At 35.6% G+C, this 72089-nt stretch overlaps 2 protein-coding genes across 4 annotated transcripts; both read right to left on the bottom strand.

The window, feature by feature from the left end:
* Positions 1-15971: 15971 nt before the first annotated feature.
* Positions 15972-18421, bottom strand: LOC131167091 (probable RNA-binding protein ARP1). The gene is made up of 6 exons (XM_058125891.1): positions 17897-18421; positions 17599-17767; positions 17366-17501; positions 17246-17288; positions 16902-17157; positions 15972-16246 (listed from the first exon to the last, which is right to left on the bottom strand). Exons 1-6 carry the CDS (start codon positions 18137-18139, stop codon positions 16221-16223), a joined length of 873 nt encoding a protein of 290 aa, XP_057981874.1. The 5' UTR covers positions 18140-18421; the 3' UTR covers positions 15972-16220.
* A 39881-nt stretch (positions 18422-58302) lies between these two features.
* LOC131167090 (nuclear transcription factor Y subunit B-1-like) lies at positions 58303-71734 on the bottom strand. Of its 3 annotated transcripts, none has more exons than XM_058125888.1 (6): positions 71487-71734; positions 71102-71383; positions 70884-71013; positions 69974-70057; positions 69615-69665; positions 58303-58629 (listed from the first exon to the last, which is right to left on the bottom strand). In XM_058125888.1, exons 2-6 carry the CDS (start codon positions 71317-71319, stop codon positions 58579-58581), a joined length of 534 nt encoding a protein of 177 aa, XP_057981871.1. In that variant the 5' UTR covers positions 71320-71383; positions 71487-71734; the 3' UTR covers positions 58303-58578. The 3 variants fall into 3 exon arrangements, with proteins under 3 accessions (XP_057981871.1, XP_057981872.1, XP_057981873.1); XM_058125889.1 differs by having other exon boundaries at positions 71102-71332; positions 71487-71651; XM_058125890.1 differs by lacking the exon at positions 58303-58629 and adding an exon at positions 60748-61008 and having other exon boundaries at positions 71102-71332; positions 71487-71648.
* Positions 71735-72089: the final 355 nt, after the last annotated feature.

Genomic DNA, 72089 nt, shown 5'->3' with positions numbered 1-72089 from the left:
ATAAATTGAATTTATGATACATGGAACCACGACTTGAGAGTCCCGGGAGGGTTGAAAAATACTTTCTTCACAGAGTTGAAATAAACTACTATTATATGATACGACACAATATCGTAGCTAGATGTACACGTGCAACCACCCGTATTAAACGATGTGGGTACCAAGATGGTCGGCTAGCAGGGAGAAACCCTTGGCTGACATTGGGCCAATGGAGGCAGTCGGATCGTATGTAGGTACTCAGCAGTGTCTGCACGACCAGGGCATTGGACGAGTATCAGTGCACAACCCAGGCCACGGGGTAAAACTGGTTATAGGAATATTTTGTTGTTGGTCATCTGATAAATCATTAAATGGTCGAAAGACAGATGTGGGAATTTTGTAATACGAATGATGATATACCTGATGCATTACTGTATTGAAAATATTTGATTTATATTCCAGATGTTGAATGAAAATATGCATGTATGCAATCACACACTGTTGTAACTCTTTCTTCCTTACTGAGAGGTGTCTCGCCCTATCTTACAACCTTTGTTTTCAGGTCTGTCAGTGCGTCGGTCCTCGTAGATAAAGGGACTAGGGAGGTTATTTTGGTTAGCTTACGTAAGCATCTAAATCTTGTATTAAACTTGATGAAAGTCCTTTTTTGGAGGGTTGTAATATGACAATTATTCTAAGTCCGAATATATGTAAATTATGGATGTATTAGTGAACTCTGGTATAAGTCTAGTAGAAATCCCAATCGATGTTTATGTTTTTCCGCGACATTTACATCATTATTATGTATGATTTACACCTGTATGTCCCTGTTTAGGGCGGGTTGTTTCCATATCTTGAACAGGTATAGGAATATTGTATGAATCGGTAGCCACCTGGGTCCGTGTAAAGGGCCGGGTCATTACATTGACCCCACAGTCATAAAGCATAGGTTGCAGGTCGACCCTAACCACCGATCTGTGAAACAGAACAAAAGGAGCTTTGCGATGGAGCTGATTAAAATAATAGATGAGGAAATGACGAAACTGGTACAAGCCAACTTCATCAGGGAGGTAAGCTACCCAGAGTGGCTGAGCAACGTGGTTCTAGTAAGGAAGCCAAACGAAAAATGACGCACTTGCATAGACTTCACTGACCTGAATAAGGCGTGCCCAAAGGAGAGCTTCCCTCTTCCCCGAATCGATCAGCTAGTGGACTCGACCTCGGGGCACGAGCTCCTTAGCTTCATGGATGCCTACTCGAGATACAACCAAATCCCTATGAGTCGAGCAGATAAAGAAAAAACATCTTTCATCACCGAAAGGGGCCTGTATTGTTACCGGGTAATGCCATTTGGGCTAAAAAATGTATGAGCCACATATCAGAGGTTGGTGAAAAGGATCTTTAAAGATCAGCTAAGAAAAACAATGGAAGCGTACGTAGACGATATGTTGGTAAAAAGCTTGGAAGCAGGGCAACATTGTAAAGACTTGAGGGAAACTTTTGAACTCCTTTGCCGGTACCACATGAAACTGAACCCATCGAAGTGTGTGTTCGGTATTTCTGCAAGAAAGTTCCTGGGCTTTATGGTGACCCATCGAGGCATAGAAGCAAATCTGAAAAAAATAAAAGCGCTGCTGGAAATGGAGGCTCCACGGACAAAAAATGAGATCCAAGTTTTGACAGGGAGGATAGCCTCCCTCAGCAGGTTCGTCTCCTATTCAGGGGACAAAGGCTTACCTTTCTTCAAAGCATTACGGAAGAAGGGAGGATTTGAATGGGGGGAGGAGCAAGCCAAAGCCTTCGAACAGCTCAAGCAATACCTCGGCTCCCCTCCCCTTTTGACGAAGGCAAAGAATGGGGAAGGCCTCTACCTATACATAGCATCCACGAAAAATGTCGTCAACTCGGTCCTGGTCCGGGAAGAAGGCAAGAAACATCAGCCCATATATTACACTAACAAAGTGCTGAGTGGAGCCGAAAAGAACTATTGCACGGCGGAAAAAGCCACCTTCTCCATCATCTATGCAGCACGAAAATTGAGGCCCTACTTTTAGGCCCACAAGGTAATTGTGTTAACAAACCTGCCAATGAGACAAATTTTGCAGTGGCCGGAGAGTTCGGGAAGGATGACGAAGTGGTCAATCGAATTAAGTGAGTTCGACATACAATATCAACCAAGGCCCGCTGTCAAGGCCTAGGTGCTCGCTGATTTCACAATAGAAAGGCTCCCCGAGTCATCCACTAAGTCAGACGTATAGACATTACATGTTGATGGATCATCTAACGCAGCTAGAGGGGGAGTTGGATTCATCCTTTCAGTCCCGGAGAGCAGTGAAACACTTTTTGCACTAAAACTGGAGTTCATGGCAACCAACAACGATGCGGAGTATGAAGCTTTGTTAGCAGGTCTATGCTTGGCAGAAGCACTAGAGGTGGCACACAAATCAAGGTATTGAGTGATCCCAACTGGTGGTAGAGCAGTTGAAAGGAGAATTTGAGGATAGGGATCAAAGAATGAAGAAGTATCTTGCTAAGGCCCAGGAATGCGCGAAAGGGTTCATTCAGTTTGATATAGAACACGTACCAAGGGCAGGGAACAAAAAGGCTGATGCACTCGCAAAATTGGCCTCAACAACCGGTTTGGAATGGAAGCACGCTATTTATCTAGAGCGGATAAGGAAACCCTTGTATAAGGAGGACAGAATTAACTTAGTGGAATCCAGAATCAACAAGGACGATTGGAGGACGCCTCTATTCTTATACCTTCAAGACAGATCCCTACTAGAGGATAACAAGGAATCTCTAAAAGTGAGAAGGAAAGCAGCGAGATATATGCTGATTGGCTGGGAGCTATACAGACGGTCCCTAACACTACCCTACCTTCGTTGTCTAAACAATGAGGAAGGGAAATACGTACTAAGGGAAATCCACGAAGGAGTGTGCGGAAACCACCTTGCTAGTGGGGCCCTAGCCCACAAGGCTATGCGGCAGGGATTTTACTGGCCCACGATGAAGAAAGACGCAATCGAACTCGTCAAATGGTGCGACAGGTGTCAAAGATGGGCAACAATACCACACGTACCCTCAAATATACTCTCCCCTCTAACCAGTCCTTGCCCCTTTGCCCAATGGGGAATAGACATCCTGGGACCCCTACCGTAAGTGACTGGTCAAAGAAAGTTTTTGTTGGTAGCAATCGATTATTTCACTAAATGGGTGGAGGTCGAACCCCTAGCCACCATAACAGAGCGGAACATTACGCGCTTCGTGTGGACATTGTGGTTTGCCATTTTGGAATCCCTTGGGCAATAGTTACCGACCATGGGAGGCAGTTCGACAACGAGCGCTTCAAAAAGTTTTGTTTGGACCTATCTATTAAGCTCCTCTTCGCGTCAGTGGCGCACCCTCAGAGTAATGGACAAATAAAGAACATGAACCGGACGATACTGTACGGACTAAGGACGCGACTTGAATCTATGCAAGGTATATGGGCAGAGGAACTCCCGTCCCTCATATGGGCATACCACACCACCAGAGAGGATGGCATGAATCCCCGAGGTGGGAATCTCAAAAACTCCCATCTGTAGAAAAAAGATTGCGTCTCGAGGGAGAGAAAGGACATAGAGAATCCATGAACGTACAAAAAACTCTGACATCTGCACAGCCGCAGCTTCCCGAGGATAGACGGCGCCTCGGAAGGACCACATCGCTTCAGACGCAACGTCTGATCAACAACCCATAAATGAGAACATTTCATCTAAGCCACTTCCTAAGGTACGGCACATTCAAACATACATTTATCAAACTTTCGCAGGATAGAAAGGATGGTGACGACGCCTCGAAAAAAGGAGTAGATAAAATCCCTAATAAATGAGCACGACTCATTAAGAATCAAGGGTCCAAAGAATGAGCATGAATCGTAAGCCCAAAAATAGCCCAGCTGATGAGCACGACTCATTAGTCACAAAGGCCAAATTACCGAGTATGACTCGGAAGGCAATAGCCCAGCAGATGAGCACGACTTATTAGGCAACAAAGGCCAAAAGGGCGAGCATGACTCGTAAGGCCAAAAACAGCCCGGCGGATGAGCACGACTCGAAAGGCAACAACCCAACAGATGAGCACGACTCATTAAGCAACGAAGGCCAAAATGGCGAGCATGACTCGTAAGGCCAAAATTTTCCCAGCAGTGGAGCATGAATCACTGATCAAAAAGGCCTAGAGCCATGAATATCAGCTCGGGAAATTCACAAAACTCGCCCCATGAAGCAGCTCGTCACGAACTAATCGGCATACTCGCTCTGTAAGTGAGAACAGAATATCAGCTCTAACAGTTCGGTAAAATTCTCCCTTTTTTTGTGCTCGGTAGGAACTGCTCGGCACGGACTATTCGGCAACTCTCTTGGTAAGCCAACTCGGAATATCAACTCGAACAGTTCGGAAAAATTCAATTCATGAGTAGCTCGGACAGATCGAAAAAATCCCCTCCATGGAGCAGCTTGGACAGTTCAGCAAAATTATCTGCATAAAGCAGCTCGAACGGTTCAACAAAATTCCCTCCATGGAGCAGCTCGGACAGTTCGAAAAAATTCTCTCCATTGAGCAGCTCGGACAGTTCGGCAAAATTCCCTCCATGGAGTAGCTCGGACAGATCGGCAAAATCCCCTCCATGGAGCAGCTCGGATAGTTTGAAAAAATTATCCGCATGGAGCAGCTTGGACAGTTCGGAAAAATTCCCTCCATGGAGCAGTTCGGACAGTTCAGCAAAATTCTCTCCATTGGGCAGCTCGGAAAGTTCAGCAAAATTCCCTCCATGGAGTAGCTCGGATAGATCGGCAAAATTACCTCCATGGAGTAGCTCGGACAATTCGGCAAAATTCCCCGCATGGAGTAGCTCGGACAGTTCGACAAAATTCCCTCCATGGAGCAGCTCGGACAGTTCAGCAAAATTCCCTCTATGGAACAGCTCGAACAATTCGGCAAAACTCCTCACATGGAGTAGCTCGGACAGTTCGGCAAAATTCCCTCCATGGAGCAGCTTGGACAGTTTGGCAAAAGTCCCTCCATGGAGCAGCTCGGACAGCTCGGCAACTCGTTCAGTAAACCATGCCCCAAAAAAAAAAAAAAAGGAGGGAGGGAGCATTAAACCTTCTAAAGAGAAAAATGCAGACGAAGCAATTATTTAAAATTCTGTCCAGAAATTTGAAACTGAGGGGGGGACAACTGATACGCCCAAAATAATCTAGCCAATGAGCGCAGGTCAACACCTGTCTCGCGCCTTCTCCTGGTCAGACATTCTGATGAGTGATCAGCTCCAACCCAATAAAGAGGAAGAGAGATCCACGTCAGCGACTTAAATAGTCGAGTAATAGGCGCAAGCACTTTATGACTGGGGAGCAATTCACGCCCCCGCGCAATAAAGACGAACCAACTTACGGTCAACTCGAGCCCCTATAAGAAGAGATCTGAAGAAGAGGTTAGGGTAAGTCATTGAACACTATTCTACTATTGCATTCAGCCTCTGTAAAAGCATTCCTCTTACTTAGGCATCGGAGTGATCCCCCAGAGTACATCTCGAGTCCTCCAAGCCTCTCTTTTCTTCCCCTTTCAGGTCAGCTAAAGTCGAAGGAGCATCCTTGCAAATTTTACCTCGCAACATTATAAAAAGCACTTAAATTAAACACTTGTGTCAATAAGTGGTGTTTGATTTACACTTAAATAAATTTCCCATAAAATGCTTTTCGAAACTATATTTTCAAAAGAAAAATAAGTATTTTTTGAAAAAAATATTTTTTTAAAAAACTTATACTAAGTAATCACACACTAATTAAGATAAGTACTTTTTCATATGTATTTTTTCTATTTTTCATAAGTGATTTCAAATTATCTCTCAATCTCTTTGACGGGATCCTTGGCGCCTCTTCTTAATTGACTATAGAAGTAATTTTTTTACATGTGAAAATATTTATTTTTAATTAAAAATGATAAAAAAAGAGCCTATAAAACTTGTCAAAAGTTACCATGATCAAGTGTGCCCTAAGTCTCTCTCCCTCTCTCTCTCTCAGTTTTTTTGGAAAAAGTGTATGAACAAAATATTATATAAATAGAAATGTAAGAATCATGACAAAAAAAAATTTTAAAATACAAATAAGTTTAAAAAGATAAGTCGCATTTTTACAATCAAAAAGCTTGTTTTCGTGGTTTAGTCTCTTAGATAGGACACTTCATTTCTCCTTTCAATTGATTCTAAAAGTAACTTTTTGTTGTGAAAATAGTTATTTTTCATAAAAAAATGATAAAAAGAAGATCCCATGAAACTTGTCTAAAATGAAGTGACCATAATCACATGTACTCTCTCTCTCTCTCTCTCTCTCTCTCTCTCTTCTTTTCTTTTATGTTCTTTTCTTTTTCTGGCACATAAGCTAAATGGATTCTAAAGTAAAGTGATAAGCTAAATTGAGAAGGAATCTGGTCAATAGACACACCAATTAATATGCATTGCAGAACCCAATATTTACAAATAAAAGTAGTAATTGTGGGCGACATAGTCTCATGAATAAAATAAATCCTCGTTGCTATTGTAGTTCTAAAGATATGAGTTGGTATGTGTTAACTCTTGCGGAAATAGTCACTTGGGGGCTAGCTTAAGTAAATAAAGTTGACAGTGAGTCTCCTTATATAGTAGATCTTTAGTTTGAATTTGCACAAGGGTCAATCCTTGTTGAATTTGGAGGGAATTAGGGGGCTACTTTCTCCTCTCCCAATCAATTTGGTGTTTGTCTAGAGGGTTTGAAGGGATAGTCTAGATAAGAATTGCAAGTAATTTGCTTTTCAAAGGTGGCTTGTATGGTAAACTCAAGGCCCAGTTAAATGATCAAGGTTCAAGTTTTGGAGGTCACAACTTTTTATTTGAAATAATACCATGGTAATTAAGTGGAAAATGATAGAAGGGCAAACCCGTTATCCCACTGGATTAGTCGACTGTCTCAAGGGTTCAGACACATCATTAAAAAAAAGATAAAAAAAATTTGATGGAAGACCCAAAGTATCAACTTACACATGTGTTGTTACCCAATACTAGAAAAACAAAAATGAATTGTTGGCCCAAGTACGACTTTAGATTTGAATTCCAAATTACAAAATCACATGAGGAAAATGATGAAATCAAGTTAGAAATTCAATTCTATTCCTCCTGATTTCATTTCATTCTTACATACTAAATGTACAGTTAAAGTATTGGTTGAGAGTATAAATTAGTTCATCAATAAATTTTATATTATATTTAGAAAATATTCATTCTATGTTCCCTAAACGTTGAATTGTACTCAAGTTTGAATAAAAGATGGTCTGAAACACTATCCCAGTGTGAGACATGGGTTTTCCAATTCTGCAGCCCAGGGTTCAGTGGGCCTCGAAGTAAAGATCTAACTAGACTCGTTGTGGGCTGGAGAAAACCCATTTGTCTCAGTTTGCGGAAGACAGCGCACGAACTGAAGGCCCACGATTCTGATACTGGGCCGAAAGCATGTCCAAACTATCTTTAGCTGGTTGGTGACAAATTGGCAATTGACTAGTGTCATCACTGGGTGAGCTGGCCAGATCACGACCATCCACGTGGGCGAGGTCCCATGCCCCTCAACAGCCGACGCAATCCCAGGCTGAAGTGGTGGCGGGCACACTCAATAAATTCTCTCAATATTGGTGAAGTCAGAATACACTAAATTGAAATGAAAATAAAATATTTTATAGCTAAAATTATAAATATCGATTCTTACATATCAAGCAATTCTTTTTAAGACTTGTAAGAGACGGTCCCTATACTAAGATTTAGATTTAAAAATTATCAATAATAACATGATCCGTTAACATTTAAAATTACACAAATGAGAGGTATGCATCCAATAATATTGTTCCAATTACTAATATAACATTTTGTGATTAGTGATTTTCAAATTTTATGTAAAAGGATCATTTCTTACGAGATTTTTTTTTGGGTAAAAAAAATACAAATTTTTCATAATATTTTGTAAAAGATAAATCAACGATTAGAAGTGTCCTAAAAATATATATACATATATATATATATATATATATATATATAAAATTTCTTACGAGATTTTTTTACGAGATTAGTGATTTTCAAATTTTATGTAAAAGGATAATTTCTTACGAGATTTTTTTTTGGGAAAAAAATACAAATTTTTCATCATATTTTATCAAAGATAAATCAACGATTAGAAGTGTCCTAAAAATTAAACTTCAAGGTAATTTTGCGTATTTTCAAATTTTTTATTTTGTCAAATCTCATAAAAGTTAATATATAATTTTTAAGACTTCGGAAAAAAAATTGTCCCCATTTTATCAAATTTTAGAGAGTTATTTTATTTCTTTGTTGCTTAGGCATGAGTAGTGAGTAGCAAAAGGCTCCTCGGCATGCTTAGTACTACTCTTAAGAAAGATTGTACCCTTCCAAGATGGTGCGAAGGCTCATTAGCAATTTAGCATCAAACCCCAATATGCAACAACTCTTTTGATTAATATTCACTCGTAAATCAAGAAAAATGAATTACATAGTTTGGTCATAAGAGAAAAAACCCACCGATCAGATCAATGATATTTTATTCGGTTAGTAAAACTGAATGCTTTTTTTCAAAGATCCGTTAAAGAAGTAATAAAGGCTTTTGAAATACTTTTTATACAAAACACCAACAATCAAAATATCTCTTTAAGAAAATTTTATACGATATTTTCACATATAATTTAAAACTCACTAAAATTTTATACGATCTGCCTATTTTCTTAAATAGGCAGGAGTAATGAGGAATGAGCGGCAGTATCGCATTAGTCAGTGGCACTACTGGCACACAACGTGAAGACACGTGCATGCACGTGCGCGAGCACTTCAGCATTTTAGTTTCCTTTGATTGGTGCATTTTGACAGCTTCCACCCTGAGAATCATCATTTGCAATTTGCATTGCATCACGTGCGCGAAGATGTGCCCTATTTTATTTTTTTTGGGTTATTTTATTAATTATATTATTAATGTATTTTAATGTTATTATTTTATTTATTATATTTTAAATATATATATATTGGAATGAGTTATCTATCTTTATTTAATTAGATTTTCATTTATGTACTTTATAAATTCATAAGATTAATTATGTGAGTGCACCTTAAATCTAAGGGTATACCTATTTAATATATGTGCATCTTTTATGTTATTATAAAAGAGATTCTCCCTTTTCATTATATTACATTTAATTATCGATTGATTAGTCAAAGCCCAAATTTACATTTTATTTAATTTTAACTCATAAATTCTTCATTTGAGGACGTGGTTAAATGACACATGTCTCTTTTCTTAAAGTAGGATTTTTATTCAAATGCTGAAGAGCATCCATTATTATTACTATTTTTTGGCTGATATGGAGGATGGACACAGTTGAATAAAAGTTAATGTTGATTGTAGAACAATAAGTAACTTAGGAAGTGTATGTTGGGGGCGGATCTAGGAGCAATAATAACACACGAGCAAAATATATAACAAAAATGGAACACTATAATTACGTGGTTTGGTTCAATCTAACCTACATCCACGAAGCACACCAATCTCATTATAAATTGGGAGAAATTACACGGAGGAGAAGCCATTGCTCTACTCTACTCTCTCTAATTACAAGGAGGAGGAGTCACTGCTCCACTCATCTCTCTTTCTCTCTCTCACAACTTCCACTCTACCTCATACAATATGCACAACTTCTGCACACATTGAACTTTCTATTCCTGCCACTCACACAGCCATGCACCATTTCTCACATCTTGACCCACACACAATTACACACACACATCTCCTTTATATAGCCATTAAAAAGGGGGGGGGGGGGGGAGGGTGTAATTCAAAGGTGGTTGGCAAAAAATCAGGTGGGCTGGGTAGGTGAAGGGTTGGTGGTCATTGGTCTCCAATGTCAACAGAAGCGGCTGGTTGGTGCGGTTGCTGACGACTCCACATTCCGCATCTCAATAATATCTCACTTGGAGATGGAGGAACGATCTCAACCAGTGTATAGGTAAATGATGTACTCACATTTGTCATGATGAAGACTAACGAAAGTTGAACACAACTTCAACTTCTCTGTAGTTATCACCTTCCTCAACATGTCTGCTAGATTTTTGTAGGCTGATCTTAGGGTTGATAGTTTCACAATTGGTGCTAAGATGTCGGTGTAGTTAATTCCTTCTTTCTGCTCGAAGCCTTTTGACTACCAATCGAACCTTATACCTCCTAGAGTCATCGTACTCCTTTTTTATCCTATACACCCACTTGTTGTGAAGAGCGTTCTTACCTTTGGGTAACTTAGTTAGTTTCCACGTTTTGTTAGAGGTAAGGGACTTCATCTCCTCCTTCATCGCAAGCTCCCACTTGCTCGTATTTGCTACTTGACATGCTTCATCATAACATTCAAGCTTTCTTCCATCTGTAAGAAGTAAACAATCCTTATACCTTTTATTTGGTACATAGGGCTGAGAAGATTTCCTAAGCTCTTGAGCTTGAGTAGGAGGCGGTGGTGCGACAATCTGCTCTATAGGTTCCTCCACCTGAGGATTCTCAGTATTGCAGTTGTTGAGTCCCGACACCTTCTCGGACATCATTTAGAAGCCAAAATTGGTACTGTCAAGCATCTCGATCTTTGAGCTCTTTTCATTTGACATCTCGATTTCTCAATCTATAGATGAAATCACCTCAAACGGACAACACGGTTGGATCCAGAACAGCCAAAAAACTTAGATATGGTTCAAGTTGATCGAAAAACGAATCTAAACTGATTTTGAAAAGGCTGGTCAAACTTCTGGTCAAAGAGGTCAAATTCTAGTAAAACTTAACGAAATATTCCTCTAACAAACGGAATATTTTGACTCTGTTATTAACGCCGTATGCTAATGTGGCTGTGTGGGACCCACTTGTTGACGTGGCACTACGGGGCCCACCCACTGACTTAGCTGCTGACGTGGCGATTGGTTTTGCTAAAGTAGCCACTGACTCGGATGCTGACTCGGACGACACGTGGCACGACACAACTCGTTGACTTGTTGCTGATCTGGAGTGACGCAGTTGGTCGGCCGGACGTTGACGTGTCGCTGACGTTAGCTTATCTTCTTTCTCCAGCCTCGCTAGGAGTTCGTCGGCGCGTGTGGGCATGTGAGGGTAGTTGCCAATCACCGAGAATTGTGTGACATCGCGTGCGTGGGGGCACATGGCTGTGATAACTTGCTACGGGTGGCGCGTGTGGGCGCGTGCGGCCTCGTCTAACCTCTGTTTGAGGTCCGATTACCACCGTTGGCTTCATATTGATGAGAGGAACACAATGGTGGCCTCAAAACTGAGTTTTGAACTACTAGGCAGAGTCTCTGATCTGACGATTTTGCTTTGATCTGGTGATTTTGCTCTAACCTCGCTCTAATACCAAATGTTGGGGGTAGATCTAGAAGCAATAATCACACACGAGCAAAATATATAACAAAAATGAAACACCAAAATTATGTGGTTCGGTCAAATCTGACCTACATCCATGGAGCACACCAATCTCACTATAAATTGGGAGAAATTACACGGAGTAGAGTCATTGCTCCACTCAACTTTCTTTCTCTATCACACAACTTCCATTATGCCGCACACAACGCGCATAGCTTCTGCACTCTTTGCACACACTGAACTCTTTGTTCTTGCCACCCACACAACCACGCACAATTTCTCACATATTGACCCACACACAATTACACACACACATCTCCTTTATAGCCATTAAAGGGGGTGTAATTCAAAGGTGGTTGGATGAAAATCAACCAGGGTGGGCTAGGTAGGTGAAGGGTTGGTGGCCATTGGTCTCCAATGTCAGAAGTGGCTGATTGGTGCGGCTGCCGATGACTCCACATTCTGCCTCTCAATAGTGTAGAAATAAGTGAACTCATCTATGATAATTTTGACTGCTAGAGTATAGATTTTTAGGATTGATTTGAGTGACTTTAATATGGTAACTGAATATTGCCTGAATCTCATCAAATTGCATGTTTTTGAATATGATTTTTTGAAATACGACAATTTCACAAGTTGCATGTCTCAAATTCATCCATTATGACAACTTTTAGTATAACATTAAATATCTTATACTCCAACATTATAGTTTAAATTTGAAGTAAATTCCCTTAAAACGGTAAACCAATGTGCAAAACATTTCAAAAAACATGAACTAGACCACCACATTCTAATGGCAAATTTGGTGACTCCTTTGAGAAATCTTAGGGCCTATTTAATGTCATTGCTATTTTCCATTTTCTGTTTCTCTTTCTCTGTAGTAAAAAAATAGATTGCAAAACGTGTTTATTTATATTGTTAGTTTTCTATTTCTATTGTCAGTTTTCAACCGTTTGCAAAAAAATTGAAAATTAGATTTTATAATTTTCAGTTATTTTAACAATCTATTGTCAGAAATTCTAATATTCAGAATAGTTTTTTTATTTATTAAACTATTCATTTTATACATATTTAAATTAAAATCTAAATTAAATGATAAAGCCAATTCCAAAATAGTAATCCTATTTTTCAATTGTAATGTCAAATAAAAATTTTATTGTAAAGTAAATTTTGAAAGTAGAACAATTAAGTAAGACAATTATAATAAAGTTTGTTTTTATTTTAATGCATATTACTTATAATTTTATTATTTTAATTATATTTAATAATATTTTGATTTAAAGATGAAAATAAATATTTTTTTTTAAATTTATATTAGTTTTATAAATATTAACTAAGCAAATTGTTAGTTTTTAATTTTTATTTTTTTTATTTTTTAAATTTTGACAGCAATACCTAACGGTTCCTCTACCTCGTAAACTTAGTGCCATATTCTATTACTTAAGTTTGCAGAGTAAGAAAAGAAGAGAAACCATCACTCACTCACTCACAGTATTTTCCTTCTTCTCTAAGTAATCACTCTCTACCTCTCACTTTCTTATCAATTAAGTTGTCAGCTGACTTAATTCAACCACCGCATGAATTTAGGCTTGAAAACAATGAATACAAATTTTCATTTGTTATTCTATATTTCTTTATTTGTCAAACATTATTAAAATAAAAGTAAAGAAAAATCCAATGTTAATAGGATATAATTATTTTTTTATTTAATATAAATTTTATTTTTAAGAAAAACAATCCTTTATTTTTATTTTTATTTATTTTATAATATTTTTAATGGCAATGATGATAAATGCAGAAGTGATAAATGCGAGTTGAGGCCAACTTGACGACATTTTGGGGGAGATCAGCCGACGAGATCTTCAGGTTTTGGTTCTCCACCACTCATAACCCAATCCTTGAATTTTCCCACTGCCTTCCAAATCCAAACTAAATCGGTCATTTGTGCATTTTGTTTTATGTGTCAATTTCTTGTTGACCGTATCTACTTAAAAACACGGTTTTCCTCTGTTTAAGTAATTAATTGTTTTTTATTTTATTATTTTCATAATTACAACGTGGGATAGTCGGTGGAGGACGGTTTGTCCATTCATTAATTTAATATATATAATTTTGGATCTTCGTAATTAATTTTCTAATTTTCATCCACTGATTAAGGCGCAATATCCAATAACGTGTGTAAGTCATGTTTTTTAGCCCCCCCAAAAAAAAACTTTTAATGTCTCAATCCGAGCATAGAATAATTTGCTTATAAATTTTATCCTATTTTTCGCACCGGTAAAGGTTGTGTATACTTTTAATTTATGATGACAGAGAGATTAATATTTACATCGAGTGTGAGGGAGGGGTGTGCATTCATAAACTTAGGGTTGGCTTTTGGTGGTGCCGCGGTGGTATGCATCAGCTCTTTTCTCTATCGGAAAAGAAAGCTATTGATATGCCACATTGAATACGATGATATCCATATATAAAAAATTAAGTTGATATTTTGTATGACGATAATATGCATGTAAGTTTATTTGTCCTTTTAAAAAAAATAAAATTATATCCTACATCAATCGGGAGAATTATGGCCTTAGAATTTGGATTAAACTGATCGATTCAATTGGATTTCACCGAAAATAGTCACGAGGCTGGTTTAGTTAGCCTCTTGAAAATAAAAATAATGCATATAAGTGTTGATTTAGTCAACTTGATTTAAACCAATCTAAACTAGGAATTTGAGAGAAATTAAAGGTCCTACCTACCACTAAACTTAATTTAATTTTCGTATTTATTTATTGGCTAAACGCATATACACACTAATATAAGATTAAGACGGATATAATGTTAGTGTGTGCTTTAATTTTTTTTTTTTGGGTTTAAAACTAAAACTGATATAAAACATTTTAAAGAATATTTTACACAAAAAAAAAAAAAAAAAAGTAGTTCGAATTTTATCTAACTCGTTATTAGTGATTATTTTTGCCTTTAATTGGCTAAATACTTTTTACCTCAAAGTAACATCATATGAAATGGGTGTAATAGTATTCTTGTAATAATATTATTATATGTATATGTATATAATATTATACATTGAAAATAAATAATAAACAATAAATATTATTATTATATCTTAATATCACTTAGGCGGCCTACTCATCCAATATAACCTAATGACTTCTAATTGGTCTAAATTCATTAGAGAATTTGTGTTATTATATATATATATATATATATATATATATATATTAATTGTATTTATTGATAAGATATATTAGATCCATCATATATTTAGATCCACGTCATCCTTATGTGTTAATTACATTAACATTATGTTCTCTTTAAAATATATAGTAAGACCGCCAAGATTAAATTACATTAAAAATAGAAAAGGCAAGTGACTATCAATTGCGTAAATGAAAGTAACTTTCCACATGTATCAAAACTTCCATATATGTTAAAATTCTACAAAAGAAGGTCTTGAGGTTGAACAAAGAATTAAAAATGATGTATTTTAATTAAAAATTGAAATAAAAAATATATTATTAAGAATAAAAGATACTGAAGTTTCAAGAATTTTAAGAATTTTTCATAAAATTTGTTAAAAAAACACAAAATTCCTATTGTATTTTATAAAAAGATAATTTTTTTTTTTTTAAGGAAAACTAAAGAGAAATTTGTGACATTTTTGAACCTCAAGTAAGGTTTTTGACATTTTTGAGATTTCAGGGAAGGTGAGTATCTTTTACTCTATTATTAATCGTATATTAATAATACTAGAGACATTCTCATTGTGACTAAAGTAGCCTCGAGAATATAGCTGTAACTTTGGAAATGTGAGAAGTCTTATAACTATGTCAATATTTAAGTTGAGGGAGTGTAATTATGCAACATTAAACTTAAGAGTGAGTCCATCCCATGTTATAGGGATTTTAATTTGATTCGATAAATTAAATTAAGAGTATTGCTATACTTATTGATTACATATCACACTTTTTTTTATTTATTGTTTTAAATATTGTACCATATAATATCCACAAAGTAATGAGTAAATAAAAGAATGACATATAGAAAGTAGACACATTTTTTGTTAAAATTAGTTTGGAAGGGATGGTTACAAAAATAATTTTTAACATCTTGCTAATAATTCTAAATCTTAAATGTGGGTGTTATGTAGCTTTCACGGATATACATATATATATTTCAAAAATTTTATTCTTATAAACCCTTATATCTCAAGAGAAATCGTAACTAGATGTAGGGTCATGTGTGAATTTAATACCGGATTCTACATCTTACTTATATCTTATCGGAATTTCTCTAAAATAGACTAATACTTGCCTATACATTTTTGGCGAAGGTTTCACTCCTATAACTTGTATGGAAAAAGACGAACATGCCTTATACTATAGTTGATAGACCAGCTGGACTTTTATTTTATTTTATTTTATTTTTTTAAAATTTAATTTATCAATTTATTATTTTACAAATTAAATTAAGTTAATTTCTCCAACACAAATAATGTAAGAGGCAGAATGAAACAAAAGAGAATGAATGAATCTTAATTAATATCAGCATAATATGAATAATACTAAAATAAAAAATAAAAGAAACAAAAAATGGGAAAGAGGTAAATGCATCCATGCACGCATCCCCTTCTCCCTCTCCCCTGCATCTATTATTCCCCCCTTTTCTTTTTTTTCTTTTTTCTTCCAAAAAAAAAAAACAGAGTCGGTTGCCACCGCTTCTTCCAGCTTTTGCCTGCGCCCATTTACTAAACTGCCCCTATTCCACAGCCAAGCATACCGTCCCTGCAATTGCATTTACATACACCACCATTTCACCTTCATTAATTAATTAATTCCAACACTGTCAAATTTGCCACTTATCCAATTTTATTCCTAAATTGATAAATAACATCATTAAAAATGGAACAAAATTAAATTCTTCTACCCTCAGCCTCACTTGTTCTTCAGTTATTTTTTTTATTTATTTTCCTACTATTTTGTATTTTAGGGTTTAGAACATTTAAATTGAGCGTGTGAATTTAAATAAAATTTAATATAAAATTTTGTAAATGAAAACACAAATTTCAAGTCTTACATTGAATTTGATAAAATGCAATTCAAATTTATATTTAAATTTAACTAACATCTAAAATAATTCAAACCACACAAATTCAAATATAAATCATACACTTTCACCACTTCAACACAATCTTTAAGTTCCATTTGTATCAAAATTTTGTTTGAAGAATAAAATTAAAATAAAAATAAAAATAAAATTTACTCTGACTAGAAATTCTTTAAAATCAAGATTCAATAATGTGTAAAGTGAATTTTTCATTGATTTGTTACTCCTATTATTTTATTTATTATAACCAAACGTGAAAACAGGAGATTCCTTTCCCTTCATATTTTCATATTTATTTATTATACAATTGTATTTCTGCACCTATCTATCTACCTGTGGTAGGAGCAGCCATTGACGCGGGCTTTGAGATGAGGGGTGGGGCCGCCGCCATTGGGCCCGCTGTACTTGGTGGGAAGATGTGGGCCGGAAGGCCCATGGCCTGTGCTTGGTGATGGAAATGGTAGAGCGGGTACATGGGCATCAATGCGTTCGCACCCATCATAGCTTGCCCCGTCCCCGGGTACACTGCCGAGTAATGCCCCCCATTCATGTAAGATCCCCCCGTCGTGTAGCCAAGTTTCTGTGCACCCTTTAATTAACAAAAAAAATTAATGATCAGTTCACTCTTCACCGTCTGATTCTAAGACTTTTGCGATCAAGAGGTTGGACGGACTTACGTGATTGTAATTCATATCGGTTGCAACGTAGGTCGGGGAGTACCTGAAAACATGAGAAATTATAAGGTGAGTCTCGGCGTACGGTGATGCATCAAGAAGATGGAGGAAAGCGGACAATACCCGTAGAAAGGAACGGCGTGATGCGGCTGATGATGATGATAGGGGGAAGGGGGCGTCCCAGCCGCCGCGTAGTACCACTGCACGTGATTGGCAGGGGCGGGCGACGCAGATCTCCGTCCAACTCCCACATTAGACCCTTCACGAATTAACAGAGAATCCCTGGTAAGTAAGACCCCGCCAAATTGCCATAGTTACGAAAATGCCACGGGAAGAACTTTGAACGCGCGTTTTACCTGGGTGAGGATGAGGGTGGGGGTGGGGGGCCGGCGGGGCGGAGGTGGGCGGCGGCCTAGAGCGGCGGGCGCCGAGAGAGGCGAGATTGCAGTTGGCACGGCGGCCGTTGATGACGGGCGTGGGGTCCTCGCAGGCCTTCTTCGCCGCCTCCGCATCCTTGAAAGTCACCTGTAAATCAAATCAAATTCGAAAACGCAAAACAGCCGCGCACGGCGCACATAAGCAAACGCGAAACGAAATGGTGCCGGAGAAGTAATATTGAATCATGCATGAGAGTGAGTGAAGATAGAAGCGTACGAAGCCGTAGCCCTTGGAACGGCCGGAGAGCTTGTCGGAGATGATGACGGCTTCGAGGATGTCTCCGTATTTGTGGAAGTGGTCGCGGAGGGCCTCCTTGGGGGTCTCCCAAGCCAGTCCTCCCACAAACACCTTCGTCAAGCTCGTGTCTCCAAACTGATTCATAATCCCCATGCTGCTGCTGTTGCTGTTGTTGTTATTAATGCTGCTAAGGTAGTTGTTGTTGCTGCTGCCGATGCTCATTCTATTTATCCCAAAAGAACAGCGAATCAAAGCTAGCTAAGGTAATTAACAGATTGATGCTTTGCTGTGTCGACCTTATGGTCATATGAGACCATGGATGGGCTTGGGGGGGGGGGGGGGGGGGGGGGGGGAGAGGGTTTTGATGGTGGAGAGAGAGAGAGAGAGAGAGAGAGAGAAGCGGGTATAAATTAGAAAAGGAGGCTGATGAGGGGGAGATCAAAATTAATAAAATATAAATAATGAAAAACTAAAAAACACAGAGAGACAGAGAGACAGAGGAGCAGACAGATCGACTGTGGCCAGCGGTGAAAGAAGTAGAGAGAGTGTGCGTGAATGTGGTGGGAGTGGGGGTGGGAATGGGATCATGAGTCCACGCGCATTCCAGCTGTGCCCCGGAATTTTTACGCGTTTATCTTTTTCACTCCCTTGGAATTTTTTAGAATGTTATAATAATAATAATAATAATAATAATAATAGTACTATTATTTTTTATGAGCTAGTGAGTACAAATATGTAGTGGCATACCAACATGGAGAGAGAGTAGGATCCCATTGTTGTACTCATTCTTGAGCTGTCACATGGACAGTGTACAATAGCAAGTAAATAGAATTTCTCGCTTAATTAAGAGTAAATAGACTTAAGAGTAAATATAGGAAAATATTTATATTTCATCACTTATATATTTTTTACCCCGCTAAGAAAAATTTGTAGGAGTGTACATGTAACGAGAGATGAAAGGAGAAATCCATTTTAGGTCTATGATCTCATGGACACGTAAACTTTCATAATTTTGGTAATAATAATTTGGATTTCTTTAACTCTTTTTTTTGAGTAGATGACTAACTAAAATATCAAAATATCCTATATTAATATGGAATAAAATTTATATTGGTCATAATAATAATTTAATGACAAATTTTTCGTCAAAATTAAAAGTCTACATGGGATTTGGATTACGCAACAAAATATAATCTATTTACTATTTCATGTTTTTTATTTTTTATTTTAATTTTATTATAATATAAATATAACCCCGTTGTCACACAAAATCATAATTTTTTTAAGATTATGTTTGAGGACATGGATTTTTATGCATTTAATTCAAATTTGATGAATTTCCATGAAATTTATTATGATTTTGCAATACGTGCATTTCATCTTTTTTTTTTTTATTAATTAGAAGTCCTTATTAGGCTTAAATGACACAACGGGAGATAACTCATTTTTCATATCATATCCTTTCCTATCCCTTACAAGATTCAAATTCAAAATGGCTAGTAAAACTGAAATTTTATTCACTATAATGCCTTCAAACAATAATATTTTGTTACTTTTTTTTTAAATCACAAGCAAAGTGTGTGTAATAGACTAGTTATGGAGAAGGAATAATAGTAAGGTAGAAATTTTTTTTTTGTTTTTGGTACAACATAATTGAAAATGCGAGACAAACGAGAGATTATACTCGTTGAGTATTAAATAATTTTGCATACGGCCAATTATTTGCTCACACATAGACGCAGGTGATGAAGTGCACAGTGCGCTCACATGGCTGTTGTTGACTTTCTACCACATGGACCGTCATTAAGCAAACTACGCAAGGCCAAAGGGCCCACCCTTCATGCGATTGGTGCAGTATATAAATAGAAATGTAAAAATTGTATGTATGTTATGTAAATCCCTTCATATATAACTTGCAACAAATATAAAAAATGAGTTATACTTGGTAATTAATTTTTTTTAAAATATACAGTATAAATATGAAATGAGTTATTAATTAAAAAAATATAATGATATTATTTTCAATTCAAATGTTTTGAATTTAATTATTTGAGAGATTAAACATGTACTTATGCAGGTCGTGGAAGTAATTGTTTTTCTAATTATGTCTAGTCGGGTTGGCTCAAGTGGTTAGGCGTGATTTGTGACTTTGGTAACTCTAAGGTCATGGGTTCAATTCCCCCTTAAGAGTTTATCCTGATGAATTACTAAGGGTGCATTAATGGACGGGTAGCTTTTACCCTACTGGGTTTGGTATGACACCATAGTGTCCAAAGTAGCGCGATGGTGGCTGAAGTTCCCGAGTTATCAAAAAAGAAAAAAATTGTTTTGCTCATTTTTTCAAAAGTAGTTAATTAATTTATAATTGAATTATATTAAAAATTATAATTAAAAAATTATAAAAAGAGAATGATGTTTTTTGCTCCAAAAAAAAAAAACAGACTGGCAGTCAACGGATGCATAGTTGCAATATGCATATAATTACTACATGCTAATCTTTAATTTAATAAGGTAAGTTACATGGAGAATAATGCAATCACGGATAGAAAATAATAAAACAATGTGATTAATTAGTCCAAAATTGATGTGGACAAACTGAATTCTTATTGGACGGGAGCATGCAAATATGTGCTCAAAATCAAACTTCTACATATCTAATAATTAAAGTGAAATGAGGATTTAGATTTGATAATATACATCTAATCATTATCAATTTCACAATTAAATCGCCAATTTTGACTTAAATATTCCAAAATTCTACTCAGCATCACCAAAAATTAAATTTAATTATAAAATGTGTTTAGTTTTATTTTATGTTTTCATTTTTATCGGGTGAAAAAAAATTATAAAATATGTGTTTATTTATGTTATTAATTTCATGTTTTCGTTGTTAGTTTTCAGTTATTTGCGAAATAATTAAAAATTAAAGAGTATTTTGGGATAACACTTAAATTTATTTAAACAAAATTTAAAATAAAAAACTAAAAACTATATTAAAAAAAAAATCAATAACCAGTAAACTGGTTTGATATTTTAGAAATTAAAATAAATTGAAAGCTTGATTGAAGAAACGCTCATTTCGTCTTTGAAATCTAATAATAATTAAAAAAATACGATTAAACTAATAAAAATATTAAAAAAAAAAAAAACATACTACAATAATAAAAATTATTATAATTATTATACTTCATCATTTTAGGAGACCAGTCTCATTATACATGTAAACTAAAAAATTGTAAAAATATTTTTAAATGACTTATTATTTTTAAAACCCTTTCAAAAATTTATAAATACTTTCATTTTAATACATTTTAGATTCATATAGTTATTTTATTTTTAGTTTTAATTAAAAATTATGCATAAAATTAATGATTTAATATATAAAATTTATTTTGGATATTAAGACATTCTGGCAACATATTGCAAAAATAAAATATAAAATAATTAAAATAACTTTATTTATACATTTTATTTTAAATAAAAATAATAATCATTTAGAAACTATTTTATTATTATTTAACTGCCATATATACAATAAAATTGTTCTTATAAACTGAAGTTTGAAACATAATAACTACGTATAGTAATTTCAATAATTTTAATTTGCCATAGTATTTTTAATTTGTATTACTTTGGACTTTTAAGGTTTTAATCATTTAAAAAAAATATTATTTGATTCAAGGAGAAAATTGATCACTTATTTAATTAAGTTTCTAATTTTTTTTTTTTTATAAAAATATTAACAACTCGGTCATTGATTTTTATATTTTAATTTACATTTTTTATTTTTATTTCATAATGTTTTACTATGTTCATGTGAGTATCATGCATAATTTATTCTCAAATATATTAAGGTGATATGTAACATCAGTGATTTTAAAATGTTAAAGGTATAGTTTCTGAATATCTAACTTTGAAACGCCCATATATTTTTTTTGGATATTAAATTTTGAACAAATACGAATGTTAAAGGAGTTTTTTAAAATATTATAATTTAAAAAAAGTAGGTAAAACTGTTATAGTTAAAGTTTTCACACACATACGCGTATATACATATTTTTTATAGGTTAAATAAAAATTTAAAATGGAAAGTAAAAGAAAGAACAGTTACCATGTTTGATTTGATTTTATTAATTTTTATATTTATAAATTATAAATAGATGAACATAAATTTTAACTGATCTTAAAAATTGAAATCCAAAAAAAGGTGTATTTTTGGTATAGTACAAATTTGTTGGGAATGAAAATGTCAAATATGAAACGTGGGATGGGATGAGCACGGAGATGGCGGTGGGGCTGGTACCCTGGGCCACGTCACGTGGACCCACACCCACTACTCCTCGTTATGCTCTGATTCAGCTGGTGGGTCCCCACCTTGACTGCCTCATCTGCGTGCCCCATTTTTTTTTAGGTTAATCGCCACTATTTGATTTGTCCAAGTATTATTATTTTTTTAGAAAAAAAAAAAAACAGAAGAAACAGTTGTCTGGGGAGTTTTTTCCCGTTTTATAATTAAAAGTAAATAAAATATAAAATAATACTCTGAACAGGGAATTTTTTCTCAAAATAATACTCACGTAATCTCGCAGCTTCATGCTGCGAGATTTAAACTGGTGGCCACTCTGCCATCGACACGTGGCAAATAACGAAGCAGGGGTAACGTGACGCGTGGTAAATCTCGCAGGTTGGACCTGCGAGATTTAAGAAGGAACGTACGGGGAGGCGAGGCGTGGCTGGTAAGCGATCGTGATACGTGGTGAATCTCGCAGGTTGGACCTGCGAGATTTAGGAAGCAATCGAACGTAGAGCGTGCCACGTGGTTAATCTCGCAGGTTGGACCTGCGAGATTTAAGAAGCGACCGTACGGAGAATAATAATAATAATAATAATAATATAAAAAGGAAAAAATAATAATTTTTATACCTTTAACCATAATAATTATAATAAAAATAATAAAAACAATAATTAACTAATATTAGTAACTTTATAAAAAAATTTAAAAAATAATAATAATAATATGAATTATTATTAAAAATATTATTATTATTATTATTACAATAAAAAGTAGTAAAAATGACAATAATATTTATTACCATAATAATAATAATAATAACAACAACAACAACAACAAAAATAATAATAAATGAAATTATTATTGTTATCATTTTGAAGATAATAATTATTTTGAAAATAATAATAACAAACAATAATATTTATTATCATAAAAATAATAATTGCAACTAGAACTATTATTAAACAAAAAAAAAACAGGTAATAATAACAATTAGGGTAAAAGAAACTAACCTACCTTGAGGTTTGGCAAAACGATAGGAGCTCCCCTAAGTTTCCAAAATCCTATTTATTTGCCCTAAAGGTTTCAAAATTGTTAGACCTCCCTTGAGATTTACTAAAAAGAGATAAATCTTTCTTAAAAGACTTATTTTTTTACAAAACACGAGAAGAGGTACATGTTTTTTTAATAAACCGCAAGGGAGGTCCTCATAATTCTTGAAAGCTCGGGAAAGGTCCTTAGAATTTTTAAAATCTCAGTGAAACTAATAAATTATTATTATTTTAAGGATAATATTTAATATAAATTCATTAAAAATCAATAATAGCACTAAAAATTTATAATAAAACTATTAATAATCACTATTAAAAATAAAAAATAATAATTATAAATTTATTTGATTATGCTTTAGGGGTATTTATTAAAAAAAAAATTATTTTTTATACCATTATAAAAACATTTGAAGAATACCAAATGTTGGAAAGAAATCAAAATTTGAATTACTTACTCCATGTCAGTAATCAAATGCAGTAATTGCATTCCAAAAATAGTTCAATGCCTGCCTTAATTACATTCCTTCCTTGAGCATCATCCTTTGGTAAGGTTCAACGAAATATTATTCCCTTGGAAATTCTATTTTTTATCCCAATTGCTTTCACTATTTTGATTGATTGGACATCAACGCTTATAATATAGAATTATTACACATGTAAATGTTTAGAGTGCTGAAACACGTTTGCATCTGACGACGCACGTAAATGCATGCAGACATACAAATTTTAGCAATACGAATTTTGTAGTAAAAGACAAGTGAATTTAAGGAATTAACTTAACTAGACATGCAAATTTAGACGATACGAATTATGTGTCATTTTTTAGATTTGGCAGTATTGAATTCTTTAGAGATACGAATTATTAAATGATATATACAAAAGAAAGAAAAAAATAATCAATTATATACAAATGAAATCAAAACAATCAATGATATACATACAAATAAAATGCAATTAAAGTAATGCTAAACTACTCCGTGCCGCAGCGAGGTCGTCTCCGGGGTCGTGGTGGCTGCCGTCTGCGTCTACCCTGTCCCTGCTCATCAACATCATCAGGTGTCCTGGCCGGTCGTGCTGGACGTGAATCCTCTCCCCCAAGAGGTGCTGCATCATCATCATCATCCATGCGTAGCGCACGCGGTGAGAAATGATACGATATCTCGGGACGAGAACGAGGCGACCTAGAGGGTGCATCGACCTCGACCCCATCGAAAAGATCGTCCAATAAAAATGACATGGATGGGGTAGCAGCAGAGTCGGATGGGGCATCAGTCGGTCTGCTCGATGGTCCGGCCATATGAGCTGCAGTGGAAGGTGCATAAGGCGCTGATGGGCCAAACAAGTACTCGGCCTGTACGACTGGTGGGGAGGACATGGGAGTCCCTGGACGACTAGAGGAAGCGTGTCGTCCTCCGCGTACTGGAGCTGGTCGACCTCCTCGTGCTGGTACATTAGGTCGACCTCCTCGTTCTGGGATCCGTCGACCGTCCTCGTGGACGAGGTCCAGTGCAGCACGCATCAATCGGTGGATCGCAGGATCCGACGAGATCTGCTCTGCCTCAATGACTATGTCAGCCTGCAGGATATGAACATATTTTATTAACGCATTCAAATTGGAACGTATATATAATAAAATGAGTTGTGGCATTAATCTTCTTACGAGACTCAAATATACAGTTGCGGTCCTGTCGACGAAGCGGCGTGTGATAGACCTATACCAAGTGAAGTATGGGTCATCTGGACGCATTGGACTGTGCTCCGCCACTCCTCGTACGATGTAGTCTCGCCGATGCTCCCATGCAGTGACGAATATCGCATGCGTACTCGACCAGTCTGTGATCCCTCGACCGCGTCCATCCATGCCGTGGAGATCGTCCCCAACAATATCTACCCCCGAAGTCATAAATGGGGCGGGAATGACCTGTCGAAACCCGAACTGTCGCATGACTCGATCGGGGAGATACCACTCAATAATATGAAAGCATATGAGCGGCACTCGCGCTACCCACAGGTCCCTCCCGTCTGCATAGGTAGGCGACATGTCGGCTAAAATCTCATCCGTGTAGGGCATCCATATAAACTGCAGTTAGACAAAATAAAAAGTTATGCGGACTATACACAACTGAAAGTAAGAAAGAAATGCTTTCATGTGCTATAATTTAACTGATTTATACCTCATGCTCCCGGTGCATGTCTAACTCGAACCTGTACCAGGGCAATGTGTGAAGCGCAACCATCGATGCCCTCAAGTCGTCCCTCCATCTATATAAGATGAAATCTAAGTTCCCAAATGCAAGACTACTACATATTACAAAATAGTATTCGTAATAGTTATTGAGTGAATATAAAGGGATAGATAAAATAGGTACTAACCGATATGCGAGCGGGAGAGGATCAACCGGACGACCGTCCTGCTCCCTCTCAATCTGCAGGAAACCTCGCCGCGTAGGCGCGAATGAAGGAAATCTCTCCCAAGCCCAAACCTGGAGTAAGCGAAGGGGGCCCGCAATCTGTGTCTTCGAGTGGTGCGCGGCGCGACACATCTCCCTGTACAACCACGTCAAAGTGGCGGACCCCCAACTGTACGAGTGACACGCTCCGAAGTCGTCAAGAAGTGGAAGGAACATAAGATGCGCATAACTATCGGAAACATCCGAGAAGATCACCCCACAAATCAAACGCAACAAGTGGCTCGTGCGTGGCATGCTATCGTCTGAACATCTGCATGTGCCGGGAGCTCACGAAACGCATCCCCCTCAAGGAACCGCATACGGATGCGTGCACCAACCAACTCGCTGTTAGGGGGAACAACGCCTAACAAACGCTCGCACATAGTACGCAGGGCGAGTCGACCCTGACGGTCTGAAGGTCCCTCCACTGGTCCGGCAGTGCGACCTATGATAGCTCGGCCATCAATCGGCAACCCGAACAAAACAGCTACGTCCTGTAATGTGACGGTGGCCTCACCATGAGGTAGGTGGAACGTGTGCGTCTCGGGTCTCCATCGCTCCACCAATGATGTGACAAGATGTCAATCAAGCTGGATATGAGCAATCCGATAAATGCCATAAAACCCTGCATCGCGTATCAGCTGGACAATGCGGGGGTCTGCCTCTAACCAACGCTCGGCGAACTGCGTGCCCCCTCGGCAGCACAGGGGCTCCGCATGCCCCTCAGCCTACGCTCGGCTGGCCCTGTGATGATCGCCCATCGTCAAGACGCTCGGATCGGACGGCCCTGGAACAATCCTGGAAATGCACCGTTGCATCAGAATAGGCATAAATAAAAAAGAAACGGTGTGAAATAGTATAAAACTGCATACGAAATCAACGCGACGGTCCCGCTGCATCGCCCGAGTGGGTCCTTCTCGGACACCTTGTGCGATTATGCCCTTCTTGATGACATATACTGCACGTGCTCCTTTTCCTACCTTCCCTAGCGTCCATCTCATTGTGTATACGGGAGCTCCTTGGACGACCTTTATGTCGAGCATACGCTGGATTTGCTTGTATAGTCGGCAAAGACGATGCTGGCCAGTACGCCTCGTGCATAATCGGCTGAAAATCCGCCGCATATGTCGCATAATGTTCGGCGGTGGTCCAACAAGGCTGAACGTACTGCATGGGGTTCAGTCGTGTCTCTGCACATGCAGCGAGAAGGTGGGAGCATGGAAAGTGTAAAGCTTGCCACTTCCCACACGAGCAGCCGTGCAAATCCTGAATGCGAAGCGTTTGCACGTTGTTTCCTTTATGAGGTCCCAACTGCGCAGTCGTGATGCTGAAAGTACCTCTAGACCGGTTGAACGTCGTCACGCGATGTCTGGTCTCCTTCAACTTCCTTCTTTCCATCGCAAGCAATGTATGAGGAGTTAATGCATTTCCTCCTGATATTGCATTATGAGCAGCCTCACGTCGGCTATTGAAATAATGTGCAACGCGATAAAATGTTAGTTGCACAAGGGCAGTGATTGGGAGGCTACGAGCACCCTTAAGGACAGCGTTGAAACATTCGACAAGGTTTGTCGTCATGTTCCCATACCTTCTGCCCCCGTCGTGGCACTGAGTACACATATGAGGAGCGATTTGATCGAAGAACGTCTTTGCGGGTTCCCCACCCTCATCGAAGATTTTCTCCATCCACATGTTAAACTTTCTAACCTGATGCTCCCTTCCCGCGTGCTCAGCCATTCGCTTAAGGTTGACACTGTGTACTTTCGTGGTGAGACACTACAGCGATAATTCCTGGATGCTTATCTGATATAAGGCAAATGTCGTCCCTGTCGGTAATGGAACGAAGGCAACACAGAAACCAATTCCATGTGTCCAAACTTTCCTCTTGCACAATAGCGAATGCAAGGGGAAATATTTGCCTATTTGCATCTGGCCACGTCGCAATAAGGAGTTTTCCCTTGTACTTACCATACAAGTGTGTCCCATCTATACAGATCATATGAGGACAGTGGGGAAAACCCTGAATAGATGCTGTGAACGCCCAAAAGACTGATACAAATGTTATGGTCTGATCGCTGCCGGGTATAGGGTTCCACCTCCACTTTACGACAGTACCAGGATTATAAGTGCACATTGCTTCCATCCACCTAGGCAACGTCTGATAAGAATTCTCCCAATCGCCGAATACTTGGGTAGTTGCCTTCTATTTGCCTAACCAAATTTTCTTATATGAGATGGAATAGCCAAAACGACGATCTATGAATTCTTTCAATGTAGCGATTGAGGTCGACGCATCACCTCTTATCATATTCACAACCTCACTAGCAATAAGGGACGACGTGATTTGGCTATGGTCTTGCGAGAGGAGTTCATTAAAGCATGTGTGCGGACCACCATATTGAGTGATTTCGAAGAATCGATGTTTCTGACGATACATCGCACGCAGTCTCCAACTGCATTCAGAGTTCTTACACCTAACAACCCATAATAGTGGGGTCGACTGCAAGACGTAGAAGTCATGGTGCGTTCGAGCGTGGTATATTCGCATAGCAGCTATCAATTGATCTTTCGACCCGAATAGCATCCCTTGACTCAGTTCCGATGATTCATCCCAACGAGTTACCCGTATAGGAAGCTCGTCACCATGGGACAAATCTGCAGCCTCTACGTCAATTACACCATACATAGGAGGTTCGTCCATGAAATCTGCCGTATCCGTGCCATCGTTCGATTGACGGGGGGGTGGGTCGACATCATCGGGGAACTCGTTCGTCCCTTCACCAATTTCCTCCTCGTACGTGTCATCTTGTAAATGAACATCGTTCGTGATGTTCATCCCCACGTCCAGTGCGTTGTTCGCTATTGCGAACAACAATCCTGGTTGTTCTGCTGAAACATCTTCGCAAAGATCATGAAAATTCGTATGGATAGTAGTTCCGTCATACGGCTGCGCCTCGAATGACGATGGTGGACATTCGTTCATATCCACAACAGGCATCCCACCAACCTCTGCATCTTCTTCCCCCGCTTCAACCACGTGCTCAATAGACGTTCCCGGCTGCCCATGTGCGGCGACACCCATCTGAGGAATGAGTTCAACATACAGCTGCATAGTCAAATATGTCGTCCCTACGCAGTGTGCATCCAACACCATGCGCAAACCGTAATCACTTGTTATGGGAACAACCTCATAGAAGATTGTATCATGATGCCCCTTAATCGGGTATCTCGCGGTTAGCCGCAATGCATTTTCATTTGGATCAATTTGCAAATACTTGTATATCTTCGCATGCAATTTAGTTAATTTACACCTATGACCAATTCTAATAGGTTGAACTGGCGGAATACTATAACTAACACTGGTTAGGCCGGTTATAATGTTACCCCCCATGTACAACAATACCGGAATCGGAATACTGCTTGAACTTCTTGCCATCTAGATTGACGCCCGGTAAATATAAACGACCTACGCAAAACAATAATTTTATGTATAAGTCGTATGCTAAGTGAATAGTGAACAAAAATAATTTTCAATACATTAATGTGCACATTATATTCTTTAAATGGGTTAGGGTACACTCATGTAATTAAATGGGTCATAAATGGGTGACCCATTTAGACCCAAACATTAAATGTATAAAACGGGTCTACCCACTTAAACCAGCGGCCCATTTAAATTTTCAACCTAATCATTTATAATAGTAATTTATTTAATGTATCACATTTAAAACTATACTACGAGCAAGTAACTAGTATAATAATTAAAATCTCTACGTGCATAACATAATTATGGATTGTTCAATTCGAACATTTATACAATTACATAAACAATTATGAACGTAGTTTGACTTCGTTCGATTTTCTCTTAATTAATATGCATGCATATTCATAATTGCATCATTCGTTCATTTTAGGTATGCCCGTAATTATGTTGGTTTTTAATTCTACTATTGGTTATACCTATTATTTGTAATTAAATTACATAATTAAATAATTAACATTATAATATTAAAATCTACATGCATGATTTTATAATAATGGACCATTAAAATATAATATATGCATAATTACACAATTATGTGTATGCATGTAATTTTATTTGGTTCGATTTTCCAAATAAAAAAAACTATTAAGCATGCATGAACATACATTACATATTTGGTTCAGCTTAAATATGCTTAAAATTTAGTAGATATGTAATTATATTTTTAACTACACCTATCAATTGCAATTAAACTATAATTACGTAATTAATACCGTTATTCGGAAATCTCTGTACATAATTTTATAATTATGGACAATTCACTACAACTATATTCATAATTAAGCAATTATAAATGTACACAATTGGTTTGGTTCATATGCATGCAACATGCATGTACGTAATTACATAATTGGTATGGTTTAGATATGTCCATAATTATGTAGGTATATAATTATAATGTTGGCTACACCAAACTATCATTTGAAATTAAACTACATAATCACGTAATTGACATAATAATTTGAAAATATATGTACCTAATTGTTTAATTATGAACAATTCAATCTGAATATGTACGTAATTATCTAATTGGTTTGATTTAGATAAGCATAATTAATAGTTTGGTTCAATTATCCAAACCATCTAACATGCATGCATGTACGTAATTATATAATTGGTTCGATTTAGATACGTCAAAAATACGTAGGTATGTAATTATAGTAGTAGGTACATATCATTAGAAATTAAATTACGTACATAACTACATAATTAACATTATTATTTAGAAATCTAACCACATACATAACTACATAATTAACACTATTATTTATAAATCTATGTACATAATTTTGTAATATGAACAATTTCGTCTCAATATGTACGTAACTACACAACTATATAAATATATATATGTACGAATTGGTTTGATTCAGTTTTCCAAACTATTTTTTTCATAAAAAAATTATTTATGTTTAGAAAAAAGAGAAGCTACAATGTGCAGGGACAAGAGCCAGACACGGATCAGCATAAGATAAATCCAAACTATCCTTCCAACAGGCATGGATCAGCATAAGATAAATCCCCTATTTCATCACAGGAGCCAGACACCTACCCATATTTTTTTGGAAATCTATCTAACAATAACCCCCAGCACAATCAAAATCACTATTGTCATCACTTTCTAAATCTGAAACCTCCTTTTAGCTTTTCTAATCTCATTTGAACCTCCTTTTTTATTTCACATTTTCAGATTATTTTGTTACAAATTTAAATGATTATGCGGAGTATATACAAATACTATTAAAGACATAAACTATAATGACATTATTAATTAAAAAAACTAACTTTCCTCTAGATGCAGCAACGAACCAAAATACTCGGAACGCAACGTATGATATCAAACCAACACAAAACATAAACAATTATCTCATGTAAATCTAAATAAAATATTCACGTTATTTTTCAAAATATTAAATAACATACCCCATCTTCGGCTCTTAAATAGCCTCGCCTCGCCTTCGCCCGAGCCCGAACGGTCACTTGCACCTCCAACGGTCACCTGCAGTACGCAACGGTCGTCTGCAATCGAAGGAAGGTCTGCAACAGTCTTCTCTTCTCCTCTGCCTGAATGTGTTCTGAGAAGGCTCACGGAGGATTTTAGCGTGCAAACCAAATCTCGCAGGTTGGACCTGCGAGATTCAACACGTGTCACGAGCCCAGCCACGCGTCGCCTCCCGTACGTTTCCTTCTTAAATCTCGCAGGCCCAACCTGTGAGATTTACCACGTGTCGTGAGCCCTCGTCATCTACCAGCCACGTGTCGCCTCTCCGTTTGATCGCTTCTGAAATCTCGCAGGTTGGACCTGCGAGATTTCTTCGCCCGTCGCCACGCGTCACGTTACCCCTGCTTCGTTCTTTGCCACGCGTCGATGGCAGAGTGGCCACCAGTTTAAATCTCGCAGCATGAAGCTGCGAGATTACGTGAGCATTATTTTGGGAAAAAATTCCTTGTTCATAGTATTATTTTATATTTTATTTACTTTTAATCATAAAACGGGAAAAAACTCGTTGTCTGGGGGCATGTGGGAGTTTGGAACCTTTAACCTTTTAAGAAAATAATGATAAAAAAATCATAAAATGAAAAACAGTTATTTGGTGAGCGTGCGAGCAACCCGCAGAGGCGATCCTCCAAACTTAAGACTCACTCAAAAATAATTGGCAATATATAATTGGCAACAAAAACTTAAGTTGTTTTTTTTTTTTTTTGGCTTGAAAAAAATTTAAGGCAAATGTTATGTTTGGGATATGATTTTAGGTTTGCATTTAAATTTGTGTAAATTGATAAGATAATTAATATAATTTTTGTTAGTTTATTTTAATATTATATTATGAGAGAAGATTAATCATTTTGGAATTAGACTTTATTTAATTGAATCTTTGGAAAGAGAATGTATCTTAGAGTTAGAGTTTCGGTTAATTGAGTCTTTGTAAAAGGCATGTACCTTAAAATAAGGCTCTTATTTAATTAAGTTTTTGGAAGAGCACACATTAGAGTTACATATTTATTTATTTATTTATTTAGGTTTTGATTTTTTGTGTTTCTTAAATTCAATATATTAATTGGACCTTATTTTTAGGACTTGTATGCCTCTTTATATCCAAAGGTTTTGGCTCTAAGTTACATCTCAACATACCTATTATATCATACTATCCTCTCATCTAAGTATAGAGAGGTTTGAGTACTCTTTGTGAAGTTTTGGATTCTTTCATTTGTGCATAATTAGATTGAGTCATACAATTCAAATCGAACTATTGTATCTTAAGGGAGACAAGTCAAAGTGAAGTTCTATTGCACTAGTTTGTTAGTTAAGTCCAAAAAATCGCAGAAGACTTGAATATCTTTGAAGAGTGTAAGATATTGTGCATGTCTCATCCTAATTGAGAATCGTGTTTATATTCATGTTTGGATTTTAGTTGTTTTTTTTTTATTGTTATATTATATTTCCTAACAATTTTAGGGAGATTTAAGAAAAAAAAAAATAAGGAGCCTATAGTTGAAAAGCCCAATGAAAATATTAGAGATCTGAGCAAGCCCTTCCAATTTAAAGGAACCCACTTCAAGAAATGGAAAATGTTGCCTATGTTTTTACCGAGAAGCATCACAACAAAATCAATACCAACAACATGAATGAAGACAAGCTAGTCGACCACCATAAATGTTGATTTTATATCTTAAATTATCTCATTAATCATTTTTATGATTATTATGATACTACTTATTCCTCTACAATGAAAATTTGGAAGGCTATACATAATAAGTATGACACTGAGGAAGTAGAGGCAAAGAAATGTGGAACTAGTCGATTTTTTCACTATTAAATGGTGGATAGAAAATTAATTGTAGAACAAGCACAAGATTTCTAAATAATAGTAGCGGAAGTTACATCTGAAGGCATCAATATTGGAGGCAATCTTATTGTGCCTGGAATCATTGACAAGTTACCTCAATCTTGAAGAGAATTCCAAAAAAGCATGCTCCATAAGCAGAAAGATATTTCTCTCGAGACCTTGATAGCTTGAATCTGTGTAGAGGAGAAGGCAAGAGGGCAAGATGTTCTTATCTAGGGAAGCAACGATAATGCTAATAATGCTAATACTACAAAGGTAAATCTAATTGCTTTTGAACATACTACTTTGTCTAATAGTCATTTTCCTGAAAAATTGCAATTAAAGCCTAAGATGAAAATATAAAAAATAATGGTATACCTCATAAAAATAGAGGTAAATTTAATAAAAAGAATTAGAGCCAAGGACTCCCCTTATAATCAAAACAAGTAAAGCAACAATATTTGCTTTGTTTGTGACAAAAAGTTGGCATATTGCTTGAATTTACAAATTTAAAAAATGTGGACCTAATCCTCAAGCTAATATAGTTAACCATTTGTAGCAATGATTAAAGAAATAAATACGGTCCATATATTGAAGGCTGGTGGGGATACTAAGGTGTTAATAGACATATTTGCTATGATAAAACTTAGTTTAAGGTGAACACTCCCTTTAAGGAGCCTAAAATCATTATATTTGGTGATTCTCATACCACCTAAATTGTAACGATCCCAACCCCCCACGTGGGCCCAGAGTGCTACTTTAGTGACGTCTATGTACCTAATACCTTGTTTATCATATATAAAACACATATATGTAGCGAAAATAAAATACAAAATCCTCAAATTACATTACCAGAGTTCTAACTATCTTTATACACAAATATATCCATTTTCACATAATTACATCCCATAAAACTAAACAAAAATAAAATCTCTATCTACACACTACCTACATTGATTTACACCTCTAGCTCGGCTCCTCTAGCCCACTAGACCTGATCTCTAGGATTTACTGAAAAGATAATTTGTAAAGTAGAGGTGAGACACAGTTCAGTAAGGGAAATACTAAGTTAATGTCAGTGTGTGGCCAACATGTATTTAGTGTACAAAAAATAACCAGTTCACTAAGCAGATAAACACATTTATGAAAACATTCTTATTTTACACTCACACACACAATTAGCCGAGGATAAAGAAGATTACCCGCCCATACAAGTAGTTTCCCTCTACTCTAGTACCATTACTGCTACCAGGGCACTCACATTTTTCAGTAAGCCCTCAAAGTAATCTTATTAATTAATTGTATTCACATAAATTAACAGATATGCATATAAGACACTTCATGTGACAAACACGTCATTTACTTCCTATGGCACGAGTTGTGCGACTCGAAGGCTGGACTGTTGTTCTGGGGGATCCACCCAAATAATAGTCATCTGTACTCTTTGTTAACATACTCCGCGGATCTATGCAGCTCCAACTGCTGGTCTGATTGCCCTCACCCAGGGGGTACATTCACCTCACGTAGGCAAATCTGATAAGGTCACCCTACACCTCTCAGCACAGGTGTGGGTGCACACGACCACATAACAAATCTCTAGCAACGGTATTATGCTCACAATACACTGGTCCCTAGGGTTTTTAAAGTATATCATGTAATTTAGATAATAGAAAATACCATTTAAAATATTAATTCACATATATTCCTTGTTATTCCAAAACCTGGTCTTGGCCACAAAATACAACCTGACTCAAAGCCGTTGAAACAAAACCCGGCCCTCGGTCGTCAAATCAAAGTCCTGCATTTTTCATAAGCAGTTCTAGTATTTTTCACAACCATTCCAGTATTTCTCAAACAATTCAGTATTTCACAAACAATTTAGTATTTCAAAATCCCCAAATCCAGATATACAATAATCCATACAAATTAAATCATCTGCCACACAATTTTCCACATTTTAACATATCCATACAAACAACCAAACTTTCCACCGTTCGTTTCTATTCAAAATACCATACCACATATCTTAAGTTTGTAAAATCCTTTTCGAACGGTTGGTTTTCACAATAGCCTTTAAATTCCCAAATGAATAAATATATATATATATATATATATATATATATATATATATATATATAAACATAACAATTAAATTGATTCAAATTTCATAAAATTACTGACTTAACTTAATCCCTTTTCCTGATTCCTAAAAAACCCGATAACACCACGGCCTAAGCCCCAAACGTTCAAAATTCCTAAAACCCTGAAATTCAAAGTTCACTGCATTACTCATCACAATCCCTAGAGTAACTTTCCCTAAAATTCCCCTAGGCTCTGAATACCCTAAATAGTTTAATAAAACCTAAATTATTAAACTTACCCCTGATTTAGGATTGGTACCTCGAAACTCCAATTCGAAAACCCGCTCTGGTTAGATTTTAGAGAATCTCCCCACGAATCTCTTGATAATTTCCGTTCGTTAATTGAGCTTATAGTAATTGAGGTAAATTTGAAAATTGACCTTACCCCAAGAGATATGCCTACACCGCTCCCATGATAGATCCGAAATGTCAGTGGCGGCGAACATAGTCCAACGGTATTTTCAGGTTTTTGATCGGCCGAATATTAGAGACGAGATTGAGAAGAGTGGGAGAGAGGGGACGAGGAGACGAAAAAGGGGGGGGGCGCTGTTACTTCCGCATGAAGGATCTTGAGATCCTTTAGGATAGGTATTATATATATATATATATATATATATATATATATATATATATATATCTATATCATTATAATATTATATTATATTATTTAATAATAATAATTTAATTAATTAGTTAATTTATTTTTAAAAATTTTAATTTTAAATTTTAAATTTTAATTTAATTTAATTTTTTTTAATAATATATTTTTTGATTTTAATTTTTTTTATGATCACTACGGAAGTGCTTGGTAGTGGTGAGGTTGAATTGAATTTTACATCTAGAAGGTTATTAGTATTAAAAGATGTGTATTATACTCCTTCCATTAGAAAGAATTTGGTGTCGGGTTTTCTTTTTAATAAGACCGAGTTTAAATAAGCCAAGGAATTTTATTAATATGAAATTGCTAAGAATGAGATATTTTGTTAGGACCGGAGGAGCCCATGAGTGGGCTTGATACACATGAGTGAACATCAACTTGACTCAAAAGCTTATGCCTATTAAGTCTTGGGCCCAACCATGTATATAAGCACCCATCATCCACTCAAATTTTTTAATGTGGGACAAGCTCACAAGTGAAATTTTCAACAATATTCCTCTCATTTGTGAGTTCCAATTGCTCCCCCTTGAACAAAACTTGTCTCCCTTATGGGAGTAAGCCCAATTCCCCAATAGTTGCTTAAGCGAGTCTTACCACTGGTGTCTTATGTGTGTTGGATTACATTCCATGTGCCTCCGAACCAATCCTACCTCTCACATCTTGACCCTATTTGGATCCATCCCCTGCCTAGATGATCTTTATTGGTCTCGGTCACACACTTGGTCCTCCAACTATTAGCACGATAGGGAAATTAGCTTCACGTCTCAACTTTTTATGATGTCACTCACCCAGAGTTACAAATCGTCGGTTCTGATACCATTTGTTAGGATCGGAGGAGCCCATGGGTGGGTTTGATACAAATGGGTATCAAACCCACCCATGGGCTCCTCTGGTCCTAACATATTTGTGGGCAAAGGATATGTTTGTGATTACTTGTTTAAGTTAAGTATTGAGGATGACAATAAAGCATGTAGCGACCCTCAACAAAATATAACATAATAATAAAAATGGTCAACCCGACCCCGTGGGTAGTAGGGACACCTGTCAAACACAGTGGAAATCAACTCAGCAGTAAACATAAAATCCAAACATTCATCCACAAAGCATAATACCAGAGCTTTCTATAACATAATAGAACTGTACTTCTATACATCCTTATATACATCAAAATATCTCTAGGATCAAACACAAAATAATTCTGATCCTATTACAAAATCTTACCCTCCTCACAGGGTAATCTCACTAACTCAATGGCGGCCTTGACCCGCCGGTCTCTCAGGGGCTCCTGAAAAATTAATTAAGTTTGTGGTGAAACACTTCTCAGTAAGGGAAAATAAACTAAATGCAACTGTATGACAACATAAACATTTATGGCATTTATACATATACATTACATTTCATATTTTCATAAAAATTCATCATATCATACTGAATAATCACATGCTTTCATATTTTCTAATAAGTCATATCATACATAAAACATATGTTATAGTTGACTAGTACTGAAAGCATACCTAGGATGAATAGCTAGCTGGTGTCATGTATTACCCCCCATGACAGGTTGTGCAGCCTGAAGGCGGGACCCAACAATGGCTGGCTGACCACTGCCGAATCAAATATGTTTGTAATTACGATGGGCCCGCCATACCCTGGTCCGGACTGCCAGGTGGACGTCCACACTTTACTGAAAGCCACATCGACTATCCATATCCTATCCTCTCGTGGGATGGTTAGCACTAATATGAACGTAGATATCTAATCTACATATAGCTACGGTATCGAGCCTCTGAACTGAACTAAACTAACATCTTGGTTGTGATAACATATAATACATGATCATACATAGCATCATTATGGCCTCATGCCGAATATATCGTAAATACAGCCTCGTGCCGAATACATCGTAATTACGACCTCATGCCGATAACATAAATACGACCTCGCGCCAGAATCATTTCAGGTATTTACATTCTGAAAATAACTCATTTATCATATATTTGTCAAACTCAATATAGCATAACTCGTCTTTTCAAAATACCTAAAAATATGTTTTGCTTGTAAAATCATTCATATCATGATTCACTTCAGATAAAATAATGTTCATGCCACACATATGCCGTTTAAAGTCATACTTCATATTCTAAGTTCATCATTTCTGGCATCTCATGCATACATATACATTTTAATCATGATAGCAGTATTTCCCAAACATACATTTCATATGTGATATAAAAATATAGCATGTGCTTTTCTGAAAATGGATTTACTCATAATTATTAATAATTTGCATGGAAAATAACTACTTTAGTTTATTTCCTTACATAGCTAGTGAGAAAGCCCCTAAAATATCCTAACTTGGCCCCCGTAGGATTTCCTAGTCAATACCCTGAAACGGGAAATTCCCAGTATTAAAGTTCAGTATATTCATACGTACAACATTTTCTATAACTACCACAAAGTCAAATTTGACTTAAAAAGCCTTACCTCAACTCAGGGATGATTTCCAACTTCGTTTTCCCAACGATCCGCTCCAGCAAACTCGTAGAGAACTTCGTTAGGAGTGTCATGGTAGCCTCAAATCTTCGATCCGGTAACTGGCGGGGCCAAAATCGAAGAGAGAGAAAGAGAGAGCCGAAGAGGAGAGAGAGGGAGAAGAGTTGGCTTCTTTTGTATGTTAAAAATCAGATTTTTCATATTTATAGAGCAGAGGATTCGTCGATGAGCCACATCATTCATCAACGAGTCCTTCACAAATTTCGTCGATGAAATTCAGTCGGCTTAAAACCACCCTCTTGATATTTTCTCATCGACGAAGTCTACGGCCTCCTTCTGTTTCTGTTTCTATTTCTCTCCCTCTTAATTATTCAAATTCCATTTTATTCGGGTTGTCACAAAGCATCATCAAGTTCTGTTTACTTGCTTTCTTTATTAAATTTTTGGCATGCTTGTTTATGTCATATTAATAGTAGATATGTAAGAATCATGAGTAATTTGAGATTAATTTCAAATGTTGGAAAGAATTTTGAAAAATATGAGTCATGTATAAATCTAAAATAACAAAAGGGTCTCACAAAAGTGTTAAGAGAAATACTGAATTGTTAGATTCAATTCACACAGTAGTGACCCGAAGAATAATAGTATTTAAATAATAATGAGGGAGAGAAATGGAAATAAAAATAGAAATAGAAACAAAAATACTGAATTGTTAGATTCAATTCATACTGAATGTCGCTCGCGTTTGTCGACGACATTGCATTTTGGAGGTAATAATAATTCCAAAAAATTACCAGGCTTCGTCGACGAATGCAGGGATTCGTCGAGGAGAAAATACCGAGCGAAGGATTTTGGGCTACTCTGAATTTCGTCGACGAAGGGTAAGGTTTGTCGACGAATTTACTGAAGGACTCGTCGACGAGCTGACGTGTCTCGTCGATGAATCTGGCCCTATAAGTAGTGAAAACTCAGATTTTTATCATATTTTCAGTACGCTCTCTCTCTCTCTCTCTCTCTCTCTCTCTCTCTCTCTCTCTCTCTCTCCTACTATCCGTCTCCCTTCTCTCTTCGATTTCGGCCCCGTCAGTCGCCGGATCGACAATCTGAGGCCACCACGACAGTCCTAACAGAGTTTTCTTCAAGTCTGCTGGAGCAGATCGTTGGTGAAACGAAGTTGGATTTCATCCCAAATTCAAGGTAAGGCCTTTTAGTCTATTTTTAACCTTGTGACAGTTAAAGGAAATGATGTAGGCGAAAAAATACTAATATTCTGTTCTGGCATATGTTATTTTCAGGGTGTTATGTAGGAGGCCCTGCGGGTGTTAGGCCAGTATACCATAGGGGTTTTCTAGTAGTCATGTAAGGGAAATATGCTATGTTGGGTAATTTTAAAATATTATACAGTTTATTAAATTATGAATATTATGTATTAAAGTATGGTGTGACTTGAGAATATGAATATAGTACGGAGATACGTTTTATGAATTTTAGTACCATGATTTTACGAATTTCAGTACCATGGTTATATGAATTTTAGTACCATGATTATACGAATTCTAGTACCATGATTATACGAATCTCAGTACCATGATTATACGAATTTCAGCACTATGATTATGCATTTTTTAGTGTTACGATTATACAATTATCAGTATCATGACGTATGAATTACAATTACATTTTATTCAGTATCATGGTTATTACGATTATTTCAGAATCATGATAAATCAGATAGTTGTATATAGAGATATATTATATAGTATCAGACCCTATTGGACCCTACAGCAGAGCATGGTACCGTTGCTACAGATATTTATGTTATGAGTGCAACTACCTATTTAGATAATACGTGGTAGTAGGTCGATCACCTAAGCCCTTGACGTGGACAAGCTCCCCATCAGATATGGGTTGAGGTGTGCAGATTAGACCGATGGAGTATAGTGATTTACCCTAGTTGACCAGTCAGTGTAGATCCCGCCTATGGGCCGCATAACCCTATCATGAGGGGTTAAATCATGACACACAATTATCCACAGGGAAAGTTTTCAGTTACTATTACGGGTATATACAGGTTTACAGAAACAAGGGACATACTTGAATAATAACCTACAATACTGTTATGTTAAGCAACATGAAAATGGTGGTGGATTTTATCACTTGTACTGTATTTACATATTTAGTTATATATGATTACATGAAAATAGATTTTTATAATATTGTAGCTCATTTGCCACGCACTAGTAATAACATATTTCGTCTTATTGAGCGTTGGCTCATCCCAGTGTTGAATTATTTTTCAAGTGCTCCAGGTAGGCGAGCAGATCAGGCTCGCAGATAGAGGGGCCACAGAACTGCCTTGTCAGTAAAGAGTGAGTATATTTTTAGGAGTGTTTCTATATAGCCCTCACAAGTTGAGGATATTTTGGGAATAGTGATATATGTAAATTTTAGGAAACTTGTTAGCACTGTGGTATTGTATATATTTATATATGAATATGTTTATTTGATTTCTGCTTCTTGCTGCTTAGGCTAATGATGGGTTTACCCCAGTATGGTATCAGAGCATGTAGAATGTCATAGTATAGAAAAAAAAAAACATGGAAATTAAGCAGGTCGTTACACACACAGATCTGTGTGAATTTGAATGAATTTTAGCTTGTGGAGGAAATATATATTTTGTTATTTTTATTGATGATTTTTCTAAATATATGCATGCTAATTTATTGAAAAATAAAAGTGATGCCTTTGAAAAGTTTAAATTTTCCTCCTTGAAATTGAAAATCAAATTAATAGAAAAATTAAGAAAATTAGAAGCAATAGAATATGTGAGTTTGAATCATTAGAATTCAACTTTTTTATACAATTGTTGTAAATAACCCATGAAGTTACTCCACTATATTCTCCTACTTCTAATGGTATAACTGAGAGGAATAATAGAACTTTGATAAATTTAACTAATATTATGCCATTAGAATCAAGCGCACCTCTTAATCTTTGGGAAAAAGTTGTTTTGACTACTTGTCATGTTTTAAATAGAGTGTTACACAAAAAGACTAAAGTTACACCTTTTGAAGTTTAGAGAGAGCATAAGCCTAATTTAGGGCATATTAGATTTTGGGATTGTTTTGTCTTTGTAAGGCTTACAAACCCTAAAAGACCTAAACTAGGTGTTAGAGGGTTTACTTGTATTTTTCTTGGATATGCTATTAATAGTTCAGTCTATAAATTTTTAGATTTGTAAAATATTATTATTTTTGAGTTAGGTGATGTAATTTTGCATGAAGAGAAATTTCCTTTTAAAACTAAAAATAATATGAGTCCAAAAATTAATGATAATGTTGCTTTAGAACCTAACTAATCTACTCCAGGTTTAAAAAATAAAAATAAAAAGATTTTGAGATTGAACCAAGAAAGAGTAAAGGAGTTAAAGTTAAAAAAAAATTGGTCTTGACTATTTTATGTTTTAGAGGAAAGTCAAATTACGTTGAAAGATGCACTAACATCATTTGATGCAATTTTTTGGAAAGAGACCATGAATGATGAAATAGAGTCTCTGTTGTTCAATAAAATATGGAAATTGGTAGATTTACTATTGGGGGTATAAAACCTTAGGGTGCAAATGCATCCTTAGAAGGAAACTCAAACTAGATGGGTCAATAGACAAGTAGAAAGCACGCTTTACAGTCAAAGGCTTTAAACAAAAAAAAGACTTTGATGTCTTTGATACATCTTCTCCGATTTTTAGGAGTACATCTATTAGACTGTTAGTTGTAAATGCTATAATCTATAATTTACAAATTTATCAAATGTATGTAAAAATTATTTTTTTACATGGGGACCTAGATGAAGAGATTTATATGGACCAACCCCAAGGCTTTATTCAGCCTAGTCAAGAAAATAAAGTGTTTAAGTAAAATAAGTCACTTATGGCTTAAAATAAGCTCGAAAGCCACTTTGGTAGCCTAAGATATGCAACTAATTTAACTAGACTTGATATTGCCTATATAGTTGAAGTACTTAGTAGATTTCTAGTATCCCATACAAAAGACATTGGAATGCTTTTGAGCATATAATGAAGAATTTAGATGGTACCAAAAACTATGGCTTGTTTTTTACTACGTATCCGGTAGTACTTGAAGGTTTTTGTAATGCCGATTGAAATACTTTGTCAAGTGATTCTATAAGAACCCGAACTGTGATATAGGGAATTAAATAATTAAGATAGGGGTAAAATGGTAATTGAGCAGGCTTTGTCGACGAAGGCCTGGTGTAACGACCTCAATTTCTTAATAGAAAAATGCACCATAATTAATGGAAAAGTCAACCCGAACCCGTGGGTAGCCGGGATAGCCTGACATAAACAGTGGAAACCTAAGCAGCAGTAAGTATAAAATCTTAAACATCCAACCATAAAACATAATACCAGAATTTACTATATTATCAAATTACTGTTCCTATATACAACCTCCAAAAAGTCAAAATAACACTAAGATTATACAACAAAAATCTCCTGATCCTAGTTCAACGCTTACCCTTCTAGTAGGGAAGCTCACTCAACGGTGGCCCTGACCCGCCGGTCTCTCTGGGTTTCCTGAAAATTATTTAATGTTCGGGGGTAAGACACTTCTCAGTAAGGGAAAATAAACTAAATACAGCTGTGTGGCAACATGAATATTTAAGGCACTTATACATATACAATACATTTCATAACTATAGTAACCAAAGAATGATATTATTTAAATAATAAGAGGGAGAGAAATAGATACAGAAAAAGAAGGAGGCCGTTTTGGGGATAATTTTAATTTTAGGAAACTGCCAGAACTCATCGACAAATATAGGGGTTCGTCGACGAGTGCAGAAGAAAATTCATCGACGAACACAGGGTTTCGTCGACGAGAAAATACCGAGGGACGGTTTTGAGTTGCTCTGAATTTTGTCGACGAATTTACTGAAAGATTCGTTGACAAAGTGACGTATCTCATCGACGAATTTGGTCCTATAGATTTTTATTCATTTCTCGCTCCGCTCTTTCTCTTCTCTCTCTCTCTCTCTCTCCCTTCTCTCTTCGATTTTGGCACCGTTAGTCGTCGGATCGACGATCTGAAGCCACCACAACGCTCCTGGCTGAATTCTCTTCAAGTTTGTTAGGACGAATCGTCGGTGGGATTGAGTGAGATTTCATCCCAAATTCAGGGTAAGACCTTTTAGCCTATTTTTGGCTTTATGGTAGTTATAAGAAATGATGTAGGCGATGAAATACTGAAATTATGTTCTGAAAAATATTGTTTTCAAGGTGTTTTGTAGGAGGCCCTGCGGGTGTTAGGCTAGTGAATCATAGGGGCTTTCTAGTAGTCAAGTAAGGGAAATATGTTATGCTAGGTATTTTTAAAATATTATACAGTTTATTAAATGATGAAAATTACGTATTATAGTATCATGTGGCTTTGGAATATGAATGTAGTACGAATATATGTTTTCCGATATTTCAATACCATGATTTTATGATTCTTAGTACCATGACTACACGATTTTCAGTATTATGATTATGCAGTTTCAATGTTATGATTATATAGTTCTCAATACTACGACGTATGAATTATAGTACAGTTATGCAGCATCATGGTTATTACGATTATTTCAGAATCATGGTAATTCAGATAGTTGTATATAGAAATATATTATATAGTATCAGACCCTGTTGGACTTGCAGTTACAGAGCACGGTACCGTTGCTATAGATATTATGTTACTTTATGAGTGCAACCACCTATTTAGATAATACGTGATAAGGTCGATCACCTAGGCCCTTGAAGAGGTTAGGCTCCCCATCCAGATATGGGTTGAGGTGGGTAGATCGACCGATGGAGTATAGTGATTTATTCCTGGTTGGCCAACCAGGGTAAATCCTGCCTACGGGCCGCACAACCCTGTCATGAGGGGGTAAGTCATGACACACAGATAACCACAGGGAACAATTTCAGTTACTATTACATACATACGAATTTACAGAAACAGGGACCATACTTATGTACACTAGAAGAATTTTGAATTATAGCCTATAATACTTTTTTTTGTTAAGCAACATGGAAAGGGGTGGTATGTAACGACCCGAATTTAAAATGAAATTTAAATAATAAAGAAGAAGAGAAATGGAGACCAAGAGTAGAAGGGAAGCTGCCAAGCTTCGTCGACGAACACAGGGTTTCGTCGATGAAGGCTTTAAAGATTTCGTTGGCAAGCACAGGGTTTCGTCGACGAGAAAATACCGAGAGGGGTTTTTGAGCCGACTAAATTTCATCGACGAGAAGTGAATTTTGTCAACGAAATTTGTGAAGGACTCGTCGACGAAGGTCGGGCTTGTCGACGAATTTCGCTGTCCTATAAATATGAAAAATCCGGATTTAACTTCCTAATTAAGCTATTCTTCCTCTCTCTCTCTTTCTCCCATTCGGTTCTCCATCTTTCTTTCATCAATTTTGGGCCAAATCTTCACTGGATCGACAGTCCGAAGTCACCACGACGCTCCTGGGGAAGTTCTCTCCAAATCTGCCGAAGCGGATCGTGGGTGGAAGCTAGGTGGAAACCATCCCAAATCCAGGATAAGGCTTTTCACTCAATATTTGGATTCGTGATAGTTGAGAAAAGTGTTATACGCTTAAAAATATTGAACTTTAATAATGAAAATTTTCATTTCCAGGGGTGTTAGTTGGGAACATTGAGAATCATCCCTAAGTTGAGGTAAGGTTTTTTAAGCCAAATTTGACTTCGTGGTAGTTATAGAAAATGTTGTACATATGAAAATACTGAACTTTCATTTTGCAAGTTTTCATTTTCAGGAGTGTTGAGTTGAGAACCCTGCGGGTGCAGGGAAGATTTTCTTAGGGGCTTTGCAGAATTCAGGTAAGGGGATAAACTAAGCTAATTTTTTTTTGAGAAAATGTATGTATATATTTATATAGAATCTCATTTGCAGAAAATGTATATATATATATATATATATATATATATATATATGATTTATATTTGGAAAATACTGCTTAAATGATGATATGTTGAATATTTGAAAATCCGATTGTGTGGCATGAGTAAAAATGTTGGGAAATACTGTTTTCTGAGAATGTGGATGATATGGATGTTTCTGATGGAAAATCGGCATACGGGCTGAGATATTTATATATATATATATATATATGATTTTCCAGCGTACAGGCCGTGCTATGTGGATATGTTTGCCGACGTATGGGCCGTGCTATGTGGATGAGATTTGCCAGCGTACGATTTGTGTTATGTGATTTTTCGGCGTACGGGCCAAGCTATATGATTAAAATGTGTAATACCGACGTACGGGTCGATGATTTTCATGATACACGTATATATGCAAATGATATGATTGATGAGAAAATGAATGATATGAGATATCTATGTATCACGATTTTAGTATATGTATATGATATCAGAACTTTGTTGACTTGGTTTAGGCTAACACTTGCAAGGTACCGTTTTTATGTGTCCATGGTCCTCATAATCATGATATATGTGTTAACGCCGCTGTATGGAGTGGTGTGAGATGGGATGGTCGATGTGGTTATTTCAAGAAGTGTGCTGTTATTGCCCCTGGTGTAAGGACTAGTCTGGGTAGACCCATCGGACCTACAGACTAGACTATTGACTTGGCAGTGGTCGGCCAACCATTGTCAAGTCCCGCCTTCGGACCACACAATCCAGTCATATGGGGGTAATACATGACAACAACCAGCTAATCTACCAGGATTATTTTATGTTAGTATTAGTATGATATGAGATGAGAAATGTTTATGAAAATGCAGTATATTCTGCCATGTTTTGATATACATATGTTTTCCCAGATTTAATAAATAGTACTAAATATGTTGTATATGATATATGTAATACATTGAATACTCATGTTGTCACACACTAGTATTAGTTTATTTCCCTTATTGAAAGGTGTCTCACCCCTAAATTTTACAAATTTTCAGGAGCCCCTGATAGGAGAGCGGGAGAAGCCCCGCTGATCTAGAGTGGTTTATCTGCCCTTTTTGAAGGGTAAGTTTTTGGTAGGGATAATATGGTTTTGTGAGAATTGTCCCTAGATTTCATTTTGGGATGTATATATGGAAGTACAGTGATTGTAGTAACTCTGGTACATTGTGATGTATGATATGCTGGTATGAATATGATTGTACATTTTCTACTGCGTAGGCTTCTACTGTATGTTTTGATGTATCCCTAGTACCCACGGGTCTAGGTGGATTGTGACCTGCTGAGCTGAAATGTGAGATGTGTGGTATTGATTTTGATGATGATATATATATATATAAAAAAATGTGATAATAAGCAGGTTGTGACATGGTGTATTTTATTACTTTTGCTATACTTTTGTATCCAGTTATTCATGATTATATGAAAACAGATTTTCTTAGTATAGTAGCTCATTTGCCACACACTAGTAATAACATATTTCTTCTTACTGTGCGTTGGCTCATCCCAGTGTTGAAACATTTTTCAGGTGATCCAGGTAGGCGAGCAGACTAGCCTCGCAGATAGAGGGGCTTCTGTATTGCCTTGTCATGACGGGTTGCAGATAGAGGGGCTTCTGTACTGCCCTGAATAATCATATACTTTCATATTTGTTAATAAATCATAACATACATAAAACATCTGTTATGACTGTAATACTAAAAATATATCCCAGATGAATAGCTAGCTGGCTAGCTGGTATCATGTATTACCCCTCATGACGGGTTGTGTAGCCCAAAAGTGGGATCCGACAATGGCTAACCGACCACTGCCGAGTCAAATATGTCTGTAAGTACGATGGGCCCACCACACCTTGGTTCGGACTGTCAGGTGGATGTCCACACTCTACTAAAAGTCACATCAACTATCCATCTCCCACCCCCTCGTGGGGTGGTTAGCACTAATCTGATCATAAACATCTAATCTATAAGCTACGGTACCGAGCCTCTAAACTAAACTAAACTAACATCCGGATTCTGATAACATATAATACATGATCATATATAACATCATTACGGCCTCATGCCGAACATATCGTAATTACGGCCTCGTGTCGAACATAACATAATTACAGCCTCGTGCCGAACATATCATAATTAAGGCCTCGTGCCAAACATAACATAACTACGGCCTCGTGCCGAACATAACATAATTACACGGCCTCGCGCCGGAATCATTTCAGGTACATACATTCTGAAAATAAATCAATTATCATGTATTCGTCAAAATCATCATAACATAACATATCTTTTCATAATACCTGAAAACGTACTTTGCTCATAAAATCTTTCACATCATAATACGTTTCACGTAAAAAAATATTCATGCCACACATGCGCTATATAAAATCATACTTCTTATTCTAAAAATCGTAATTCTCTATCATCTCGTACATACATATACATTTCAACATAATAGCAGTATTTCCCAAATGTACATTTCATCCATAATATACAAATATAACATATGCTTCTCTGAAAATAAATTTACTCATAATTAATAATAATTTACATGGAAAGTAACTGCTTTAATTTATTCCCTTACCTGGTTACTGAGAAAGCCTCTAAAATATCCTGGTCTACTCCCCATAGGATTTCCTGATCAATACCCTGAAACTGAAAACTCTCAGTATTAAACTTTAGTATTTCTACGTATACATCATTTCGTATAACTACCACAAGATCAAATTTGGCTTAAAAAGTCTTACCTCAACTTAGGGATGATTTCCAACTTGCTTTCACCAACGATCCGCTCCGACAGATTTGGAGAGAACTTCCCCAAGAGCGTCGCGGTGACCTCAAAATGTCGAACCGGTGTAAATCCGGCCCAAAATTGAAGAGAGAGAGAGAGAGAGAAAAAACCGAAGGGGAGAGAGAGAGGAAAGAGTTTGCTTAATTTAGAAGTAAAAATTCGGATTTTAGATACTTATAGAACTGGATTCGTCGACGAGCCACGTCATCCGTCGACGAATCCTTTAATAATTTTGTCGACGAAATTCAGTCCTCGTCGTCAAAATTCAGTTGGCTTAAAACTCTCTTGGTATTTCTTCGTTGACGAAATTCAGTCTTCGTCGACGAATTCTCTTAAGCCCTCATCGACAAATCCCTTGTATTCGTCGACGAAGCCCTGATGATTTCCCCTTGGTTATTCCTTTCAAAGTACAATGTCATCGACGAACCCTTCGCATTCGTCGACAAAGTCGGCTTCTTCCTTTTGTTACTGTTTCCATTTCTTTTCCTCTTTATTATTTAAATCTCATTAGTATTCGGGTTGTCACACTTGGTGCTGCTGTAGAGACCAAAACCCATAATAAGTTGGGTTCATCGATGAAGGAGTCACGTTCGTCGACGAAGTCCTTCAGAGCCTCGTCGACGAAATTCAGAGCCTCGTTGACGAGCAAATACCGAGCGGGTTATAGAAATATCCGAAATTGGGCTCGGTGACGAAGGAATGGCTTCGTCGACGAGATGTGTGGCGGATCGTCGACAAAGATGCCTCCTCGTCGACGAGTTTGACTCGGTCAAAGGGCCTATAAATATCCATTTTGGTTGCTTAGAATCTAAGTTTCTCCCAAAGCTCTCTCTCTCTCTCTCTCTCTCTCTCTCTAAGATTCTTCTCCGTTCGACCCCCGTTTCTAAAAACTGGAGTTCCTGCGGGGATCAGATGTAACGACCCAAATTTCAAATGGAATTTAAATAATAAAGAGAGAGGGAAATAGAAACAGAAACAGAAGGAGGCCGTAGACTTCGTCGACAAAGGCTTAAGAAAATTTGTCGACGAAGACTGAATTTCGTTGACGAGAAAATAGTGAGAGGGGGGTTTTAAGCCGATTGAATTTCATCGATGAAATTTGTGAAGAACTCGGCGACGAAGTTCGGGCTCGTCAACGAATTCTGCTATCTATAAATACTAAAAATCTGATTTTTATTTTATTTGAAGCTTCCTTTCCACTCTCTCTCTCCTCTTCGGCTCTCTCACTTTCTCTCTTCGATTTTGGGCTAGTTTTGTGCCGAATAGAAGATTTGAGGCTACCACGACGCTCCTGGCGAAGTTCTCCACAAATTTTCTGGAGTGGATCGTTGGGAAAACAAAGTTGGAAATCATCCCTGAGTTGAGGTAAGGCTTTTTAAGCCAAATTTGACTTTGTGATAGTTATAGGAATTGATGTACGCATGAAAATATTGATGTTTAACACTGGGAGTTTTGAGTTTCAGGGTATTGAGTAGGAAATCCTATAGGGGTCAGGCTAAGAAATTTTAGAGGCTTTCTCAGTAGCCAGGTAAGGGAATAAACTAAAGCAGTTATTTTTCATGCAATTTATTATTAATTATGAGTAAATTTATTTTCATAAAAACAAATGTTATACTTGTATATTATAGATGGAATGTACGTTTAGGAAATACTTCTATTATGATGAAACATATATGTATGTATGAGATGCCAGAGAATTACGATTTTAGAATAAGAAGTATGATTTTATATAGTGCACGTGTGGCATGAATATTATGTTATGTGAACATATTATGATATGAAAGATTTTATGACCAAAGTATGATTTCAGGTATTATGAAAAGATATATTATGTTACGAACATTTCAACGAATGTATGATAAGTGAATTATTTTCAGAATGTATATACCTGAAACGATGTTAGAATGAGGCCATGTATTTTATGTTATCGGCACGAGGCCGTATTCATGTTTTGGCGTGAGGCCATGTATTTATATTATCGACACGAGGCCGTATTTACAATTTTGGTGCGAGGCCATGTATTTATATTATTGGCACGAGGCTGTATTTATGATTTCGGCACGAGGCCGTATCTATGTTTTCGGCATGAGGCCGTGATGATGTTATGTATGTTCATGTATTATGTGTTATTACAACCAGGATGTTAGTTTAGTTCAGTTCAGGGCTCGATACCGTAACTATATGTGTAGATCAGATATCTACGTCAAATTAGTGCTAACCATCCCACGAGGGGATGGGAGATGGATAGTCGATGTGGCTTTCAGTAGAGTGTGGACGTCCACTTGGCAGTCCAGACCAGGGTGCGGTGGACCCATCGTACTTACAGACATATTTGATTCGGTAGTGGTCGGCTAGCCATTGTCGGGATCCCGCCTTCGGACTGCACAACCCGTCATGGGGGGTAATACATGACATTAGCTAGTTATTCATACTGGATATATTTTCAGTATTACAGTTATAACATATGCTTATGTATGTTATGATTTATTAACAAATATGAAAGTACATGATTATCCAGCATGATATTATGATTATTTCCAGAATTATAAAATGTACTGTATATGCATAAGCACTATAAATGTTCATGTTGCCACACAATTGTATTTAGTTTATTTTCTCTTATTGAGAAGTGTCTCACCCCCAACATTAATATATTTTTCAGGAAACTCAGAGAAACCGGCGGGTCAAGGCCACCGTTGAGTGAGTGGAGCTTCCCTACTAGAAGGGTAAGCTTTGAACTAGGACTAGGAAATTTTTGTTGTGGTCCTAGTGTTGTTTTTGACTTTTTAGAGATTGTACATATAAACAGTATATTAATGATGTAGTAACAGTATGTTGGGAATGTAAATAACTCTGGTATTATGTTTCATGGTTGAATAATTGAGATTTTATTTTACTGCTACTTAAGTTTTCCGCTGTGTTTGACAGATATTCCCGCTACCCACGGGTTCTGGTTGATCATTTTATCTATTATGTGATATTTTATATTTAAAAATTGAGGGACGTTACATCAGAGGAGGAAGTTTCACAACTTTAGCAGATCAAATCGTTGTTTTGAGGATTTTCATGTTTTCCCAAAAATCGAGGTAAGGATCCGATTTTGATTTCGATTGAATATTTGGATAGTAGTCAAAATTATAGTAAGATTATGCTCGGTGGTTTTTAGGTTTTGAGGATCCCAGGTTGTCGGTTTGGATCATTTCCGTACGTAGTTTCGTTTCAGGTTTAAGGTAAGGGGAATTTGATTACAACAATATTTTTGGAAAACTAAATCGCTAAAAAGTTAGGTTATGCTTATATGTATGATTTAACTGTTTATTTTCTAAATTCTACAGAGTAAAAATGCTGGTTTTATGATTTTTCGATTTTTGGTAAAAAAGAGGATTTTGGCATATGATCTCCAAATTTTACGAAAATTACTTATTTGCAATTATACTGTAGTAGGAGATGCTTGAATCATTTACTTTTTCATTTAAATAGTGTTTACTGGATTCTTTATCATTTAGCGGTTTTTTTGATTAAACTCGTGTGATATAAGTTGAAATGGAAATGTATGAATTTTCTATACTATGTATATGAGATATGGGAACTGAAGTTCAATTTTGCTATACTTAAATGTGAAAAAACAGAGGCCGATTATACACCGAGTTGTATCTGTAAAAAAGGTAAACTGAGCGGATGTGTGCCGGTTTATACCCGATGTGATGATTTGAATTTGTAAATATACTAGAATTGCATAGGTTAACTATATTTTGTTATAAATTGTACATATGATACTGGAACCATAGCTTGCTACCAAAAGAAGTTGAAAAAAACTTCAGTGATGGGTTTGAAAAATACTCTAAACTATTATAAGCACGGTTCCGATGCTAGCAGTACAATGCAACCACACATGAGGGATCAATGTGGGTACTTAAGATAGTTGACCTACATGGAGTTAGTAAGCTACTGGTAAAAATAAACAAGGGGACGGTCAGACTATAAAAGATGTTCGGTTTTGTCTGTACGAATAGGACACTGTCAGAGGTATCAGTGCACAACCCATGCCACGGAGGTAAACAAGAAAATTGTCATACTAAGCTGGTAGTTGTTCTAATATTCATATGCATGATTTAAATACTGTGTCATGGATGTTTTGTATGATACAGGGACAAGTTAGGTTACTTATTCACCCCTGCGTCCCATTATCGGGTTCGGGGCGTGACAGATTCTCTCTCTACCATTGATTATATATTTACTTTAGGTGATGATGTCGTTTGTTGGAAATCTAAAAAACAAATAACAATTGCTAACTCAACTATGGAAGCTGAGTTGTGAAATTCCATTTTGAGAAAAGTCAATATGATGGGGATCAACATGCCTTATGTATCCCTTTTACTGATATGATGATACATGGACGACCTCCCGATCTCCACTCCTTTGATGACATGGTGACACGTGGACGACCTCCAGATGTCCACTATTGTTTATATCTATTTTGCAGGATCACATGGGATTAATTGAAGATCATCTACTTCTTTGATGGAAGACTTTTTTATGTGAAGACTTTGCTATTGTGTTAATTTATATTTTTTGTGGATATGTTATTTCAAGATTATTAGGTGCTTGAAGACCATGCTTGAAGACCCAAGTGAAGTATTGAAGCAAAGTCCAACTCAAAACCCATGTGGCCCCCACATGGCTCCAATGGGTCCCACACGATTTTAGCCTTCCTTTTGGAATGTGTTTAAATTTCAAATTTGAATTGTAATAATGTAAGACAACCAAGTTTGACTTGTGTGCTTATGAGTTGGAGTTCCTTGTTTTTTAGTAAGTATTAATTGTGTTAGGTTAATAGTTGTTGAAAGTTGTTGAGAGTTGTTGTTGAAAGTTATTGAGAGTTGTTGTTGAAAATTGTTGAGAGTTATTGAGTGTTTAAAGCTATGTCTCCTAGGCTATGCCTATAAATAGCTTTCTTATTGTAAGAAGAAGAAAAGTTGAAGTTGAATATTGAAGAAGCATCTCTTTGCTTGAGCTTGTAAAGCTTGTTCCTCTCCTTGTGAGTGAGTAGTGTGAGGCTACGGCGTTCTCTCCGGAGATTAAGTGGTGAGAGACCGCTAAACTATCCAACGACTCCATCAACCCCTCCTCCATCTAATACTCTCACGGCCCCCATCAACACCATACGGCCAGCACCTTCATACACCCATACGACGATTATCATCTACACTTCATTGTTGCGTTCATCTTGTGATTCAAAGCTTGTACGAAGGACCAACGGTGTGACCTAACTACGTGTGGAACAATGTCAAGTCATCCAAACCAATATCTTGGTAACTTCAATACTTGTGCTTGAATCTTTTGTTATATCTTGTGGACCCTTGCTAGTAGATTAAAATCACATCTTTGAATAGCCCATTTGATCCATAGATTGCAATATTGGTACTTGTTAGTTAAAATCAATTGTATGAATATTAGTTTGCTAACATAGAACTTTAATTCTTGAATCTTTGAAATAACAACTTTTCAGTATATAACTTGATTCCTTTGTGAAAGAACCAATCGGGACTTAATTGCTGGACAAGTCATACACCTTTTCAAAATCCTTGAACATGTGAAATAAAACATGATTTATTGTGTTTATGTTCGGATAATTAAATTCTTAAATTAAAGTGTTTAAGTGTATGTGCTTGTGTGAGGATTGAATCGTAGGACATAGGTCGACCTTTCCCGTCCTACATCACAATACCACCTAACCTAATTAATTATGATAGCACAGTTGCAATTGGTAGAGTGCTTAGCCATTATTATAATGGTAAATCAAGACCCATTAGAAGGAAATACAGTATCGTGAGAACATATTTAAGTAGATTTACTAAGAATCCTGTAGATCTATTAACTAAGGCCTTAACAAGATAAAGGGCCTAGAAAATTGAGGGAAATAGGATTGAAGCCCGTAAAATTATAAACCACGTAGAAGGATACCCAACCCAAGGACCAGAGACCTTGTAATTGTGTTTAATGGGAAGAACAAATCATATGGTGGTTGTAAGAAAATGCACTATTATCTTAAACTCATCCCTATGGTGTAAGTGCATTGAACCTATAATGGGAAGGTTGAGTTTTTAAGACTTTTAACGATAATCTGTATCATTTATGAGTAGGGTATTAGAGTTGTAAGATCACTCTAAACAGATTTCACCTATGTGAGCATGAGAGTGGGGCTACTCTGTATGAGAATTGAGCTTATTCTCAAATATGCTCATGAAACTAGGAATATTATAAGGCTGGAACGTGTTCATTGTTAAAGTTCATGTTAACATTTAGATCATTATGTGCGAGCAAAAATTCTTTATTCCCTCGGCAATCATAGTTCAAGTCTAAGACAACTATCGACTTTAGAGCAAAGATTATTATTCAGAAAGTAAAGGTTCAATGCGGAGCAGACCTTCATTATGCATAATCATCCCTTTTTGGTGGTTAAAATCTCTACATTAATGTTGCATCTATATATTAAAATAAGGGAATCTTGTTAGTTTATTTTAATTTTATATTACCAAAGAAGATTAATCATCTTGGAATTAGACTTTATTTAATTGAGTTCTTGGAAAAGGAATATATATTGGAGTTAGGTTTTTAGTTAATTGAATCTTTGAAAAGGGCATGTATCTTGAAGTAAGTCTTTGGAAGAGCACAAATTAGAGTTAGATATTTATTTATTTAGGTTTAGGTTTTTTATGTTTCCTAAATTCAATATATTAATTGGACCTTATTTTTAGGACCATGAGCCTTTATATACTCTAAGGCATTGGCTCTAAGATACATCTCTACATACAATTCCCTTCACATCACATTTATCATACTATCCTATCGTCCAAGTATAAAGGGGTTGACAACTTAAAAAATGTGTTCTTTGTGAAATTTTGGACTTTTCCGTTTGTGTAAAATTAGATTGAGTCATACAATTAAAATCAGACTATTGTATCTTGGAGGAGACAAGTCAAATTGAACTTCTACTACACCAGTTCATGTGTTTAGTCGAAAAATCGCAGAAGACTTGAATGTCCTTAAAGAGAGCAATATATTGGTACTCAGCCTTAATAAGAATCATGTTTATATTCGTGTTTGTGTTTGATTTGTATTTAAGTTTTAAATAGTTATACTATATTTCCTACCAAGTTTATATTATATTTTATTTTAGTTTACACAAATGTAAATTCAAGATTGTAAGTTCATATTTCCAAACACAAAATAAGAAAGTGAGAGAAAGATTTTAAAGGTCCTTATCCACGAAGGTTTTTAATTCGTTGATTACAAAAATGATTGCTTCAATGTTTGAAGTTATTAAAGTATGATAAATACTTAAAAAGGTCGTCTATAAGAAATCCCCATCAATTGGAGGGTGTTACACTAGTATCTAATGACTAGTGCGGACCCATAATGTTGAGATATAATAAAGCATATATTATACAATTAGACAGTCAAATCATACGCATTTAATTAAATTAAGGCAACAATCAAATTCTTAAATTGTGATCCTTTTTTAAAAAAAGTTCAACTAATTATTTCTATGTATTGTGCCAGTACAAATGTTTATATGTTATTTTAGGTAAATTCATATATATATATATTAGTTGAGGCCTACAAGATATTTAATATTTTAAATTTGGAATTATTTTTCATATTGCATGGTTTAAAAACATGTTATAATAAAAAATTAAAATTTTTTATTGTGTTAATGAAAATTCAAGGTTGAGGCGCGTGAAGTTAGATGAACAGGTGAAGAGAGTAAAGGGGTAGTTTGGTCAAAGATGGGACAAATGGATGAAGCCACGTGAGGGAGGCTGGCCAGATGTAAATTATGACTATTGACTCTCCCCCACTCTGTATTTTAACGTGGCCAGCTGTATGCCAATCTGTACATTTTATATATATATATATATATATAAAAGGTTAGAAGCTCAAATTTTGTACAAGTTTTGGGTTTGACCCACACCTCCAAAAATAATAATAAAAATAATAATACGAATAATAAGCCATAATATGTAATACTCAAATATATGAAATATATTTCATCGTTACATTATTTAAAATCTTAATTCTTAGTATATTTATTATTTTACTTAGCATAGGGTAATTTTTCTTCACATGCACAATAGCAGTATACATATTTTTGAGCGTCAATTTAATTTAAAAAATATTTTAATAAGTGGAATCGAGTGTTAATTTTGTTGTTTGCTCTTCGGTAATTGTATATATACATGAAGAAGACGTACATATGACACGTGTCCTAGAGAGAGAGAGAGAGAGAGAGATGGACATGGAACAGGTGGATGGATGATGAGCTGGTGGGGGGAGGAACCAGTCAAATGATGGTCACGTCGTGGCATCAGCCCCAGGCACGTGCACTTTTTATGCCTCCACTCCTAATCATCACGTGCTCCCTCACATAAGAGAGAGATGTTGACCATTTGACCGGGCCACGATTGCCTAGTAGCTCCATACCCCAAACACTACTGTATCTTCATACATAAGTTTGAAGGAGTTAAATAAATATGATGCCTAAAGAAATTTAAGAAAATCCTCAAAACATTAAGCCAACTTTGCATGTTCTCATCAAATTTAAAGAAAAATTTAATAAATTTTTTAAATTTTAAAAGAGATTTACATTTTATTTTATCAAATTTATATATATATATATATATATATATATAAAATCAATACTTATTATACTAGTATAGAAGAAATGATGTCATTTTCTTCTATTAGAATAGTAAGAATACTTGGAGCCATAAAATTAATCACAAAATTTTATTAATTTATGTCTATAAATTAAATTAAAGCAAATTATTCTAAAGCATAATCACAAAGGTTTTGAATTTGAAAGTGCAAATTTGAACAAAATGTACTATAAAATATTATATTAAATTTTGTCAAAATCTATCTAAATTCAAATTTAAACATAAAATTCATAGTTTGAAGTGCAACATTAAAGTAAACCTACCTTATCTTAAAAAGAAAAAAAATAGGCTACTTATACTTTAATTTATGACAAATCCAATTATTACCTACTTCATATTATTTAGATTTTAATGAACCGAACCATATCTATCTCCTTTATTAGGTATAATATATATATATATATATATATATATAAAATATCTAAATTCACATTCAAGATCAGATCCACTACTCTTAAGCATAGGATAATTATATTTATATTTATATTTAATAACATCCATCATCAGTCAAAGTTTCATCAATGAACCTCTTGAATCTTAGAAATGACCCACTATCCACCCAAATTATGTTGTATTTTTCCAACCTAAACATTCATTTTTCCAAATCTATTGTAGAAATTTATTTAAAAATTCAATGAATTTATCACTCACAATTACTCAGGTAAGAACAAGGACTGGAAAGTCAAAATAAGTGGCTTCATTGAAAATATAAAAAAAAGTTAGTGAACTCATCTGATGGAAAATCTCACTTTTTGGTTGTTCTCTAAAATTCCAATTCCAATTGCTGTTTTCTCTACATTCTTAGAACAGTTAACCCCCTACACACCTCTTTGTTAATGTTTCAAGTAGACTTGCAAGTACCAACAAATAACTATAACTCCTCCTCATGCTCTAATAGGTCCCCAAAACATCTAAGTCACCATTCTCTTATATTTAGTGCTATGTTATACTACTCATCCACCTTAACATTACCATTTTAACAAATTTTACTTTTTGTATGCTTTATTTCTTAGTTACTGGAAGCACACTTGGCATTATAGCACTTTTATAAAATTTTCATTTTAATTTTTAAAAGTATCCTATAATCATAGGACACACTCAACACACTCTTTCATTTTACCAAACTTATTTTAATTTTATATATTACGTTTCCTAGATTTCCCTTTCCTTTTACATAATAAATCCAAGTTATCTAAATCTATTAGTACCATTAATCTCTTTACTATCATGTTAAATATCCTTTTCACTACCACTCCTACAATTATATTTCATATATTCTATCTTATAATTTATTTCTACTTATCCTATACCCTTTCGACTCTAACATGACTTTCTAAATTAACTTAAATTCCACCACTCCTATTAATACCACCGGCAAAAAACATACATATTGCAGAGTTATACTTCTATACATATAAAGATTTCTAGCGAGTATCACACAAACTATATTATGAGTCAAATTTACAGCCATGATCAAAGCATTTCACATTTTCAGCAATGAAGCAAAAGAAACGGGAAAGTTGAAAACAAAAAGAAATAATATAAGGGACCAAAAATATATAATTCTTTGGTAGGGGGGAAGAGGACCAGAGAGTCCAAATCTAACATAATAAGAATGGGTTTCAGAGAATTGTTGGAACAGCAATGGCCGCCTGAATCTCACCCATATTGCTGGAAGAGAAGGCGGAAACCTTCCTCTACTCTGTGCCTCGCATGGGAGGTAACATCAGATGCTGCTGCGCCTGCGGCTGCTTACATTTCAAGCCAAAAAAATACAATCTCCGTCATCATTAGCAGTTGTTCAAAGCAAACAAACTATAGCAGCAAGGGAAGAAACCGTCACCCTTATTTTTTAAAGATTGAAGGGCAGGGGGGCAGAGTTCACCAACAAAAATAACACTAATAATAGATTTCCTGTTAAGCAATTAAAACTAAAAAACACTTCATTGCCTGCAAATCTAAAGACAGTAGGAAGGATCAAACATGAGTTCAGAAGTCATGTGACATTTTATTACAGCATTATATAGGAGCAATCAGTTAAGTCAATTTTATGATATTCAACTGAGTAACGTACAGCTGCTATCCGTTGCAAGAAACTTTTCCCATTATAAACTCTCAGACAGCAATTTCAATTCTGATGGTCACAAAACTTACCGTACAGTGACAAGGTTATGCAATCCTCAGTGAGTGCACTCTCCAAGTTAATGGGCTTTCCCCGGACATGACTTCTCTAGTTGCGTGTTCAAAATCTTCAGTCTCAGGATAGTTTGTTCAGAGGTTGGAGTTCTCAGCCAACAATCCTTGCTGAATTCTCCACAAGAATTTTGATTTTACACTTTCACTAATATTTAATTTTTCATAATTTTTAGTCATAATAAAACAAACTCTCATTTTTTATAATATCTAATAAAAAAGAAAAATATAAGAGAAAATAAGTTTCCTAGAAGATAATATGGGAAACAATCATATCCTGACTACCGCCTGGGAAGAAGCAATATGCAAGTTCAGATAACCTTCAGAGAAGAAGTTGGATTTTGACAAATGCTGGGGGATGATATGGAAAACAATCATCCTGACTACTACATGGGAAGCAATGTGCAACTTCAGGTAACCTCCAGAAAAGAAGCAAGGACGAGTAGGAGATAGTCCCTGCCGCTGGTGAACTAAAATGCTATGCTCCGACTATGATGGGGAAGCACAGTGCTTCAGTATAGGCAATTCCAATAGAGCTTTGGGATTGGAGACGGAAAAAGCAGCCAGCATGTCCATATTCTTCGATGATACAGAGGCATCCAGTAGGACATTATAGATTTTTTTTATTTTTTGCACATGGGTTAGCACGCATTTGGTGCCCTTATTACACACTCCCAATTATCAACAAAAAAAAAATTCTAAAAAGGATGTCTATATCCATAAACATAGTTATTTCCAAATTTTATTTAGCACTAATGGAACTTCAAAAGGAACATGCCCACAAAAGTTTTTTATGCAAGTGTAAACCTGTGTTTCAGTTACCATCTTTGAATGGATCTCCCATTGTTTTTTTATGTGTATTTAGCAAACTTCCTCTCTCCTAATTAATTAACACAAGAAGAAATTTGCTAATCAAGGAGGCCTTTTGGAAAACAAACAGCTCCCCCCCCCCCCCCAACTCTTTCAAAAATATAAAAAATAAATAAAACAAACTTCAAGGTACTCATTTCAGAGAGGTATCAACCAATTCAATGAAACCAATTCTTTAAATGTGTATAAGCAACCCAAACAAATAATGAAGAGATCACCAAGAAAAACACAAGCAGAACAATCAATTCAATGAAACCAATTCTTTAATCTGTAAACTACTTGTTGGTCATTCAAAAAATACTAGCTTGAATTCATTAAAGAAAGCATGCCAAGAGAGAGTTCAAATATTACCAAGTTCAATATATTTTCACAACATAAGATGCAAATCTCAATTAATTCAGAATGTTCCAGATTCAGGACTAATATTAAGACATTTATTTTCATAAAAACATGCACTTAAAATTTTCTAATCAAATATAGCTTGAGATTCACACATCAAAAAAGCACAAGCCTCAATACGTATCTGGCCTCATGGTGTTCTGTTCATGCCTCATCTTGAGGCAAGCCTTGATTGAGCCTTTTAAAACATAGAACTGATCAAAAGGCGAAAGGAACTTAAAGAAAGAACCACCCACACAATCCAAAATGCCATATGCAGCACAAGAAGTTCAAGGACTAAAATTTCATCTCCTGAAGCAATACCATGGAATAATAAATTTTGGAGACGACACTCCAAGCTTGACTCTAATATCTTCACTAAAGAAATCCCTCTAGTTACTTAAATGTGAATGAGACATCAAATCAGAGGAAAGTTGTATATTTCCCAAATTTGTACTATAATAATTTTTTTTTTTTTTAAAAAAAAAACACAAAATGAATGTCAAAGCTAAACTTTGATGGCATCCCACAAATTATAAAACATCTTGTGCGGCACATTGAAGAGATCTTAAGCCTACAAAAAATTAGGCTCTAACTGACACATCCATATGTTGCCATCTTCCTTCACCAAAAATTCCAAAGAATTCAGTGTGTCAGGGCAAGAAACCTTAAAAATGATGCTGTTCCTGCTTCAAAAGAATGATGAAATCTTAAAAATAAAATTAATCATTTTGTCAACACGAAAATCAAGTTACATAGAACTATCATAATCATTTTGCCAACATGAAAATCAAGCAACATAATGAATTGCAACAATTGTGTTTGTTAACAATATAGGGGAGGTGGAGGAGACAGTAGCAGTGACTGACAATGTCAACAATGTTTTAATATTCACGTCAATGAAACAAAGAGTAAAGAGATGGTAATGTCTGGGTGGCATTGTTGATACTTGGTGACATAGGCACGCATGGTTCTAGTAGAAGCAATAGGACAACAGGAGTATCGGAAGAGACCTAGACACTGGTTTAAGTTTACCAAAATTTCAACTTAAGCAAGATGGAAAGATATCCCAAATTCATTCTCATAATTTTTTAAAGTAACAACTTGTTACATTTCAAAATTACAAAAAAAAAAAAAAAAGTGAAAATCCATTCTCCAAGAATGCATGATTTGACTCATTTACATGAATGGAATTTTGGTAGAGCATTTTTTACTACAATTACCACAATGCAATACCGAAGTTGCAAAACTTGTATGCCCCCCACTCAGTACAATCTTAAAAAGCTTTGACAATGAGCTCAATTTAAATTTAGGCAATCAGAGGACCATCAATACGCAAACAAACATAATTTTTTCACAACATTTTCTTTAAAGTAGAAATATCTTTAACTAAGTTTCAAACTAAAATGTCGAGGCAATGAGTTTGGATGGCTCTTGATAAAGCAATAAAGCAACAAGAGGGTATTACAATAATTTGAATGAATCAGTTCCAAAACCTTTAAAAAGATTGCATTGCTGACCAAATCTCTCAATTAAGCTTCGAGCTAAGCTGTTGAGAAATAATATCCCAAACTAAATTCAATAACCAATGCTGTTTACTAAGATCCCTGCACAAGGCCAAATTGGCTCATGTTCTTAGACAGTATAGCTCTTGATGGAAGGAGAGACATTAAACTTGGAATCTGCTCATGCCTGAAGGCATGAGTTTGGAGTTTTTAAGATCTAGCAATCCACTTCAAGAAAGGGAATGAGTGTTGATCACAAATAATTTGTTACTTAGAACAATTGTTCATCACATAATTTCAATAAAATTTCAAAGAAAACACAATCAAAATCTGCTCATGCCTAAAGGCACAAATCCATGCACTCAGGTAAGCCACAATGTCGAATAAGAACTATGAAACCAACACAAATTCCCTTATAACTAGCCAGGTAAATGCCTTAGTTAACGGCACAAGGCAATCGTGCCCTCAAGTGTGCCCAAAGTGATTATCAAAATTACTCCACTCAAACAACTTATGGGCCTGTTTAGTTGTGATAAACATTTTCCGTATTTCAATTTTTAGTTTTGCAAAGAAGTATAAAAAATTTAGCTTATTTTTTAATTCCCTCTCTCATAAACATTTTCCCCTCCTCTCAACCAAGAATTCCTTTAATTTATCAAGTGAAGCATCTCCTCTCCCTTGCTCCATCAAACAGATCCAACCAAAACCCCTCATTTTGTTTCCCTACATTTCAATAACCCCCTATGCACAAAAGAGAGACATAGTCTTCATGATGTTTTGTCTGTTCTTAACAATAGAGAAACTTTGAGTAAAAATCTTTGTTTTGTTTTTTGTTGTTTTGTGAGAATCAATTCAGCACATATGCATTTTTCAATTTTCTGTTTTCAATTATATAAAATTTCCCTTTCAATGATATACTCAAGTCAGTGCCTTTGTCACACTCAGTCCCAAGTGAATAACATCATCTTGGTGCCTTAGGGTGTCTTCCACCTTCAACAATGGGCATGGAGGTATCACATCTACCAACAATTGCCTGTAGCCCATTTTCAAGCAAAGAATACAATCAGATTTTTCATCAGTATACTACAATTTCCACAATAAAGGCTAAAAGCTAATCCTCTAAAAAGCTCAATTGAGACTCGTCTCAAGGCTAGGCATGCCTAAATTAAGGCTCAATCTACTCCCACAAAGGCTAACACAGCACATGTTGACACATACGCATTTTGTGTGTGATATTCTCAAGTTTAACTCCAAGTTTATATAAAAAAATAAATCATAATATGAATTGATTTCTAAAACTCTTGAACCTCAACATTGAGAGTTGTATCTTAGATCTTGAAAATAATTTGAACTTCATAATGTTATATCATTTGTCATGATTTACACAATGAATTCAAATCAGCAATTTTTGAATGGCTAACAAGTAGTTTACAAATTATATTTGATTTCTTTTTACATTATATTTGTAACTTTCTTAACTTGTTCTTTATTATTAAATATATATGTAATTTATTTACATATTTTTATCTAAAAATAAAATTCTAAAAAGGTTTACACCCCACAACACCTCAAGGCTTACGCCTTACCTCTTAAAGGTTAAAATGCCTTGCCTTATGTCTTTGCCTCTTAAAAAATTGCCAAAACATATACAATTGTGGGATAAAAAGTAAAGCTTTAACGTATTAAATTTGAGAATAAAAGGATGTCTAGGTAAGAATTTCAGAAAAATGCAATTTGGCTAGACTTACAAACATGAATGAAATTTCATTGAGACAAAAATATAGAGCTTTGTGGATCTAGAGGGTAGAAACCCAAGGGGGCCATTTAGTTGTGGAAAACATTTTCCGTTTCCTTTTTTTATAGAAGAAGATAATTTATTAAAAGTGGAGAAAAGGGAGTACAAAATATGGAGGATGAGGAATCCTCTCCAACCAGCTAAAAAGGCTATAAAAAACTATAGGTGACAAGGAAAAAACCAGCATATGAACAGCAAAATATGATACAAACAAAAACCCATTACAAAAGTGCTACCTTCCAGTCTCTAATGAGGCCAAACAGTGGAAAACCCCTAAAGAAACCCAATGAGTGCGCCCATAAAGAGGTAAGGAAAGTCACTCTATCCATAGTTGTTAGAGTCTTATGATTCACAATTCGATTCATACAATCTGTATCAATTCCACACCAAATTGTTCGAATCTTACTAGTGAATCTAAAAAGAAAACTGAATCGTTGCCGAATATATCAATTCACCTCGTGAATCTATTGCATCGATCCGAATCTATCAATTCACACGATTCTAGACATATCATATCATGACAAATCCAACCAGTTTAAATCCTCAAAGACAACATTTTTTTTTTTTTACTACTTTTATGTTTTCATGATTTCCTTCCATTCCTTGTTTACAATGTTTATGATAGTTTTGTGCTTAAAAAGAGAAAATAGAACTTTAGGTCTTATATTGCCTTCACAAAGCCATTCTTCAATCTATGAGTATAGTATTTAGCCATTAAGAAGGGGCAAAACAATCACCAAGGTGCTACTCATGTTACATTCTGTTGCTAAGATTCAAAAGTTAGTTGTTTTAGTAGTCTGTTCAATTATTTATATTTCTGTAGGTTAATTTTTTTTCTTTTTAATCCAAGAAAAGAATATGCATAAAATATTGTTTTTCTAAATTGATGATAAACACCAAAAGTTCAATTTTTTATTATATTTCTTGATTCCTTCTATTGAATAGAATAATGTTCATTATTTTATTAATATTTCCTAATTCATTCTCTTACTTTTCATTTTTTTAGGGAAAGCATACACATGACATGATTTTTTTATTATCAAAATTTAAATTATGTATTTCATAAATTTTCTTGTTGTTTTTATATCAATATATGCATGCCATTTAGAATTGATTTTATAAATTTTACAGAATCTTACGATTCGATTCTTGATCCCAAAATTGGAAATTACATTTCACAATTCAAATCTTAATTTGACAACTATAACTATCCCTTCCAATTTTTAGTTTTCAAAAGAATTATAAATATTTTAGTTTTTCATGAGTTATATTGAAAAGGTAAAAATAAAGAGTTTGTTACTTTGCTTAAATGTGCAAAAAAAAAAAAAAATTCATTTTCTATTTCTAGATTTTAAAATAATTACAAGAAAAAAAACTTGTTTTTCAATTTTCCAAAAATTGTATAAATTATAGATTTTGGGGCTTAGATTTGGATTTGTGTGGATTCTATACGTTTTATACACACAAACCCAAGATCCGAATTTCATGCTTTCATCCTCACATATGTAAAGTAAGTTAGAAATTTTAAAATTAATAAAAAAGATGTTTCCCAACTTTTGTATATAAATTAGGAAAGTTAGAAAAAAACAAAAAAAAGGTCACTTTATTGTAATTATTTAAAAATTTTGAAATGGAAAATAAAACTATATTCATAAGAAAATCATACAAAAACTGTTTCTTTTTTGTTCATTTATTTCATAAAATTGTTGTAAAAATGAAAAATTAGCTAACTTTTTTGTCATTCTTTGGAAAATTAAAATTGAAAATGAGAACTACTTTCGACAACTAAGCAGGCCCTTGGTATTTTCATAGGGTTGCTATTTATTGCAGAAATACAGTTCCCAGCAATAAAGGCTAAAACATGCAATTGTTGGATTAAAAATAAATTTTAATGCATTCAACTCAAGAAGAAATAGGTGCCAGGTAAGAACTTCAGAAAAATGCAATTTGACCAGGACTTAAAGAAATGGAGGAAATTTTGAGGAGACTAAAATATAGAGCTTTGTGGATCCACAAGGCAGAAATGCCAGGTATTTTCACAGGGTTGCTATTTCTTGCAGAAGATACAAGGAGAGGTGTTTGAAGAAAAGATGCTTATTGACAAATCACTGAATACGGTGAAAATCATTTTGAAGAAACATGCAGCTGGAGGCCAAAGTTAGGCAAGTTACTTTGTTGCCAGACTGGGTAGGGGCTAGGGAAGTGGCAGATGCTGGAACTCCCTTCCTCTAAGAAGAAGAAATGCTTAGTGCCCTCAAAGATTTGGAAGGGAAAATACCTAGGTCCTGACGGTCCCAAAATGGAATTATTCCAAACCACACTGGGATCTCTCTCTTCTCTTTCTCTCCCTCAAAATTTATAGTATGGCTGCCTCTATTTTGCACAAGACAAGAAAGTTTATTTAGTTGCTGCCCTTTGCTCTTAAAAAAAAAAAAAAAGTTGTTCTGGAGATATTAAAGACTGCAGACTCATGAGTCTTGTGAAGAGTGTATATAAAATGAGACTTAATAAGGTTGTCGCTAAGGTTATCAAGAGCAACATGCATTTCTTGACAATACTCTTTGAAGGATTTGGGAAACAATGGAGAATGGACATGAAGATGCATGATTCCAAGGTTTTTGAAACAGCGGCAATTAGCCAATTAGTGTAACAGTAACAGTTGCAACCATTGTGATGTAACAAACACTGCGTCTATGAATTCATATGGGTTCACATGTTTTGATCCCAGATTCCTACATATGCTTTAAATGATTTTTAATAAATTTAATCAGTCTAAATATAACATCTACTATATGCATTGGATGTTAGCTTGGTTTCTTTCGTTGCAATTGGAAAGAAAAAGAATGCATCTTCTACTTTTCACTACTTTATTGATTATATGTGAAAATCTGAACTAAGAAATCATAAATATACCAAAATATAAAATATTGAATATTCATATTTCAAACAAGTTCATATAGCACAGCAACTGTGTTATTCGTCTCCAAATTTGGTGAAAGTACAAAAAATAAAATTGAACTTACAATATGTAAATACTGCATGTAATGTTAATGGGAGAAAAGGTTAGGTCTATCTATAGTAATTAAAGGTATAAATGCTAAATATCAAAGTAAATAAAAAATTATTTAAAAAAAAAATTATTAATGAAAATAAAACAACTAAAAACTGAGTTTTAAGCTTTAATATAGTAAAAAGAATGAAAAGAAAATGCAGGAAAAAGTGACTCAAAAAGCTATTCTAATCATTCATAGATAAGTGATGTTGGGTAAAATTAAGTGCTGAATATTAAATTCAAGTCTAATTCTATGAACAACTTCTGAATTTTAATGTGAATCAATCACTGAACTGAATAATAAATTATTTAAACTGTTTGGTATCTAATATATTAATGTGCTATTTTCCAATTTTAACCATTTGAATTGAGCAGATCTGTTCAATGAAACTCATTAAATGCATAAATCAAATTTATTAATTTAATATAAATAATATGCTTCTTATCATATATATATATATATATATATATATATATAGTGATTTATAAATAAAAAATAATATAGTTTCTTGTTAGACTAAAATAAACCCAATTATTTTAATATAACAATATTTCAAGTCATGGATCATCATTGACAGGTCTTATGCTGGCAGTATATTACATGTGCGTATGAATATGTGCATGTGTATGTATGCGTATGCATGCATTATTAATTAGTTTTCATAGGGACAAGTGATAAGAAAAATTAATTAAAATTTCAATAAGTAAAAAATAGTTAACATTTAACAAACAATACACATCGGTGGAATGTTGAAGAGAGAAGAAGAAGAAGAAGAAGCAAACTGCTGGAGAGGGCAAGCTAGTACACATTTGTCATTGAAGGAGATAACTGGAGAGGGTGTTAGACTGGCCACAGCTCTCTCATTTGGGGTGTTGATTGTTGGGCTATCATTTTTATCTTCCATAAGTGGTAAAATGGGAAGTGACGTATGCATTTTCCCTTTTTCCAAATCAGATCCGAGAATATGCCTATCAATTTTAATAAAATTAAGAGTTGCCTGCAAACGATCTGGCATCTGACTGATCAACTCAGCCAGCCTCTGTTCAAAAGCTATCAAATAAATTCCCCCCTTGTCTAACAATGTAGCACCCTATAGAATTTTTTTTAAAACATAATAAAAGAATCTATATTAGAAAGAAAGAAGAGAACGTACAACACATGGAGACAAGGAGTCTGCCAAATAACAACAAAAGGAAGGGTCATTCACTGATCAGAAAAGCTTGTCGGAGGGAAAGGACAGCCAAGAGAAGTCATCTAAGAAGATTCCTGTGTGCGAATATCAATTGAAGCGTGAAGAAGTCGAGAACGAACAAATTTGGTCAAAGGTGAAGAGAGATCAGAGAAGTGGCAGCTCCTCTCTTCACTTTCTGCTAAATGAAGTCCCTTTTGAGCCCAAATACATTCTTTTGCTTATGCCTTCTGATAAGAAAATATATATATATATATATATATATATATGTGTGTGTGTGTGTGTGTGTGTGTGTGTGTGTGTGCGTGCTCCCATTATGCAAGTGCACCTCCTTTGACAAGGTGCCAAAGGTGCGCGCCTTTTTCTCTTGATTGTGTACCTTGATGTGTCTTGGCCCCAAAATGCCCAGAGGCAAAATTGCCTTTTAAAGCAAATGATCATTTTAGTTATGCAAAAGAAGATCTTAAACTGAAGATGAGATGTGTTTTATTTTACTGAAAAGCCGTTTCAAGTATGAATTTAGGGTAAAAATGAGATCATCTTTTTGTGGGAGAGTAAGGAATGTGAAAGGCTTGCTAGTATTATTGGTTGCAAGAAAAGTTACCTCACCTAGACTTGCTTATTCTGGGCTCACTTTGAGAGTGAAACTTAAAGATTTTTATCTTGGACCAATCACTGAGAAGTTTGCAAAGAGGTCAGTAGGTTGGAAGGGGCAGTTTCTTTCCAAGAGCAGTAGCCTCATAGATTTTGCCCAAGAGTTCTTTGGCTAATCTTCCTATTTATTTCATGTCCCCATCCTAATTGCCCACTTGGCAGGAAAGGTTTCTCCAAAACAATTTCAAAGGGAACCAAAAGTACATTCAGTGATATGGGGGATAGTTAAACTGCATGTCTGGGGGGTCTAGAAGTTTGGACCTTATGAATAAGGCTCTTCTAGGCAAATGGTTGTGGAGATTCATGCATGAAAGAGACAACCTATGGAGATTAGTGGTTGCTACTAAATTAGGCGAGGCCCATAATAGGTCTTGCTTATTCATAAAAGAATACATAAAAAACAATTTCAACGATACTCCTCTTGTCCCCATAAAACAACACAAATAAACAAAACGATAATTTCAACGATAATCCTCTAATCCCCATACAGCAGCTCAAATAAACAAAACATAAACAAGAAACATATTTCGCGTATTCATAAAAACCTAAACATATAAATATTATGATGATCCTTCCTCTTTTACAAAAGTAGCAAATCAAGCTCCAAAACCTTATCTTTGGAGCCTGATCGTCCACATTTTTCACCCCAAAGGTTGCCCCTTAATCTTGATTGCTTAACATAATCTAATGAGATGCCATGTGCATATCATCTTCAACCTCTAAACCATTCAAGTGAGGCACGTTTGGCTGCAGATACTGCCCATGTAATTGCCAATCATTACTGTATTGTTAGCTCTCCTAAATTCTTTCCATTGCAACAATTAGAAACTCAATTACTCAAAAACAAAAAATTGGCATCATCAAATTCTAAAAGCAAACCTAAACAAACTTCAGAGCAAATAAAATTAAAGCTAACTATGTCAGCACAATGTATTAGTTAATGTTTTTTCTCTTTAAAAGGAAGCACAAAATAGCTAATCCAATTTTTCATTGCAAATGATTCCCTAAACTGCCAGTTCCAATATTTAACCATTACAATTTATACTTCCACGTTTTTTATGAAATAAAAAACTCAGAGAGAGAAAGAGAGCATTACTTGTGAATTTGCATAGGTCATTCCTTGTGTGAAAGATCCTTGATGAACAAACTGCAAGAAGCATTCATCACAAATGTAGTAAGTTTAAAAGTGATAAGTTGATCAATAAAAAATTAAAGGAATGAAAAGCCTCTGGTACGATCTCAACGAGGGTGAAGGGAGTGGAAAGATGAAACTTATGCATCTATTTGTATCTCTGTTCGAGTAAGAAAACGAAAAAGCTCATAATTTCTTGGGAAACCAATCCATTTATAAGAAAGTTTCAGTACTTCCCCTTCCCTGCTTTCATCATTCCAAGATTCAAGCATTCTAACAGAGCCCAATGGACAATTTCTACAAGAAAGATGTCTAGGATGCACCTGTGCATTTGGGCCAGGATGACCACCAACTGTATCCTTTTTAGCAGACCCTTCCCCACCCCTAGCAGATCCCTTGGTGTCACCCTGTCAAAGGTCACAATTGGCCAAAGTTATGGGTCACAATATAAGATATGAGAAAATAAATAAAACTAATAAATGGAACAAAGTTGTATAAACAAAAAAAAGGAAAGAATGACAATGTATAGCAGATAGTTTACATACCTCCATCTGATATCGCAGTCATTCCCAACATAACAACCAAACAAATTTAAACAAGAAAGGAGTTAGAACAAACTCAAAGCAGCATACTATTAACATATGAACTAGTACAATTGATTTCGTTTATGAGGATATGTCATAAAAAGCAATAGAGTCAAAATTTTGATCCTCAATTTTTTCATTATTTGGGACCCAAGAAATGTAACCTTAATCGGTGAAGCCAAGAGCGGCCAATGCAATTTGTTGAGTTGATTTACATTTCATTTTCATTTTGCAACTTATATTCCTTGATTTTCTGAAAATTAAATTGATAATAAAACTTCAAAAACAAATCCTCATCTCAGATTAAGCATCAAGCAGCTGATGGGTATGCGCACACACCACACAAACAAGAACACAGGTCTTGCGTTTAGTGGCCAAAAAAAAAAAAAAACTGAGTATAATCAAAATATTCAACGCTTAAATTTTCTTTTATGTTGTCCCGATCCTCAATAAAGCAAAAGCATCATCGAAAATGGGGCTACTAGTTTTATCAGTCAGCGAAGTGGAATTTGTTTTTCTTGCGTCCCATGTAATGAAAACCAAAAAAAAAAAAAAAATTCCAATTTCCCTTTATTTCGCTTTTTCTTGCATTTCCACTCTTTTTTCGGCAGCTAAACGGAGAATCAGCCAACGAAAATGGATAATTTACCTCTCTGTACCTATTCAGGTACACCCGGAGCGGCTCAATGTAGTCCTCAAATCCCAGCGTCGCCATCGCCCATAGCAGATCATCGCCATTAATAGTCTTCCTCTTCTCCTTCTGGCATTTATCGCTCGCCCTGCACAGAAAATCTTAAAAAACACTTCCACAAAAAAAAGGGGCATATTTTTAGGCACATGCACAGCAGAATAAAACAGATCGCGTACTCGCTAGTGATGAAACTGATGAACTCCGACACGCATTCCTGCACAGTGTCCTTGGCATCCTTCGCGATCTTGCCGTTCGCGGGCAACGCCTTCTTCATGATCCGGCTGATGTTCGCGATCGGAAGGAAGCGGTCCTGCTCGCGAACCGAAGAACGAGGGCTCTGGTCCCCGCCGCTCTCGTGGCTCCCACCGGCGGGACTCCCCGGAGCATCGGCCATCGTTGTTGACTCCCTGGTTCAAGAATCAATCGATCGACTAAAATCACCCAATATCCTAGAAACCCTAGGCCCGCCATGAACGCAACGAAACAGATATTTTAGACAGAGAGCGAGAGAATGTCTGTGTGTGTGTGTGTGTGCGTGAGAGAGAAAGAGAGAGAGGTTACCGGTGGATTTGTATTTGGCGCGCGACGAAGAGAAAGAGAGAGGGATTGGTGGAATTGTTTTTGGGGGGAGAGAGAGAGAGGGAGAGAGAGATGGAGATCGGACGATGGAGGAGAGAGGAGATTGGGGAGAACTGCGATGAGAGTTGGAGCTTTTGGATTTTGCTTATCAGCGCCGTTGGTTGTTTGATGCGTTATATAGGCCTCCCACGCGCTTTTTGACCTCGCACATTATTGGTTGTTACTTGTGTGAACACTCCTACCACTGCGTTTGGTTATTGGGAAATAATGCGAAACGTAATGGAATAAGATTAAAGAATGACGATCATAAAATTACCTACTACTCTCCATCTCCCACATATAATACTACTTCCTATACCAAATAAATGTAAATAAATAAATAAACTAATTTCAACAGAGTGTATTACTCTTTCAAAATTATTTCTTTTAAAAAAATTATGGTCCATTTAATATCATTCTTCTTTTTTTATTTTAATTTCTATGTCGTAAAAAATAAATTATGAAAATATATATTGTAATTTTTTTATTTTGTTGTCAGTTTCTAATTATTTACAAAATAAAATATTGAAACTAAATTTTATGATT

This window comes from Malania oleifera, chromosome 10 (assembly GCF_029873635.1).
Source record: "Malania oleifera isolate guangnan ecotype guangnan chromosome 10, ASM2987363v1, whole genome shotgun sequence".
In the NCBI taxonomy this organism is placed as follows: Eukaryota; Viridiplantae; Streptophyta; class Magnoliopsida; order Santalales; family Ximeniaceae; genus Malania; species Malania oleifera.
The sequence above is the reverse complement of the archived record's forward strand: the minus strand, read 5'-3'. Positions and strand labels throughout refer to the sequence as shown.

What these genes read in the sequence shown, in the direction of transcription:
- LOC131167090 (XM_058125888.1), bottom strand. Translation starts at nt 71,319, where the DNA reads ATGGCCGATGCTCCGGGGAGTCCCGCCGGTGGGAGCCACGAGAGCGGC. An exon ending in ACCTGAATAGGTACAGAGAG is followed by an intron (nt 70,058 to 70,883) that starts GTAAATTATCCA and finishes GACCTTTGACAG; the next exon opens with GGTGACACCAAGGGATCTGC. An exon ending in ATCCTGGCCCAAATGCACAG is followed by an intron (nt 69,666 to 69,973) that starts GTGCATCCTAGA and finishes TGCTTCTTGCAG; the next exon opens with TTTGTTCATCAAGGATCTTT.
- LOC131167091 (XM_058125891.1), bottom strand. Translation starts at nt 18,139, where the DNA reads ATGAGCATCGGCAGCAGCAACAACAACTACCTTAGCAGCATTAATAAC. An exon ending in CCACCCTCATCCTCACCCAG is followed by an intron (nt 17,502 to 17,598) that starts GTAAAACGCGCG and finishes TAATTCGTGAAG; the next exon opens with GGTCTAATGTGGGAGTTGGA. An exon ending in CCGATATGAATTACAATCAC is followed by an intron (nt 17,158 to 17,245) that starts GTAAGTCCGTCC and finishes TGTTAATTAAAG; the next exon opens with GGTGCACAGAAACTTGGCTA.